Source organism: Epinephelus lanceolatus, chromosome 18 (genome assembly GCF_041903045.1).
Source record: "Epinephelus lanceolatus isolate andai-2023 chromosome 18, ASM4190304v1, whole genome shotgun sequence".
Lineage (NCBI taxonomy): Eukaryota > Metazoa > Chordata > Actinopteri > Perciformes > Serranidae > Epinephelus > Epinephelus lanceolatus.
In genome coordinates, this window is record NC_135751.1 from 14,370,131 (window position 1) to 14,442,219 (window position 72,089).

General features: G+C 41.7%; 1 protein-coding gene across 1 annotated transcript; it reads right to left on the reverse strand.

The window, feature by feature from the left end:
• Positions 1-15,930: 15,930 nt before the first annotated feature.
• Positions 15,931-57,146, reverse strand: ngfra (nerve growth factor receptor a (TNFR superfamily, member 16)). Its single transcript, XM_033644021.2, has 6 exons — positions 56,708-57,146; positions 53,644-53,806; positions 43,157-43,519; positions 32,021-32,252; positions 29,462-29,682; positions 15,931-20,776 (listed from the first exon to the last, which is right to left on the reverse strand). The coding sequence occupies exons 1-6, from the start codon at positions 56,744-56,746 to the stop codon at positions 20,724-20,726; spliced, it is 1,071 nt and encodes a 356-aa protein (XP_033499912.1). The 5' UTR covers positions 56,747-57,146; the 3' UTR covers positions 15,931-20,723.
• Between the last annotated feature and the right edge of the window lie 14,943 nt (positions 57,147-72,089).

Sequence of the window (72,089 nt, forward strand, 5' to 3'; positions counted from 1 at the left end):
AGCCTCTATGAATGATGACTTCCCCCAAATGGAGTTTATTCAGAGAAGAGCAGGGAGAAATGGAAATAATTCCTTCCACAGCGAGACAGACGTACTTGATTGTCTCAGTGTAATAGTCTCTGCCCTAACACATGCAGCAGATAATGCTTTATCATAAAACAGATTTCCAGGTCCATTTGCTGGACTGAGGTGTGCTGTGGAGCAAAGCGAGCTGTCTGCTTACTGTCACCCACACAGCCAGCACGGTGCAGATGCAGCAGGACGTGCTGTGGGTACCCAGCATCTCCGGCCCGGAGGAGAAGGCTCCATAGCAACCCAACTCCTCGCTGGCTGCCATCTATCTATCTTTCCTATCTCCAAAAACACCCCCTCCTCTCTCTCTTATCATGCACTCCAGCATATTTACAACTCCTTATTCATCAGAAACACTCCAGTTGCTGACTTTCCCCACATATCTTTGTCACACATCCACTGAGTAAACACACAGGGGAGCCCACCTATCTGTCTTTTTTTTGTTTTGTTTTGTTTTGTTTTTTAAATGCGTTGGATATTCAGTATTCATGTGGCATAGAGCTGAAAGCATCTGGGCACTGCAGCTGCACCACCAGCAGCAGAGGGACAATGCAAGAAAAACACAACCTCTCTGAATGTATTGTTGTTGACAGAAATAGAGTCCATTACAAGGTGAGAGTGACGAAGTAATGAGGAAAACCTGATCGTTAAATTCACTTTGCTTTGGAGTCAGATGCTGTTTGTTCCCCAGTCAGTGTTTATTTTGTTAAGAGGAGATTTGAAAGCAGCAGTCAGACTGCTTTCACTGTTCCACTTCATGTAACTGATATCAACAATGTTCTATGAAACTCAGAGCAGTGTAACGACGTCAGATCACCTTACCTCGCCCTGCTTTTCTACATATCATCAAACTGGTGTGATGCCTCTGATCAGCCTCTGTACCCCGAGGTGCATGGTATGGTTGATGCAGCCGTCTGTATGCAAGGGAAAGGCCTAATCTGTCCCAGCAAATGCCTAAATATATGTTTGTATGTGCATGTGTGTGAGCTGTTTATCTGTCATATACAAACTCCCGTAGAAAAGCCGAGATGATTACAGAGGAGAAATCATGGTTTGTCTTGTAATCAAACAGAGGAGAAGGTGTGCCTCACAAACATTAACACAGTGTGTGTGTTCTGTCTGATCAGCTTGGTCTGTTTTCTGTTGAAAACAAATTGTAAGCACATAAAACCAGAGGGCTGTTTTCAGAAAGCGGCTATAACAAACTCTGAGTCTAACCCTGAACCCGAGTTGATGAACCCTGAGATGGAAAACTCTTAGAAGAGCTGATCAGAGTCAATTCAGTCAGCTCTGAGTATGTTCACTCTGAGTTAAGCTTGCGCGCAGTGAATGAAAAAAAGCCTTCATCAATGGAGCTCGGATACTACGATTCACCATGGCAACAGGTAAATTAAAGGGAGAGCCTCCATTTTAATCCAGTGGATGCAGAGGTTTTAATGCATGAATATGTAGACTCTGCACATGTATAGGAAAAGAAGAGCCACAGTCAGAGCAGAGAAATGTGTCAGTAAGTTTACACAATAACGTTTTATTCAGGGTTGTCAATTCATTCATTATTTAAGCCATAGCCTACATTACATCTGAATAGCCAATATTTGTTCAGCTTTATTCTGACAGGGACAAAAAACAATGGCCAGCAGCTGAAGACAGCAATTATTGTTGAGGACTCATACATATATGAATGTGAAATGCTGTTAAAACATGTTCAAACTATACCCAGCCAATTTAAAAAAACAACAACTCACTTTCATTGTACAGCTACACCACCATCCTGCACACTCAGAAATATCTTACTATGAAAACACTGTCTGTGGGCGTGTCTGTCTGTGTGTCTGTTCCACATTTTTCTCCTCACTGACTTGGTCAATCCATGTGAAATTTGGCACAGTGGTGGAGGGTCATGGGAGGATGCGAATGAAGCAATATTACATCAACTGGCCAAAGGGGGCGCTATAGCAACTGATTGCAATTGCAAACTTTTAATGGGCATATCTCATGCCCCGTATGTGACTTGATGGTGGGTGAAATTTAAATACGAAGGTGAAAACGGCTGTTCAAAGAAATGACTGACAGCACATAAAAGCGGTAACTTTAGATACCCCTGAGTAACAGACTGATATCTAACCAGGATTTTCATTCTGACATACAGTTAACCTCCACGAATTAATGTGCTTTGATACAGACTGAATCAATGAGGAAATGAAACAGCATGTCTGGCTCTGTCAGAGGGAGGAGACAGAGAGAAACTCAGGTACTTCTGTTTTTGAAACGGAAAACCCAGAATTTTCTTCATCTCAGGGTTAACTTGGAGAGTTTTTACCAAATCTCTTTTCTAAAACAGGGCCCAGGTGTCTCATTGTGGCCCATATAACATCAGAGAAGCTACAGGGGGAAACAATTGTGCACTAAATTTATTGTTGACAATACGTACTTTGCAGATCTTTATAGTAGTGGTGGTTTCACATTTCATTTTGCCACCTGTGGGTGTCACAGATAAACATATAGTGCTGTTGCTGTGGTTTGTGTGAATGCTGCTCGATAACAAAGACAGAGTTATAGGGTAGTTGCATCATCTGTGGGATGTATACAGTAAGTCAGCTCAAGTTTATTTGGCCCAATGTTACATACAATGCCTGGATGAGCTTTACAGGCTCAAAACAGCCGTGGCTCCCAGCCCAGCTCAAACTGTCTAAAAGGAAAGCAATGAACATAATGTTGTAATAGTTAATAGAATTACAAAATGTGTTGTAATCCAACAATAGGATTAATATAATCAGCACAGTACTAATGTGGTAAATCCAATATTAAGAAATCCAGTAAGACAAACCGAAGGAACGGGTCCTCTGGCATAAGTCAAATGTGAGGAGTTCTGCCAGTTCGTTGCTTGGAGCTTAAGGCACAAGTTGAGGTTGGTTACTATTTCTATATGTAATTTTGTGAGAAATTTCCCTCTTTCGCTTTCTGACTTTTCCAGTTGTCTGCAACCGTGTGAGTCATGCGTATTAAGCAGACGCTCAGTGCGAGGGAGGGAAGGGACAGAGGGTAGTTAATGAAGCCTGTGAGGTAACTGTCAGTGACGGACCTGGTTCACATCTCTCAGGTTAGGGTTTAGGCAGTATCAAGGTATTACAGTATACCAGGTTGTTCAGTAATCCTGAAGGTATGGTTTTCAGTGACATCAAAAATAGAGATGCTCCTCTTTCTATTAATCTGTTACAGAGATGCTGTATTGATGCGATGAATTGTAGTGCACAGCACACGCCACCAGAGGTCAGTCTCTACTGGTGACACAGGCAGCTGAGCTGAGAAAGATGGCAACTGTGATCGGTGGGGATAACGTTAGAGGACGGTTAAAACAGAAAAATGCCTCTGCTCATGTTAGGGAGTATTTTTGGTATAGTATAGTTATAGTATATAGAGTATAGTTCCGATGATGAAGGTGAGCCAGCCAACACAGACGAGGCTGAGTGCAGTCGCACATTATTCCCATTCAGCCCACTGAAGCATACTGGTATTGTTAGTTAGTGTCGTCGGGTCCAGCAGCAAGAAGCTATGGAAGAAGGGTGCTTATATCCTATCTATTCATTATTCTATGGGTCCTAGGTATTTAGACTCAGCAAGACTCTAAGTAGTTGAACTGCATACACACACACACACACACACACACACAGCATTGTTGGCTAGACAGTGTCATACATGCACACATATGTAATTTTGTACACAAATACGTCATATACCATAAATTAGGGCTGGGTATTGTTTAAAGGATTACAATGCCAGGACCGATACCAGTACCTTTTAAGTGATACCGATACCAATATAGTAGTTAATTCGATACCCATAATGAGAATGGAGTGGCGTGTATACAGTAAAAATTAATAGCCTGGGCTTTTATTTCCTTTAATCACTAGAGGGATAAAGTGAGAAACTGAGTGTTACAGTACTTGTTTATAGACACCCAAGAATTATGGCACATGACACAACACCTCTCTTTATTCTTTTAAAATCACCCAGCTGGCCACCAACGTTGTTAGACCTTGATTTTTTTTTTGTTGAATTTAGGTTGTGACTAAAGAAATTGAAGCTGCTGCTGCTGCTAGAGTGTGAGCTTTGCATTGGGGAAAGTTGTGAGACTCCGCCTGGCCCCCAGAGCCCCAGCAAAGAGGATCGAATGCCAGTATTGTTTGACTGGAGACGTTTTGATACTACTAAGTACGGAATTATTTTGGTCGGTATTGAGTACCAGTACCTTGCCCTACTGTAAACCCCAGTGAATGTCAGAAGGCTTTGAAAGTATGAAAAAATGTATATCGCCTCAGCCTAATCTCAAATACCAGCTGGGGTTGAGGTTGAGTTTTAGGCCCCTACAGAAGTATTTGTTGGTTTTATATTCATTTGCATAAATGGCAAGAAGATAGCGATTTACAGTTTGCCTGGCATTCCCATAATTACAGGCTCGCCATTAAAGGTGCAGGCCACTCATTGGGAGCATCCTCTGCATCACTGCAATATGTGAACAGCAGGAGCCTGAGAGCAAACCAACAGCTCTGTGATTATTAAGACACCTTGGCGTACCTCCTGAGCCACAGCTGCGCTGTCCACTTCATGTCCAGTATAATTCATGTTTTTAATACAGCAGAATAGATTGTTACATAATAAGCATCACAGAAAGTCATTGCGTAATTCTGCTGTCGGCATCCATTATGGAAATGCCCAGAAACATTGAAATAAAAAGACTTTTAGGATGAAAAGAATTCTGTGAATGTTAATTTGTTCAATTCATTCAAAAATGTGGCTGTCTGTATTTGTACCCTGTACTGCTTTTTGTCATTTCTGGCACAGTCTACATATATATATACATATATATATATATATATATATATATATATATATATATATATATATATATATATATATATACAGTTTCTGTCACTTTCTGCCTTGTTTACTGTGTAACAATGTATTCCACTGCTTTTTAAAAAGACAAATTGTACTCGGCATAAAATGGAGGATGCATACATTATGGTACCATTTTCATTTTTCTCCCTTAGAGCTTGAACTGAGAAAAGAAAATCTAACCCTACCCTAAAATTATTCATCTCTGTCTTGATACGAGGTGACAGTCAAGTAATGGATGTGGGCAAACTGAATCCCACTGAGTCTGACTCTAACGTTTCATTAGTCAACTATGTTGTCCACATTACTTTATAACAGAGCAGGAAATAAGCAAAGCAGATCCATGCATAGAAATCCATTGAGTTTTTAAACAGAAGCATATCTGAGGTTTGTTTGTTTTGTATTTTTAGTAAATCTAAAAATGGAGCCTTAACAAATCGGACTAATTTAACTGTGGCCAAAACAAAGTTTATTTAAAAAGCAATTTGTCTGATTGATTACCTGGCATTAAAAGAGCAAAACTTTATACAGTGAAGCCGACAATATGTTTATCTTTTGCACTGCAGAGGTGTAAATAGAAGTCGGGGTCTGTATACATATGGATTTGATTTATGGATTTGTATGGAACAGAAGATATATGTGGTGCTGTGTGATACGTAGAGGGTCATATTTCCAGACAAAGACAAAACACTCTCTCTTCTTTTCAGCTTTGTTTCAGCTGACGTGCCTTAGAAGTCCCACAGCAACAAGTGCAACATGATAAATTAGAATAAGTCCGACTGATGAGGGTTTGTGGTTGGGTGTGTTTGACTTGGTTATCCACTGCAGTGAGGTGTTACAGGATGGGGCTCCCACAGCTGGCCGCCATCACTCTCAGGTCTCATTTTCCAGCTCCAGTTCCATCTCTTCTGACTCTCGTTCGTCTGTCTTTATACATAAAACTAAGTGAGTTGGGACAGGGTGGTCCCCTCCTTCCTATGTGGGATGCAGGCAGATGGGAGAGGCCAGGGATGGATTGGTTGATTTTCTTGTGTGTTAACTGCTGCTGTGCTGGATGTTTTCCCCATGTGCCCCACACATGATCCGGAGCTGGTATTCAGGCCTGCAGCCAGCTCTCCCACACTGATTTCTCACCCTGCAAGGACCTGTAAAAAAAAAACAAAAAAAAAAAAAAAACACTGATATGACAGACACACTGAAGAGATATTGGTAGAAATGGCCCCATGTTTCTAGTTTGTTCTGTGAATGCATGCAGTTTTGTATTCCTCTGTGTCTTGTATATTTACTTGTCATGTGTTTTGACATCACAGTGAAAGAGTTCAAGAATTTAGAGCCCACTGAAAGACAGATTCACTCCTTCCTCTGTAGTGTGGAAAGATGCCATTTTCCAAAAAATATCCTCTCTCAGGACGCCAGCTCACATTGTGTGCAGCTCTTGATTGACTGACTGAAGGCGCAGTCCAAGATGTGTCAGTGCAGATGTGTGTCAGTATTTCAGCATTTTGATGTCACTCCAACCTCATCTTATTGTACTTGGGAACTCAGAGTTAGCAAGGGACATGTCGAGTTTTATGTTTTAAAAATGAGAGCCACATTTCCCATAAATTTGGTGCTTCTTGTCTCATGGGACACAACTACTTCTACCTCCCACCTCTTGTCACTGAAGTCATAGCTACATTACTGAACGGGCCTACTGAGCTCAGGCCCATGGGCCCAAAGTGTCGGGCCCCCCTGGCCTCACCTGCAAAATATCACTTAAACTAACATAAATCAACCAGGAATAGACTCAAACTGACTACAAAGAGTTGCAGAGGAACTACAGAGAGACACAAAACTACTAAGAGACAAAAAATGACAATGAAGAGATGCAAAGAAATACAAAGAGACACAGAATGACCAAAAAGACACAAATGTCTTCAAAGAGACACAGAACGATTGAAAAGACACACAAAACGACCACAAAGAGAAATAAAACAACTACTAATAAATGCAAAGAAACTAAGACACACAAAATGACTACACAGACACACAAAACAACTATGAAGAGAAACAAAGCGACTAAATAATACACAAATATACCTCAAAGAGATACAGATTGACCCTTAAAGACACAAACTGACCACAAAGAGATGCAAAGGAACTACAGAGAGACACAAAATGACTACAAAGACATGCTTAGGAACTACAAAAGACACAATATCACTACACAGAGATGCAAATGAACTACAGTGAGACACAAAATGACTACACAGAGATGCTTAGGAACTACAGAGAGACAAAATGACTACACAGAGATGCTTAGGAACTACAGAGAGACACAAAATGACTACAAAGAGATGCAAAGAAACTACAAAAGACACAAAATGACTACACAAAGATGCAAAGGAACTACAGAGGGACACAAAATGACTACAAAGAGATGCAAAGGAACTACAAAAGACACAAAATGACAACTAAGACCTACAGAGGAACTACAAAGAGACACAAAATGACTACACAGAGATGCTTAGGAAGTACAGAGAGACACAAAATGACTACAAAGAGATGCAAAGGAACTACAGAGAGACACAAAATGACAACTAAGACCTACAGAGGAACTACAAAGAGACACAAAATGACTACACAGAGATGCTTAGGAACTACAGAGAGACACAAAATGACTACAAAGAGATGCAAAGGAACTACAGAGAGACACAGGACACCCAAACATTTAGTATACCATAGTGACACAAAATGACTTAAAAGAGACAAAAAATGATTACAAAGAAACACAAAACAACAAACAAGGACACACAAAATGACCACAGAGAGACACAAAACAACAAAAAGATCCAGACAACTACAAACAGATACAAAACAACAACAACAGAAAGAGGCAAAACCACCACAAAGTTTGTGTGTCTTGCTCCTATGTAGGAGAGGTGGTGCGGGCTTTTGCATGTCTGTGCACAATGTGGGGCCCAATGTCTCATAATATGCCCATGACTCCACTTAGTTTAAAGAGAAAAGGGAGGGATGAGAAATAATATCGGTCCATACATTCAGATACGTCAGGGATACTTCACCAGAAATCTGTCTGATGCATGGCAAATATGGCACATAAGCAAAGTAAACACTTGTAGCCTGCTCCAGAGATGGCGGATGAAGGCAGGATAACTGAAAACTGTTCAACATCCACACTTCAAAGGTTTTGCACTATTATCATGCTACTTCAGTGTTTGTACAACCGGTAAAGAGTTTTATCAGGTTAGCATAAACATGGTGATTTCAAGCTTTTGAACAGTGACTGATAATGTCGTTTTTATGGAGAGGACAGTCTCTTTCTGTTCTTTTGTGTTAGCTGAATACAGCTGTTGTTCTCTATAAAGTTGGAAGCCAAAAACTTTTCAGAGCCAACATTCAAACCGGAGTATTTGATAGTGAGAGACAGATTTTTGGGGGTGTATTTCTTTGGAAATGACTTTCAGTTTTTCTGTCTTGGGCTTTAAAACAATCAGACATGATGTTGCAATGTGTGAATTCCAATACAGCAGGTGCTTGTGGAGGCTGTTGACCCTCTTGGCAATATTTTGGGTAGTTCATGTAACTCTGCAATTGTCTTTGACTGAATTCAGCAATAATTTATTAATTTCAGATTGCTGATAAAACAAAGGAGCACCACAACAACAGCAGCACAGACATTCCTCATACAGCTGAAGATGGTGTTTCTTTATGGATTGAGTCATGTTTGAGTTTTATCTCCCAGAGCATACTTCAGTGTGTCTTTGCTTTTCCTACAATGGGCATGTCTGTTTTCCTTTATCTATCTAAGACTTCTTTTTCCTGTCATTTCAGCTGACTTGCAGGCTTGATTAATCTTGACAGAGGGAAAAATGCAGTTTGATTAGTGTCTCCATATAAGTGCTCCCCACTGATCAAATTAAAATTCTGCAGTCTATCTGTCACCCCCATCTCACTTTGGTTTGCTGTTATCAGGCCTTCATATAGGAACCAGTCAATGAGGGAAAAATCAGTACAGGAACATTTCACACTGCTGATTTTGTTTTGTTTTCCCAGACCCACTTGTCGGCAGAATCCTTCAAGTAAAAATTGAAGTACTGTTGTTGAAACTAGTGTTTCTCCCCTAAATTGTCCTGTGTTTGGTGACTTCCCTGCTCTCATGTCCTTTCTGTGTCTGTGGGGGATTTTTATCACTGAGGATTCATCTCTGACACGTAGCGAGAAGAAAACCCCGTCGGACCTCAGAATGTTTAAGTGGTGATAAGGCTGCAGGGAACCACACTCTGGGTCCAATGGACGCACACATATGGTCCTGCTTTTGACTGTGGTTTGGATGCCGGTCTACCATGCCATTCTTTCTGGTTTCAGCATTTTATTTTCATTTGTTTGAGGTAATTTTCACAAATGCTTTTGGTATTTGGTAAAGAAGGGGAGAGATACTGAAAGTGCATTTCTTAAAGGGATAGTGCACCCAAAAATGAAAATTCAGCTATTATTTACTTTACCCATATGCCGATGGAGGCCCTGGTGAAGTTTTAGAGTCCTCACATCCCTTGCAGAGATCGGCAGGTGGAGCAGCTAGCACACCTAATGGCAGACGGCGCCCCAGACTAACGTCCAAGAACACAAAATTGAAACCACAAAATATCTCCAACATGCCCATCCGTAGTGATCCAAGCGTGCTGCAGCTCCGACATAAAAAGTTGTTTCGAAAAACGTCATATGAACTCTGTTTTCAGCCTCACTGTAGCCTGTAGCTCTGACTGCTTCTCTGTGCTCCACACTCACGTGTGTGCGCTCAGGGTGATCGGTGATGCACGGTCTCTGAAGAACAGCAGTCTCATCAGTACTGATGTCCAGATTCTCAAGTGCAGGCATCGCCAATTCCCAGTCTGAGCAGCAAAGACTTTGCTCATCCGTTGGCATTGCTTTGCATTTGAAACAACTACACCACCAGGTTTCCAGTGCTCGACTCCGGTATTCTGCGGCTGGCTGAGGGTTAGGCTCATGAGCTGCAGCGGCTGCTTCATCCAGTAGCCTGAGTTCCGTCTGTATACTCGGGCTCAAACAAATACGGCTCAACAAAGAAATTGCAAAGTCTTCAGACATGTTGGGCTGTCCTTTGCTAAAAGACCGTAGTGTAAATTATCTTTTAGCGACTGTGGTTACTGTTGTCTCCCCCTGCGGTGCACGTGTCACGTGATGTAAACACGGGTGCTCATGCTTTCTCTGGTCTCGCGAAAGCGCGCACATGTGAGCGCGGAGCACAGAGAAGCAGTCAGAGCTACAGGCTACAGTGAGGCTAAAAACAGAGTTCATATGATGTTTTTCGAAACAACTTTTTTTGTCGGGGCTTCAGGACACTTGGATCTCTACGGATGGGCAAGGCAAGGCAAGGCAAGGCAAGGCAATTTTATTTATATAGCACCATTCATACACAAAGCAATTCAATGTGCTTTACAAGAGAAATACGTTAAGATAAAACATTAAAGGAACAATAGATCATTAAAAACAAAAGCTAAAAGCAAGAAAAACAGTGCAGAAAATGCATTTAAAAAGCAAACATAAAGCAAAAGCAACAGCAGACAAATATAAAAACAATAGCTACAGATTATCCTAACAATAAGTTACATATCTAGTTCACTGGTAAGCTGCAGTAAATAGTAATGTTTTAAGCCCTGATTTAAATGAGTTGACAGTTTCAGCTGACCTCAGATATTCTGGAAGTTTGTTCCACAGGCGGGGAGCATAGAAACTAAAGGCTGCTTCACCTTGTTTGGTTTTGATTCTGGGAACACTGAGTAAACCTGTTCCAGATGATCTGAGGGGTCTGGATGCTTCATAACGTACAAGTATATCAGAGATGTATTTAGGCCCGAGACCATTTAGTGCTTTATAGACAAGTAACAAGATTTTAAAGTCTATCCTTTGACACACAGGAAGCCAGTGCAGTGATTTAAGCACTGGTGTGATGTGCTTCACTCTCTTGGTGTTGGTGAGGACTCTGGCAGCAGCGTTCTGGATGAGCTGCAGTTGTCTGATTGATTTTTTACTCAGGCCTGTAAAGACACCGTTACAATAGTCCAGCCTGCTGAAAATGAAAGCATGAACAAGTTTTTCTGTATCTTGTTTAGACAGAAATTCTTTTATTCTTGCTATGTTTTTAAGGTGATAGTAGGCTGATTTAGTAATTGTCTTAATGTGACTATTGAAATTTAGGTCTGAGTCCAGAACTACACCAAGATTTCTGGCTTGATTTGTAGGTTTTAGTGTCATGGCGTCAAGGTGAGCACTGACTATTGATCTTTGTTCTTTGGGGCCAAAAACAACTATCTCATTTTTTTCTGTGTTTAGTTGTAGAAAATTCTGGCACATCCACGTATTGATTTCGTCAATGCACTTATTTAGTAGATATAGGGGACTGTAGTCATTTGGTGACACAGTTATGTAAAGTTGTGTGTCATCTGCATAAGTATGGTAGGAGATGTTATGATATTCCATAATCTGAGCAAGAGGGAGCATATAGATGTTGAACAGAAGAGGCCCAAGAATGGACCCTTGAGGAACTCCACATGTAATCTTTGTTCGCACAGATTCATAATTGCCAAGTGACACAAAGAAATCCCTGTCTTGTAAATAAGATTTAAACCAATTTAGCACAGTGCCAGAAAGTCCCACAAACTTTTCTAGTCTGTCAAGCAGTATCTTATGGTCAACTGTGTCGAATGCAGCACTGAGGTCCAGTAATACCAGAACCGAAATCTTTGATGCATCACTGCTCAGATGAATGTCATTTAAACTTTTACAAGTGCAGTCTCAGTGCTGTGATGTGCTCGAAATCCAGACTGAAAGGCATCAAAGGAATTGTTTTGCTCCAAGAAGGTGTTAAGTTGCTGAAAAACAACCTTTTCAATGATCTTTCCTAAAAATGGTAGGTTTGATATGGGCCTGTAGTTATTTATTACTGAGGCATCCAGATTAGGCTTTTTTAAGAGAGGTTTAATGACTGCAGTTTTCAGGGCCATTGGAAAAAGGCCTGACTGAAGAGAACAGTTGGCTATCTGTAGTATATCTGATGCTATGCAGTTAAAAACATCTTTAAAAAAGCTTGTAGGCAGAGTGTCAAAGCAGCAGGTAGTGGACCTAAGGTTTCTAGCATGTTGGAGATACTTTGTGGTTTCAATTTTGTGTTCTTGGACGTTAGTTTGGGGCGCCGTCCAGAGCATGTGAGCGGAGCAGAGCGGGGAGCGGAAGGATTTTGTGTTGAGCGAGGAGTGGCAATTTTTTTAAAAGGTGGAGCGGAGCCTTATCTCTCGCTCCAATTTCGCTCCGGTTGCTCATGCCCCATCCAGAATGCATCTTTGCACCTGCACACACCCACACTATTTTCTTTCAAAACTATGGAGTTTATTGTGTACTTCAGAAAAGAAACTGAGAAGAGAAGCAACGGTACCTTGGAGAACGGTCCCTAACTGCGGGGAGAGGCGAGAGGGCTTCCCTGGAGGTCGGCCGCTTAACCCGGTCCGTCTCCTCTACACTTTGACTTATTTCCACCCTGCCGACAGCGGTACCGTGTAGAACGGTCCCTAACTGCGGGGAGAGGGCTTCCCCAGAGAATCTACCAAGCTCATGTTTTATTTGTGAATAGAAGATTACAGGTTAGGGTAGTACGATGCAGGTTTTTTGAGCGGAGTGGTGAGCGAGTGGAGCGGGATAAAATTTATGATGGAGTGGAGCGGAGCGAAGAATGCGCAGAACCAAGCGGAGCGGACGAGCGGCGCAAAGTGATAGGTCTGTGAGCGAGGAGCGGAAATTTTCACCCGCTCGCTCCGCTCACATGCTCTGGCACCGTCAGCCATTAGGTGTGCTAGCAGCTCCCCCCGCCGATCTCCGCAAGGGATGTGAAGGCTCTAAAACTTCACCTGAGTCTCCGTCGGCATATGGGTGAGTAGATAATGGCTGAATTTTCATTTTTGGGTGCGCTATCCCTTTAAGCCTAACATCAAGTCTGTGTGTCGCTCATGGCGGACACCCCCTTGAGCGAGTTTGAGGGCTATACAGTCAAATTTGGGAATGATTTGAATAATTAAAGATGTTTCTCTATCAGAGTACAAGCTCACTGAGATTTCTCTTACCCTCTTATGATGTCTTCATGTATCTAAACCAGTGCTGTGCTCATTACTCTCATTTATTACTGACTTCCAAAGATGTTGGGACACCGTGTTAAACATAAAAAAAACAGAATGCAATGATTTCTAAATCATTTTTGACCTATATTCAATTAAAAACAAACAAAAGACAAGATATTTAATGTTCAAACTGATAAACTCTATTGTTTTTTTTTTGGTAAAATATACAGTTATTCTAAATTTGAAAAGTTGTGACAAGCAATAAAAGACTGAAGTTGTTGAATGCTCAAAAACACCTGTTTGGAACATTCCACAGGTAAACAGGTTGGTGGCAAATGGTAACAAAGTAAAAGTATCATTAAAAGGGATGAAAGGGGCATCCTCGAAAGGCTCAGTGAAAATTTTTGTTGGCAAACAGTCTGAGGTACTTTGAGAGCAAAGTTTCTCGACACACAATTGCAAGAAATTTAGTGATTTCACCATCTGCAATCCATAATATCATCAAAAGATGTAAGAGGCAAGGCTGAAAACCAACATTGAATGGTCCTGACCTTTGACCCCTCAGGCAGCACTGCATTAAAAAAGACATGATTTTATAAAGTTTATCACTACATGGATTCAGGAACACTTTGGAACAACTGTCAGTAAACACAGTTTGTTGCTGCATCTACAATTGCAAGTTAAGACTCTACCACGCAGAGTGAAAGCCATATATCAACAACATCTGGAAACGCCCTCGACTTCTGTGGGCCTGAGCTCATCTGAGATGGACTGACACAAAGTGGAAATGTGTGCTGTGGTCTGACGAGTCCACATTTCAAACTGTTTTTGGAAATGATGGACGTCGTGTTCTCTGGGCTGAAGTGAAAAAGGACCATCCATTATTTTTTACCTGTGGGTCTTCTGTTGACTGTGACCAGTATTATCCCAGGATCTGTCTGAAAGACTGAGGGTCAGTCATAGAGATAGGAAAACATTTTATCCACCACATATCCACCCACAAGCTTCATTAATTCTTAGCTGCTTGCAGCCTGCAGCCTCTTTGATTAAAATCCAGTTTTGGTTGTTTAGCCAGTGCAAGGCTACAGCCATCCCCTGCAGTTGCACAGGGCTCATCATCGGTGGGGTGTTTTTCCCGGAGCTTCATGTTGTTGTGCTGTTGGTCATAGTAGTAGGTGTTTCAAAAGGTTTGAGGGTGTGTTATTTTGCAGTGGAAAGACTCGTAGTGTCACTACCTGGATCAGTGATGTTGTCATCTTTCATCCCAACAAAATAAAGTAATCAGAATGTTTCAAGCCACTGAGGGTAAGCATTTCGGTCTTCCAAGCAAGCTGGCTGCCTTGCATGACAATTATGAAAATGAATTCCAGCATGTGATACATTTTTTGATTTCAAATCAGTAGCGGGGTAATAACAAAAGTAACATAGTGACAAGTTGTGACTCGGAAAAGTAATATTATAAGTGAAACACTTACTGAAAACACTGATTTAAACCCAATATTGAACTGAAGGAATAGTTCAACATTTTGGGACATAATGCCTATTCGCTTTCTTCCAAGAGTTAGATGAAAGGATTTATATCACTGTCATATTTGTACAGTAAATATGAAATTAACTTTAGCAACTAATTACTTTAGTTTAGACTGGAAACAGGAGGAAACAGCCAGTCTGCATCTGTCCAAAATCCGCCTTCAGATTATGTGCTGGATTATTTCTTGTTTTTTCGACACGTTTGGGTTACCAGGCAATAAGCCATCATTACTTTTACCAGAGACCGCTGATAAACTGAGACAACCGAGATATATCTGTGCCGTGGGTTTTACCACTCCCCAGTCCCTTCAGGAGAACAGGGGCGGCCCTTAGTCCATTTATTCCAATGGGAAAAGTGATTGTGTGTACAGATTAGGACTGTTTTCTTCGCCCCATAGATAATGAAGTAAATATTGGACCCATAAGCCGCAACCCTTCTAAACATTCTGATGCTGAAATTTCTTTTCAGACAGACAAGTCAGGGGAAATTTGTTCGAGACATTCTTCTGTTTAGCAACACGCTCCCACGGGATCTGGCAACAACTGACACGATCTTACACTTGGCTGATGTGAGACATTAAGCTAGCAGATAAAAACGAGCTGAAAAATTAGAAACAAACATTAAATTTATACTGTATATAGTGTTGTATTGTTTTGAGTCTGATTTCATTCATCCACACAATGTTTACTATACTTCCCAATGAGGCAGGGGTATGCGGGGGAGAGACGCCCATGCCCACGTAGAAGACCAGAAGTGTATACCATTGAGTACCATTGGCGCAGTAAATGCAGTATCATTTGTTATTCACTATCTTTGCTTGTCCCTGAAAAGCCTTAAGTTAGAGTGTTGTTGCTATGGAAACAGTGCACCGTCTAGTCACATCACATTGGTGTAAACTGGCATGTTTTCAAAACATTGCATACTGGTACATTGCAAGTTGTTGCAAGTTTCAACTCTAGCTTTAGAGGTGCTGGTAGGCCAGGCTTGCTGTTTCCCCCTATTTTCTATCTTTATGCTAAGCTAAGCTAACCGGCTGCTTAATATTTACTCAAAAGATAGAGTATTGATCTTCTCATGTAACTCTCAGCCTAAAAGCGAATAGGTATATTTCCCAAAATATTGAACTATTCCTTTAACACATTTAAAATCAGATTTCTTTGTGCATGTAAACATAAGCCCCGTTATACAGACATCGCTGTTGCTACCTTAACGTGGCTAAAGGCGTGATATACCTGCCTTGATCAGGCAGTGTAAAAGGGGCTAGAGTTATAGTTTATCTACAAAGACAAACTGGACACGTAATGCAATGACATCTCTGTTTATTGTATTATAGATGCTCATTTCATTTGCACACTTTTGTTTTTTTTTACATTTTATAGTGTATTTTTGTATCTTGTATCAACTCTAAGAAATTCACATTTACACAATGCATTTTACATTAGTAGGTAAGTACAGGTGACATTCCGCTTGTTTGGGAGCAGGTCCTGATCTGTCTGTATCAACTTTGTAACAATATCACAGAGAATCACAGTGAACCTCCCCATTGATTTCATGTTACTTGCTGTACATGCAAAAACCTCTGCACAGTAGAGCTGATTCCTATTGACTAATAGCATATGTGAGTTTTAGAGTAGAAGTCTCAGGTGGCATGTATATGTTTTGTAATGCTACATGACCCTATTAGTCGCCAGTATTTATAGCATGTTTACATACAGTATGTCTTCATTGGCAACCTATTTGTCTCTCTATATAAGTGCCAGGTTTATACAGTTTGCTTGAGTCTCCAAAGTTCATCTGACTTTTGTTTTCTAAAAACCTTCATTAGCTCTCAAAATATCAAAGAAATTCACATAAAACCATAAAATAAGAGGAAAAACTGCAAAAGAAAAATATATCGTCAAACTTCTGAACTGAAAGACACCTGACACTGTACACAGGCACTTGAACTGTGGTACACTCTTTGAGTGCATTCATTTTACATCTAATAAGTGCTACAAAATAACATATCTGTTAGAAAAAATACTGACTCCAAAGGGTGTAATACTATTCATAATATAAACCAACAGGAAAACATAAAGACAGTTTCACAACAACAGAATGAGGGCAAACTGAAACCTTATCCTTGAATGTGTCTTGCATATTTTTCCGTTTTTAACAGGGTTGTACATTCTTACACTGTGTGTCTGACTACTTCACAAGCTGCAGGAGAAGGAGAATGAGTCGCTTCAGGGTAGATGAGTGCGCTGTTTGAGGGTCGATTGGGCCTCTGGGGGAGACAGAGTCGAGGAGTTTCTTTTCTTTAAATCAACACTCCGGTCACTCATACTGTAGCAGCATCTGCTTTAATGTCAATGCCACAGCAAGGATCAGGATGAATCACACCAGCTCTCTGTTTGTGTGTGTGTGTGTGTGTGTGTGTGTGTGTGTGTGTGTGTGTGAGTGGTCACATGTCCACCATGCATGCACACATTGACTGAGGAGCTGTGAGCAGAGAACAGCAGTGTTTTATGTTTTTCCATTCATAACGCTGCAGTGATACAAGATGAATCACAAGTGAAGAGACCACAAAGTTTAATTGTCTTGAGATGTTGGTGACCGTGTGACCGATCCCTGCAGCATGACATCGGATGTAATGACTCAGTTTTCCTGTCTGCCTGACATTTTTTTATCCATCTGTTGCTCACTAGATTCTACAAGCTCTGCTGAAAAACTAACACATCTTATTTCTCCTTTGAAATAATAGTTTGTACACTTACTTCCTGTCTTTGTGTGTTTGCAAGAGTTGCATGAGAAGATTGATACCATTCATCCAGGGGTTGTAGTCGGCATTAGGGATGTCAACGGTTAACTCTGAATCCATTAACTGCCAAGAATGTTTTTGATCAGTTTTGCCTGTTGGTCTATAGGTTAATTTTACTACTCTTTAGTTTACTGCGCTGCGCACCGAAGGGGTCTGATGGGCGCTAACTTTAGCTAGTGACACCACTCCTTTGGCGATTGCCACTTCTAACACCATCCCAACCCAACAGCGTTGCTTTGGAAATATGGTAGCCATCCTTGTGTGTGGTGACCATGTTTCCGCAGCAACATCCTATCACTAGGATGGCGTTACTAGTGGCAATTGCCAAATGAGCAGTGCCACTAGCTAGCTCCCACCCAGCCTAGTCGGTGGACCGTGCAGAGCGGACAAGGCTAACCTTAGCTAACAATTTGAACGTAGGGGCAGCTGGCACTATATTAAAGCATGCTAATGCAGCTAGCTTGCTGTCTGACAGCAAATCAACAGAAATTAAAATAAAAAGCAAGATATTTACATCACAAAACATTAAAATTTCACCACCTCTAAATGGATAGCACTTTGAAATGCAGAGCTAAAGTTAACTGAGTTAATGCAGCGCTGGGCTAAAAGGAAAGGTCTCTTGTATTTCATGTAATTCTGCGCTTTTTCCATGAAAATAAACTCATTGGTCCCTGGTTGATGGATGTTGGGCTATCGAAAGCAAAATTAACTAAAACCGACATCCCTACGCAGTATATAACTCAATGGTTTTTGTATTATATAAATGAGTTGTAACCAGGCTAGCTTCCCCCCCTGTTTCCAGTCTTTATGCTAAGCTAAGCTAACCAGCATCTGGCAGGAGCTATATATTTACTGTACAGGCTTGAGAGTGGTATCAATCTTCTCATCTACGTCTTAGCAAGAATGTGACTGAGCATATTTTCCAAAATGGCGAACTGTTTCTTTAAATTCATCAGAGTCTTAGTCACGTTGGATCCAGCTAACACATATCAGTCTACATTTTCTTTTTCTCAATAAAACAGCCGCTTATAATCTGTACCTGCCTGCCTACCTACTCTATCATACATCTACAGGTGGTTAACAGAAATCCTCTATGAATCTCTTGATAATCTTTAGTCACACCACAACAAGAGGGACCCTGAGAAAGTATGTGCCCCTGTAGGAATGAACGCTAAAGCGGTGCAGTCAAACTCCGCTACAGTATACTTCTTTTACAAGATATCTATGTTGACTGCTTTTACAGTTACTGCGAGCGGCAGGAGGGAGGCAGCATAAAAGTGGTCCTGTGTGATAAAAGGTGCCACCCTGCCTTGCAGCTAAGTGCTTTTATATCACCATGGCGATATAGTAAATGTCAGTGGCCTTGGACTTAATGTAATGTCATGCTGAGGCTTCAAAGAGTGTCGCCCCTCTGTTGTCCGCAGCGTTAATCCCAATGAGAAGTGGCTGAGCCGAGGCGAGCCGAGGGTAAATGAAGCTGAAACCCTGAGGTAATTACTACCTGCCTGTGAGGACGTCTCTCTAATGGGCCCTGTGTTGACGTGAGTGCCGCTGCCGATGCATTAGCGCCTCGGCACTGTTTCAGGGGCAGCTGTGGCTCAGAGATAGAGCGGGTCATCCACCAATCGAAAGATCAGCGGTTCGATCCCGGGCTCCTCCAGGCTGCATGTCGAAGTATCCTTGAGCAAGATACTGAACCCCAAATTGCTCTCGATGGCTGTTCCATCGGTGTGTGAGTGTGTTAAAACTGAGTAGCAGGTGGCACCTTGTATGGTAGCCCTGGCCACCAGTGTGTGAATGTGTGTGTGAATGGGTGAATGTGACTCATAGTGTAAAAAGGGCTTTGAGTGGTCACTAGATGACTAGAAAGGCGCTATACAAATGCAGGTCCATTTACCATTTATCAGACTCTATCACGCAGACAGAGCTGTACGCAAGACTGTAAGAGTGAGTTTGTGGAGGGTGGTGGTGTCAGCAAGCTGAGGATGGTGAAAGCCTCTGAGGGGTGTCCCAATTTTCCACTCAGTAGGTGTAAAGAATGACAGATGGGATTCCTTTCTGCACATTTTTTCAGTAACAAATTCATTTAAGCATCTTTTTAACGAGCAGCTCTGCATACTGGGTCACTAAGTGATGACGTCATTCGAGGGCTTCGCTTCCCCTCAGACATCATCGCAGTGAGTCAGCAAAGCTCCACAGTCCAGAGATGTTTCTCTCATGCTGGCTCCATAGAAGACGTGAGGGTACCCTGCTGAATCACCATGTAACTGGAGCCACAAAATGAAAGTAATGCACCACAAACAGGAGACAAACACTGGGGTGTCTTACATTATGAGCATGAAATTACTGAAACACAATCTCTGGAGGTGCTGTGAGGGGGTCTATGTATGTGGAGAGTAGGAAGAAGCATGTCACCGAGGAAAAAATAGTTGATTACCGAGCAGGCTGCACAGCAGTCGACCTTTCTTCCCTAAATATGAGTCACTTGCATCAGTCGGTTCAGCCAATCTCAAACAATGATGCAAACATTTTACAAGACAACATGCCATGAAACGTGTCTGTGGTTAAATGATAAAAGAACAAGGAACTTCAGAAGAAGTTCGGGAGTGACTCACGGCTCCCCCGCTGTTTTCTGTATCGCAGATGATGGCGGGGGTCTAATAGAGTGAATCCTATGGAGAGAGACAGAGGATTATCTGAGAGTGGGACGCCACAGAGAAAGATGGGAAGGGGGGGGGGGGGGGGGGGGTCTCTGAGGAAGAAGGTTTCTTTGATGCAAACGGAAGAGTAAGAGGAGATAATGGAAAACCTTTCTGCCTATTTACCTTTCAGGCACATATGTTTCATGGCGAGTGATTGTGGAATTAGAGGAAATCTAAAGCTTAACAAGGGGCTGAGGAAACTAAGTTGGCAGTTAGTGAGAATTATGTCAATATTAGATACTGGAATAGTCAGTTAATACGAAATGCACCGGCATATACAATGATTATGTATCTGCAGTGGCATTAGTACACACAGTAGTTGATATTGCCGTAGAGGTCCAGGCACACTGATTGATAGAGTTGGACTCTATATGCAGGGATGAAGAGTCAGACTGTGGTCCAAAGGTGCTGGGAGGTCCATACAAGTCAAGTCTTTGCTCTGTGGCCACTTCAGATATGAATCAGAGTCAATTTTACATTCCCATGTGGCCCCCCCCTTCCCCCCTGCTTTCTATTTGGTCCACGGTTCAAGTCCCCACTCTCTTTTCCCTGTCTTCAGCTTTGACGCCTCCTCTTCTTCCTCCGCCTCTTCCTCAGACTTTAGGGGGAGGCGTGTCAGGCTGGGGGCCGCCATCCACCCTCACCACTGTGGAGAGAAAGGAAAATGAAATATGTCACGCTCTTGAAGAGGACACAGGTGATTTGTGGTGATATTTAAATCAGTCATGGTTCTTTCTTTTTCTTTTTTTTAACATGAAGCTTTTTCTTATTCGCACAATTATGCATATTCTTGTACCAACACAATGTTCTGGTGTCTTCCACTGAGCAGCTCCACTATAGTAAGTGGGAAGCCCTGTGATTAAGGGCACCTTGATTATTTAGCAGTCACGACAACGTTGCGAGGGCTGGTATTGTGTGTCTTGGACAGATTTTGTCAACAGGATGTCGGCAGAATCACACAAGATGTAGTGACAAAACTTGACAGACGTGTAGTTGCGATCAAGAGGCCAAGTTTGAAGATGGGTGTGGTCCAAGCAAGTGCAGCAGAAGTAGGGAAGGGCTATAACCCCTCCACTTTACCCCCCTGGCCCACAGTTGCTGTAAGTGGCGGATCACTGTGTTGCAGCTGGTGTGATCCCATCATAAGATGATGTCTAATTTCTGAATGTTTTTCATTCATTTCTCAGAGAGATTATAGCCTATCCACCAAAATACTGTTCGTCCTGCATGGAAAGACTCTACACCCCCTGATTATCACACTTTTCCCTGCAGGGGGCCCTGTGGTGTCACTCACTCATCTAAACCTGTTAAACCGGAGTCATTAGCACGATGAGGATGGGAGACAAATGCTCTCTTTTCCCACAAACCTCTTAACCTGTTGTCAATTGAGGGAAGCCATGGAAACGCCTCAGGAATGCAGAGGCGTTTCTGAGAGGACCCCCGAGTCCGGTGGGTGTTTTCTCGTCTTTATCAATGCATCCTTGTGCCAGGGAAGTGTAGTACAAGAGGGTTTATTTTAAAGCTGTAGAAAAGGGGGATTTTTTTGTGTGGACTTACAACGTCATACCCTCCCTCTGTTCTCATTCCTTTTCCCTTCCTGAAAATCTTTTTTTTTTTCGCACATTTTTCTGTGATACACTTGGATTGCTACACGCAGCCACTTTGCTCGCCGTTTCTCCCCACATTGATTCTATCCAGTGACGGCCACAGTCCATCGCATTCCTCTCCCTTCCTTCCTGTTTAAACAGACAGTCTACAGGCATCAGCAGTGACAAAGAGCAGAGAGACGCTGATCCTGGCCAGCGTACAGCCATCTGTAACACACACATGCTCAGGCATATGAACAGTGGCTTCCACCTGCACTTCTACCTCCATGCAACTGTTTCATTGCACTTCATTTCGGAGGCAGCCGTGATAATACCAGCCACATGGCCGTCCGATGTTCTCTGTCCAACCTCATTCCAAGAATCAGTACAAGCTGTCTTTCACTGAACCACTTCAATCTGTTCTGAAATGTGAACTTGCAGCAAATCTTGTTACGGACTTCTTTCTCATTCTTTCTTTTTTTTTAATCAGCACATTCAGGCCGTCCTGATTGGACCCTGTGCCACGATAAAAGCCTTTAAATTTTGGTGATTGGGATTGAATTTGAGATGGCTTCATGGTAATCACAAGAACTCCCAGGGAAAACTTAACAGACATTGTGACTATTTTTACTAATTTGAAAATATATTACTTGTTTTGTTTGTTTGCTTATCGCTCCCTGGGGGCCAGCGGGACGTTGCACAACTTATTTTATTACTTTTCCATTTAAATGCCCAAATTCCATGAACAGATAATGAGCCACTGGGCACAGGCACATATAGGGCACCTCCACTAGAGCACCAACCCCTTCACTTGCTGTCATTTTGCATCTGTCTCAGGGGTATTGTGTAAGATACTTGTTACTCTCAAAGGCCCTGAGAGCTTAGCTTCTACAATGAGTGATGGGATCTTACGTGGACACAGTATTTTCTGCCAATTAGTTTTGTTTATTTAAACAGAGATTTATGTATTTCTTTTGTCTCTGTGCTCGTCTCGCTGGTTTGAGTCACATTCGTCAGATCTGTGAACAAGCAGCATAACATTATCTTAAATCTACTCCCCAAATGCCTCCATGTATTTTCCTTTAATTGTATTTTATTAAATTTTCTGCTGCTGTCAAATATAACAAATTGCTTCACTTGTTTGATGTACGTTTACTGTTATCTAAAATATGTACGATGTAGCGTTATGATCAAAAATAGATCCTAAATAAATATTTGATCGGACTCGACAGATTGTAAAGAGTCAATAGGAATTAACGTGATTAGGACTGGGGCTGAGTTTTGTGACTTTACAACAAGAAATGCTCCAGTAACATGAAGAAAAATTAAATTTGTTTTTAGCCTTCTCAGCCACCAGAGCTTGGTAACTGTAAATATAAATACAGCACAAATGCTAAAAAACGGTGTTTCAAACATTGGCATCATTTTTTAATCTGTTATCACACTACTGTTTAATGTCCACAGTTCCTCAGATGTCCTGGGACTGCAAACATGTCTAGTGCCTGAGTCACTAAGCTCTGGCTTTGGCGCTCTTGAGGCCCCATGGGCGTGTGCACTACAGGCCACCTCCATTTCGGCCAAAAATAATGAGAAAACATTTGATTTCTATCACCTCTAAAAGAACAAAGGAAACTGATATCACTTGTGTCTCATGTTGTTGTCACCCAACGGTGATGGGAATACTTCCACATGGAGAAGTTTTATTAAAACTCCTTAATGTGAGAAATTATGACTCATCCATCCTTTTACTGAAATTGCATTAGTAATGTTTTTTTCTACATGACTCAGCTATATTATCACTGTAACTTGCTGCTAGATAATGTTACACTGTGAATGTGCTGTTCAGCTCCCGCAGGTCCCTCAGGCTCTCGTCCTACTACCACCCCTCGATAACTGTTAATTGTAGTGCTGTGATAAAGATCCTTGTCCCTCAGGGTTTTAAGTAAGGCTTATTTTTATCATAATTTCCTTGTAGCAGTGCTCTCAAGATAATTCAGTTGGTCTCAAGACCACTTTTTGAAGGTCTTGTCTTGGAATCGTCTGCATGTTTACTCACTCTTGTCTCGGTCTCAGACAAAGAGGACTTAGGATTGTATTTCAGGACCAGTCAAGACCAATACTGAGGATATCACTAAATTGCATGTGCAAAAAAGGATTGTTGAGTAAAGCTGTAAAGTGATTTTTAGCTCCTTAGTGTTTTGTTGGTATTTGTTTGCACACACAAACTTCATCTCTGCAATGCCTTTTGATTTTTTTGATTTTTTTTAAGATATTTTTATGGGCATTTTTTGCCTTTTAATTGATAGGATAGTGAAGCGTGAAGGGGGGAGAGAGAGAGGGGGAGAGACATGCAGCAAAGGGCCACAGGCTGGAGTCGAGCCTGGGCCGCTGCGGCAACAGCCTTGTACATGGGGCGCCTGCTCTACCACTAAGCCACCAATGCCCCCCTTTGATTATTTTATCGTGACATTTCTCATGGTACACTTACACATACACATATATAGTATAAGACAATAAAAGAGGTGAATGAAGAGGAATTGTTTTAATGCAAATGTGGATATTTCAGAACTATTTGAGGATTGAGTCTGTCTTGCATGTTCCACATTTTATTGAACGTAGGAGTGTAATGCATTGAGGGACTCGCACTGGTTTAGTTTTGGTCTTGACTTGATCTTGATACACTCTGCTCTTGGTCTTGGTTGAGGTGGGCTTGACTACAACTCTAGGTGCATTTACATTGACCCTACAGTAATATTCCATAATTAATCATGATAATAATCCAATCAGTCTAAAGTGACCGGCTCAATTCGACCTCATTAGAAGGGGTGGAGTAAACATTTGATGTTTGGCCTACTTGGGGGTAAGTTTAGGTGATGTACTTGGTGCGTGTGCCACACATGACAGGCTGCAACTGCTGTTTTCTACACGCCTCCCTCTGCTGATTTTGACAGAGAATTGTTCATAAATACAAAAAGAGCTAGTGCTATGTTCTTATGTGAGTGCTCTGATTATAAATGTATTCTTTGATTTTTAAAAAGTTGCCTTATGTAACATTGGGACAGGATGATAATGAATTAAACCAAAATGTGTAAAAGTACCGATAAAAGAACCGATACCGTTAGCACTTATCAATACTACGGTGTTTGATGATTTAGCCCCGGGGCTAATTTAGTACCAGGTTTCGGTACCCATCCTTAATCACAACACAAACGAAGTGAAGCTCATAGAAATGAAATAAAGTTTGCAGCCACACTGGCACTAAAGTGCGGAACGCTGCAAGTGTGTGTTCCACCAATCAGCGTTCTTCAGCACATAGCCCCGCCCCTCAAGAATTCCGGGGGATCCAAAAAGTACTACCTCTCTACTAGGTACTTTCTTTAGGGAAAGTTTGGGGTTGAGGGAAAGTTTTTTTTCATCCAGTAATTTCGGTGGAAACGTGCCAAGGTTTTTCAAAATCCTGGGTAAATGATAAAAGTTCCTGCGGTGGAAAAGAGGCTGTTGTTGCTACAGGCTGAATTGTTGTGTTGCTAGACATAACAGTAACCCACCACCACCGGTAGTAGTAGCTTCATCAGAGACTTTAGATTTATGACTCATCAGTAAATTGTTGCTTCTATGGATAGTTTGCATGTGGAGTGTTTAGGGGACATCTGTAATTTGCAGCTACAACATAGCCACAGAAAATTGTTTTAACAGGTGGGACCACTTCTCCTCCTTCTGTCCTTGAATGAATTGAATTTTCTCAAAGTGTGATAAAAAAACTTCCTCCACTTCTGTTATATTTTCAGCAGATCAGACAGCAGGGGGAACCACTTTGCACGAGTCATAAAAGTTGCATTTGATTAAATGTTTTGGATCATGTAGGATCATATTGCTTTATTCAGCGTCCATGTAAACAGTTGAGTTGGAATCTCTAATCAGAATGATTTCAGTCAGACTGAAGAAATACTGTCTGTGTAACCGCAGCTACTGCCTTGTGGCTTTCAGATGAAAACTACTGATTTAACTGTTTATTTTGGTGAACAGCAGTCTGTGTTACTGAAAATTCAGGGGCATACGCCTGCTTCTCCGCAGCTTTCAGTCACTTTTAAAGTTCAAACGCCCAAATTTGTACCCCATTTTTGCCAAACTCAAGATTTCTGCAGTAACCCTCCGTCATCTGGCTTTGTAACTGACATTTGCCTTGACTCCATTCTATGTAGACTGTGAGGTCAAACACAGGACAGGGATGCACGGATGGGCGATGTGAGTGAGGGCTTAGAGTCTTGTTTAAATTTTAAACACATTCAATATGCAGGAGTCAGAGGGGGAAGCAGGCAGCAAAAGAGGTTGCGGTGGGGGGGGGGGGGTTGCTGCACAGATAGACGGTTCTTTTTAATGGAGATGAGCAGACAGAAATGAGGCCGAGTGCTCTTCATGTCGGAGCTCTCACCCCTCACCAGTGACTCATGCAGGGAATACCCTCTCTGAATGTTGTCAGTCAAAACAAGGGACATTTTCATTGCTCTATTTCTCTTTTTAAAGGCTTATTGGACTTGTTTTGACTGGAGGTGTTCCCATTATTTTAGTCGGCAGTGAAATAAGGTTCACTGGCAACAGGAAACCCCCCTGCGATTATCATGGATTTATTGTGCATATTCTCACCCTCTCGCGTACTTTAACAGAGCCAGTTGGTTGTGAAAGAACCAACGGCCCCCAGCACAAGAGAATTGCTGCCTTTTTTAATGGCTTCCGCACCCACAGACGGTACTAATGCCAATTAGCACGTGCTAAACGCTGGCACTGGATCAGAATTTGAAAAGGCGGCGAGACCAGGCCTGGATCCCGTCTCGTAACACCTGCTAATGAGCCAATCAGTTAGAGAGGCGACAGGGTTAACAGGCCAGTCATCTTCTCAATGAACCAATCCCAAACTGTTCCTCCAAAAGAAATTCCTTCTTTTCTTCGACATGCAGCAGGCTTTGCATTTGTTGAGTGGGAGGATGGAAAGAGGGACTCAAACAAAACACAAAAACAAAATAAGCTTTTCCCAAGCCTCATTAGAATGTAATGGGTATCCCAGAAAGGACACAGTGATGTGGATTATTTAAGGGAGGATTTATCAGCTGTTTGGCTTGTTAGCACATTATTATCCCCGTATTACCATTTTGGGGACTTTGACATAACTCACAATAAGACTAGGGCAGAAATATATGAGATCCTGAGAGAGAGAATGTCTGGGAGAGAAGCATGAATGACTGAATGAATAACAAGATCATGAATGAACTTGAGACTCTCAGGTTTTAGCGTATAGATCGAGAGAGCGCTGGTTTCATCTCTTTAATGTAAGTGCTATTTGAGTATTGAAGGAAGGTAGGCTGCTCTGAGGTCGCATCTCATTCCTGCAGCACATGCTGTATTCTCCAAGCTGTTTAAAGGTTATCCTCCTTTTGTAGCGATTAGTGTCATCTTTTGTGTTTGTACCCAGTGGTGGGCAGTGAGTGAAATCCCCAGATCACATGCATTGACGACTTAAAGATTTAAAGAAAGTGTAATTGGGTGAAAGGATGATGCTGGTGGCCATCTTTTTTTTTCATTGTCAACAAATCCCATTAAAGGAGCAAAACAATACAATTATCCGACTAACAAGTACTAACAAGTTGTAGCTGAAACCTGTTGTGACTCCACTGTAATCGAGGAACTGTTAAAAACTATTATTTAATTTAACTCTACATGCACAATCATGCCCTCATAAATTGTTAACCTTAGGCGCCAGATAATTTCGTACACAGAACCACCTGAGAATCCGACATTGGAAACAGTTGGGGAAAGGGCAGGCACGTGACTGGATGTAACATCTGTCAGTCACTGTCTATCATGGGCGAACTTCAACCAGTCAAGCTGAGCCAGTTTGTAAATTGAAGCCAGTCGGGAGATGAGCGAAAACATGAGGCCGTTGGGAATATCAACAATTTGCTCAGTGATATTGCAAAATTACAAAGAACAACTCTATACAACTAGAATTACATCATATTAACTGAGCATTCACCAAAGGTTAATGGTATGAAAAGGTCAGCAAACACATCACAACTCATATGGACTCCTCTCGTGAGCACACACCATCTGAAGGCAACCATACTCTCCAATTCTGACATAACTGCTGCCATATCAGCATGCATTAAAGCCTGTCTTATCATTTACTATTAATACAATTTAATACAAATATATGAGTAATTACAGGAGATTAGGGAAGTTGTGCACATTATCTTTTCACTGATAACTGGAAAAAAGCAATAAAACTAAACAATCTGTTTCTCCCTCTCAATGCACTGCACTGAAAGAAGTATATTAAGCTCATGGTAAATTGCTTTATAATAGATCAGTAAAGTGCATAATGCTGTTTCTATCCCTTCAAGCCAGACATGATGTACTGGGTTAATCTCACAAAACCTTTTAGGTTTTGTCTGGCTTGCAAGACTATGTGGCAAAAGCTGTCTCACAGACATGCACCCAAAATACTTCATGAGTCAGAGAGGGGCAAATATAGATATAGAGGAGTAGTAAGGGCAAATATAGATCACACATATGCACTTTCCTCATACATTGCAGTTCTAATATGTGCTGTACACTAAGATAGAAACTGTCAGCAGTATTTTATTTTTAGTATTTTTAGCCTCATATTGATGCTACATCTCAATATTTGTGATAAGGAGGCAAACTAACACATAAAGCAGTCAAGCTAAATGTGTCAAATGTCACGCCTCACATTCGTGTTACTACAGGACCTCAATCATTATTTCTACATTCCTGCAGTGTAATACATCATGCATGGAAGATTTGGCCTCACCTATCTGCTCTTGGCAGCTTAGTCCCGCTTCTAGGTGATATGTTGTTTTGATCTCTCTTTTGCTCAGAGGAAAAAAGGCTTTCACACTGCTAGAAAACCACCACACTCAGCAGAGTATCTTGACGTAATCGATAATGACAGCTGGAATATCACGGTGTGAAGGAGGAATGTATTCAGACTTGGAGGAGTGTCTTTCGTTAAGTTCGAGTTTCTGTGGTGAATATAAAGTCGTGGGTTGGAGCCAGGAATCACATGTGGTATTTGATGCTAGGAATATGACTGAAATCTATATCACAATATTGATTACAGTATTTTCCTTATATCAATATATACTCAGTAGCCTCTTTATTAGGTACACCTGAACAATTTGTTGCAATCCAATACGATGCCCATGCTATAACATCTATCTTTATGAGGCTCATAATGTTCAATTTTTTATGTTTTTGTGGGAAAGGGGTGAATTCAATATGTTTATTATAAAATTAGAAACACTGTCACTATGTCCTCAGTGCAAAAACATATAATTTAATGACAGTGTTAAAATAACTGAACATTATAGGCATCATAAAAGCAGACTTTTATGGCAGAACAGTTGTATGTCATTGCATTACACTGCACAGGTGTACCTAATAAAGTGAACACTGACTGTATATCACATTATGCCAAGTGTATCGCACAGTGTTGTCTTGAAACGTCTTACGCTGTAAAGCCCTTTGAAGTAAATTTGTGATATATTGGGCTGTATAAACAATGATATAAAGAAATGAAAAACAAAATGGTTTTGCAATGATCACAAAACCACTAAAACCTGATTGACTACTATAATATAGGATTGTCGCCCAACCTTAATTAATGCCCTGGCTCCATCGTCAAAATACTTCTGTTAACCACTAAATCAAAGAGTGAGTTTTAGTCTTACCTATCTGCTCCTGTGTGCGTGAGTGTGAGGGCTGAGCCTGGACTTCAGCCTGGGCCTGCTGCTGCTGCTGCTGCTGTTGCTGCTGCTGCTCCTGCAGACTCTGACTGTCCACCGAGATGCCGCTGTCGCTGTGCAGCTTCTCTCCTTCCGGCGTCACCATCTGGTTGTTCGTAGCCGCGCGGTTATTAGCTGCCTGCTTGTTCTGCTTGCAGCTATTCCACCTGTGGAGAAGTGGCATGTCAGAGGAAGATAACGATCCATCTGATATGATTCAGTCATGTGATCCTATCTGAGGTTTAGACATTTGGATTTCGCAGCAGTTGTAAAACAATAAATGAGAAGTGATAACAGTGTTTTAAATGACTGTTGTCAGATATTCAGAGGTTGTGTAGTGGTAACTAAAATTTTGTTATTACTTTTAGCTTTTTCAAGGAAAGATTACAGGCCCCTTTTTTTTAAGTCTTTTCCAAAACCAAGCAACACAAGAACAGAAACTGTTCTTGTCCGCTCCTACATAAGATGCAAATGTTAGCTAACCAGCTACAGTAACACTTGTATCTGTTTTATTTTATTTATTTTTTTAACTGCAGGAACTGGGGAAACATGAGCCTAGTAATTGATAATATTCCGGACCAGCTTCGTTGAAAGATTTGGGGAAATTACATTATGACTCCAGCAGCACCAGCCAACATCATCAGAGATAGCACCATGTTTGCCTTGGAATGCATTTGGGCAGCAACTTGCGGCATCAGAAACCAAAGGAAAAAGGCATTCTTTTACTCTGGTATGATACACGGCCGGTTGCTGTTACAGTTTAATGGCACCCGGCGGCATCAGGGGGAACCACAGTGGGACAAGGACGAGAGTTAAGGCTGCGAAAGTCCAAGGGGGACGGGCAACAAACACCAACTTTCACCCACGAGAGCGGTGTTTGTGTCCCATAAGATTCTAAAGCCAACCCTGTTCTTTTTTAACCTAAACCTAACCACTTGCTTCTGTTGCCTAAACCTAACCACGTGTGTTTGTTGTTGAAGGGAAAAAAAAACGTCTATTTGCGGTGTTGTACTGACATAAACTTCCTGTGAAAACGGTAGTGTATGTTGAAAGAAGACAATGAATGTAACAGGTAGAACTTGACCTGGATGCATCGTCAGCAACCGATGCATCCAGGAGACGCAGCTGACCTTAAGAGTTCACTTGTAGTGAGTTTCTATGGTTACGTTAACCGTCTTGCTCTCTGGATTGGAAGTGCAAAACAATGGTACACTTTTAGTTTTAGTGCTTCCAATTATGTGCAATGATGTGACGAATGTGCAAATGAGCATATGACATCACCTGCCGACCTTTAGCAACTTTCAGGCTAGCTACTTTTATCTGTAAAGACTTTGCAACACTGTTTACATGTCTCCTCCATAGATTATCAGCCAGTGTGGATGCTAACTTTAAGCTGGGAAATACAGTGTTATCGCAGTCTATTAACCCAATATCATGTGACCATTAAGAGCTCATCTGAAGACCCTTTTTACACCATTCTTTAAAACGAGTAAACTTTTAACATTATAAAGTCTAGGTGTAGACAGCGTTTTCAGCCCACTCGTGGCACTAACATTAGCTTAATTAGCTAGCTGGCTACAGCTGATAAAATTCAAGTGGAAGTTGGCATATTCAACAGTCGCCCACTAAAAATGAGGAACCTGCTTTCGTCTATACATCTATCTGTAATCAAATACCTATTGTCTCAGAAATGTTTTTGAGTTTCATTTGTAAATTGTTATCATTGTAAGCTGCGTATGTGCTGCTTATCTGCCTGCAAATATAAAACTATAATAAGATGCTAATAAGACGTTTAAAAAAAACATGAAAAAGCTTAACAATTCCCTACTGACGCTTTTCCTTTAGAAGATGAATGACTCATGAAACAATGATTAAAATATTCATGAGGTATTGAGTGCTACACTACAGTTAACACCTCCAAGTGTTTACTCATAAAATATTGGATGTTAAAGGAATTCACATAATTTGAAGTGTGTTTTCTGCATAACAATAAGAACATGAGGATTATTACCCAGATGTGTGACGCTGATAAATCTGGCACTCAGATTTCCCCTGGTTGGCACTTTTCAAACAATCAATACCACTAATGAGCTTGTTTACTTGCTTCAGATGTGTTTCAGCCGGGCTTGTATCTATCTGCTTGCATTTGTGGTTGCGTGTCCTCATTAATGTGTTTGTGTGTGTGACCTCTGTAATGCATTAAGTGTTGTGACCTCCTCTTTGCCTTTTTAGAACACTCAATTGAGGTACATTTGAGTGAGTCTCTGGAAACGGGTCAAAACCTCTTTGACGATGGCAGCCTCAATATTTTACCAGCCACCTTCCTATTCCTTCCTCCATTTTTTAGCCCAGGGCAACGTCTGTCCCTCTATCCAACTCCACTCACCACACCACTATCTCCATCACCCTCTTTGTCCTAGATTATCTTATGGCTGAGGTGCAAAATGGTGCTAATGTCTTTAACCACAAAGCAGCTTTTTGTCTCTTTCTTCTCCACCAGCTGACCTCTTAAAAACGATGTAGGCCACGAGGCCCACCACCACGGCGGCCAGGATGGAGCAGTAGATGGGTATGAGGTTTTCGTTGAAGCCGTGGCCGAGAAAGCGAGGGGAGCCGGCGCTGGATGTGGTCGTCTCTCCTGGCATCGGGCTGACGGAGCCATCAGGGAGGAAGTCATTGGTGAAGGTGGGTGGAGACGGATCAGAGGTGGGAGAGTAATACGTTGGGAGGAGAGGATCTGTGTGGGAGAAAAGGGAGCATTTGTGATAAAAGAAACGCCTAGAATTAATTCTACAGCCATGCTAGCAGCTCTGTGAGGCAGTAGTGCTTTGATCGAACATCAGCATGCTAACAGGCTAACATGCTGCTGTTTACAATGTTTTTTTGTTGTTTTTTTATTAACTTAAGTAAACGTAGCATATCCAAAGTGTAGAAATACTCTAGTAAAGTTCTACTTAAATAAAAGTTCAAAAGTATTAGCATCAAAATACACTTTAAGAACCAAAAGTAAAAGTGTCATTTAAGTATATCCCTTAATGTTGCAGCTGGTAAAGGTGGAGCTAATGTTAAATACTTGCTGGGTACCTTATGAATCCCTTGTGAAAGGTTTTAAAGTTTGACAGGCTCAGTGAGACGTTATAGTAAACAAGCTAACTGCAAGCAGAGAAAGAGGATAATGTTCTCACGGAGCTTTAGGATGGAAAGTTTCTTTTCCTCCGGGCCGCTGTCTGTACCAAAGAGTAGCGTGAAAGGCAAGAGCACTCACTCTGCAGCAAAATCTGGGAACTAAAACGTCACTAGAAGTACACTGCACAGCACACTGACTAGCAAAACACTGACTGCTCGACTTGAAGAATATTTAGTTGACTGAGGGCTCTCAGAGTGACGATTTGAATCCCAACTTTCAAGGAGCAGTCCTATCCTCTTGACTTTTTCACAAAATCAAACATGCTGAATATTATCCTAAGTTTTTAGTCTTTGCTAATGCAAATACTGAAGTTCAGTGACTTTAACACTGACAACAACCAATTGGGGCACTTTCTCCAGCACAAGTAGACAGTCATGGAGGAGATGCTCAGGTGGCACAAGAACATGAACAAGTCTTGGTTCTCTTGTACTGCGGAAGGGTCAGTGTTTAATTCAGCATCTATCTCATCCACCAACCAGCAATTATTTTAGTGAGAAATCTTAGGAAAACAGTTTGAAACAGCATTTGTTCACACAAACTGTTCATCTTTATAGATTATATTAACGCCATATTGACAAGAATGTCAACATATACAGTATTTATCTTAAAAGGAGTTTGGTGTTGTGTTTTCCACTGCGAGCAGGATGGGAAATAATCTCAAAAAATCTAGTTGTAGTCTCACAAACAGTGACCCTGCAAGATCCAAAGTGTTATAGTCTGTGATTAAAAGCTCACATTCTCTTTAGATGTGAGAGACTTTTGACAAGTCTTTTAAAAAACTTTTCAAAGTCTTCTAGTGTATGGTAGGCATAAGTCATCTCTTATAATGATACACCATCAATTTGTTTGTTGATTATTTTTTGTATTAATAATCTGAATCTGTAAAGTAACTAATGTATGAAATAAATGTAGTAATGAGTAAAAAGTACTTAACTATATAAAGCGGCAGAAAATGAAAATACCCTAGTAAGGTGAACATCCCGCAGAACTGTACCCAAGTACAGTACTTGAGTTAATGTTCTTAGTTGTGTTCGCTAACATTCAGTAATCAGCACTAAGTACAAAGTACAGCCGAGGCATTATAAGGGTAATCCTTTGGTTTCCATAAATATGCGTAGTAGGGTTTCAATCCACTCCATGGTTGTTGAGATAAAGAAACCCCATCATGACGAGACACTTTCATATCTTCTCTGAGAGCGTGTTTGTTGGGGTGTAGTCACCAAGTCCCCAGCCAGATGTCTGATACACTGCACACATGCGGCAGCTGTTTCTGATAGACAGATGGGTTCTGGCTGAGTTGCTGTGTGCAGAATAAAAGGGAATGTTCCCAGTTGAGTGGGGGGCAAATATCTGTCACCCACCAGCCCACCCTACACCAGGCCTGGCCCGGCACACCAGGTCTCTTCTCTTCACGTCCCCATCTATGTGATCTCTGCACATCGGCCAACATTAAGGCCATATGGATCTATGTAGAACAAAGTCCCAGGGCTTGAGGGAGGTCATCACTTTGAGTGTAGCCTTTGCTGAGGCCAGAGAGGCAGGAAGGCTCTGTGCTACTGGATGGGTCTGGTTTCTATCATAGCAAAGCCTGGAAAGCAGAGTCATTTTCATAAATTGTCCTATTTCCTCTTTCTTTGTGTGCTCCATTAATGATTCAGTGTAATTTCCCATGCCGCAGCAGCACCGTGCCCACTCTGATAGGCATGACTTGTCTGGAAAACACAGTTCATCCATCAAATCTCTCCTACAAGTCCTGTCACATTATACTTGTGTTTTGAAAAGCGGCTAACACTGCAGCGATTCTGTCAGATGGTAGAAAGGCTCAGAGAGTAGGCTGCAGATTATTCCCTCCCTCAGGGTACAGTACAGCAGGCCAAGGAGGAAGAGGGCCTGTCCAGCCAAAACCAAAAACTCCTCTGAGCTCAGCAGCCTGTTGGGGATGGAGAATGTGCAGCCTGGTTCAGATCTGAGCCTGTAATTCCCAGCAGAACCTCGGGCTGCTCCTCATTAGCTTCGTACTGGCGCTCTCAGGATTAACCCCGTGGAGACCCCTGAGGCTTCCTTCAAGGCCAAAGACTGAGACGCTCTATCCCAAATAGTTTAGGGGTTGTCCTACTTTACAATTGTTCCGTTTCTTAGGGGTTTAACTCTAAAGTGCGATGGATAAAGCTGACACAGTGATTACGGAAGTGATTAAGATTACCAACTGGTTTCCATGTATTGTGACTAGATTTCACTCTTCATTGCTGTCACCATCTTAACAACATATTTTATCACTTTTTTCAGTCTACAGCCTTTTTCAAAAGTAGGTATAAATCTACTGTACATACATTACTTTCATTCTTCAAATCATGGCTGTAATTTAATAAAGCTATCAACTTGAGAAATGGCTCAAAAGATCAGTTATCTTAAAAAACAAAAAGACCTATTTTCTCATTCATCTCCACTGGCATCTCGGCTAGCACTGCAGATACTGTTCATTTTATTTGTACAGGCTTTTCAGAGATATCCACTTCTCGAATTTCTGCCTCTACCTCAATTCACTGGAGGTGAATAAAATTCCATTTGTGCTGCTCACAGGATTGAAAAATTACATTTTAATAATTCAACAGCTGCGTGTGTCTTTCCAGAAACACTGTCCTTTTTACTCCAGGTAACCCGCAGACCGCACTGTCAAGAAGTTTTCATTGGAACTACTTTGAACAGAAGAAATACTCTGTATGAAAACTGCTGACATTGTACAGGTTGCTGTAGATTTTTTTTTTTTAAATGTCATTTTCATTGCTTTTAGCACCACATTTTCCATTTGCCTCCACTGTGTCGAGGTGACAGCATGAATCTTAGAGAAGGATATCTCCAAAACTGGATCAATAAACCCCAAAATCACTTCCAAAAAAGTTTTATCATGATGTTTAAGAGCTGCCACCTCATTTTTGCACATGATGGTATCCACCTATTGTTTCTCAGCATTACTATTAGTAGTGTCAGACCCAGGATGGGGGGGCACCATCTCCTATAGGGTCTTTCTACAGGCAGCTGCATATGTCCCCTATTAATAGGAACATCTGTCACCAACTGTCGATGTTTGCTAAATGTCTGTACAAAGCAGAAAAGCAAATTGCCATCAAGGAAGCAGAATTAGTGTCCCATCTTCTTTTAAATGTTTAAATAATGGAGTGTATTCCTTTAAATGAAGAATGTTTGGGTCGGGGGGAATTTCATTAAGTCATTGATGTGACCATTGATGTGGTCAGATAGCAGGAAGAAGAAACTCAGTGGACCATCACAGACGCAGGCTGTCTACACATATATTCTCTTTTCATCGACATGGCAGATAGTCAAGTTTCTCCACATTGATTTGTTGCATAATTTACACACGGTTACTTGCTTCAATAGTCCGATGGGACCTTGATGGGCAACTTATGTGGACATATTTGAAAAACTTCTGCCGGGCGTTGACTCCACGTCGGCCTCTCTGTCTGCACAGTGATGACGGGGCATTCCTGCCTCCCGTGGGGGGGATTGGTTTACTGAAGTGGTAGAAAGTGTCTTTCACGGACAGAAAAATACAGCACATGTGCGCGCCATACTTAGAAACACAGAAATAATGCAGAGGCCTATTTAAAGCCTCGCTATCGATTCGGATCTGTCTAAAAGGAGGGAGCTCTTGGAGGAGTGGAACACGGGTGTCTGTATTACACGCATTTCTTGACCTTTCCCGGGATGTAGTCAGGTTTCCTCAGCTCTGCCATACATCACCCTGCTAATGCAGGGCCGGCTAATGGCATTAACAATGCAACACGAGCTCGCAAATAGAATAAATTTTCAATGGGAAGGTGTGAAAGTGAGTGAGAGTGTGCAGACCGTCTGGCCTTATAGTTTGTCAAAGAAGCCTTTCCTTTACCACACTGGGCTATCATTCATTCTCCATAGCTGTTAGTGCCTTTCTTTGGTGCAATGTTCTCTCCATGCAGATGTATGTATGCCTCACTCGCACCTCAGGACTCGGCGTAAATTGCCTTTCTCATTCTGAGCCAAGATGACAGCCCTCCTGGGAATCTGCCTCACACAACACTGACTCAACCCAGAGCTACAGCTTAAGTACAGTATACTACATCTTTATCATAACTCCCCCTCATTCCCTCTATTTCTCAGGGCTGATGTAGAAAACACGACTGGCGGTAGACCAAAGGATAAACCTGGGGCTCCAGAGGCTGCATACCTCAGCTGGAACAGAATGGGAGCTTAAAGGCGGCGGTGGAGCTTTAACAATTTCATTTTGGCTTCAGTGGGTTTAAAACACTCATGAAACAAAATAAAACTAGCCCGGGATTTTATGAGCGTGGAGCTGTGTGCGCAGGGAGATGTGTTTATTGGTGGGGTGTGGACGAGGGGGGGGGGGGGGGGGAGAAAAAAAAGATTTAATTTTTATGAGCCATTGAGGTCTTTATAGTGAAGTTAACCCCAGGGTCTTGTGCAGAGGTTGGTGTCTTGGCTTCTGCCAGTTCAGGGTGGAGATGAGCAACTATCAGGCGCAGCACATGTACAATGACCTCTTTATCAGCCGCCAAACACTCCCTGTCTCTCAGCTCAGGCTCTATCTCAATCCAACTCTGTGTTTGTCGCCGGACGCGCACACATCCATCACACACACATACTACAAATTATTCAAGTGAGCGCTCTGTCTTCTATTAGGGAGGGTTAATAGGGAGAGCGGAGGGGAGGGCAGACAGAGAGGCAGAGTGTTAGGAGAGAGTGAGGAGGGGTGCAGATGAACAGAGGAGCTGCTGTAAAGTGCTCTGATTAGCAGGAGTAATTATACTGCAGCGGTGAAGGCGCTGAATGCACACTGGCCACCTTCCACCGTTCTGCTAGCCCAGCCACTCAAGGGCAACTGTGGGAAGAGATAGAGAGAGCAAATGAAGGGAGGAGGGGCGGAGAGTAATGAAGAGAAGTCTGCCTTTATCTGTTTTTTCTTTTTTTTGTTTTTTTTGTTTTTTAAATCATCCGCTCTTCCTTGTTCTCGAGGACAAACACTCGGATGCTTCGACACAAATCTTCTCAACTGGAGATTGAGCAGCACCTTTTTGGAAAAGCTCCGCCAACGCCAAATGGACAGAGACCTTCGATAAAAGACGCAGGAGGTGTTTCCAATTTTCATATCAAAGATGGTTCACACATGTTCAGAGTTTAATGAAAAATGCACAAGTTAAAGCACACTTGGCAAGAGGAGGGAAGAGCGTGCATGTGCCGAGTTAGCCTGCTATCAGCTGTATTGATTTTGGATGCTCATAAAAAGTGTTTGTGTGTCTCAATCTGGAGAAGACTAAGCTGGTGTGCGTGTGTGTGTCTGTCCTGCAGTCGAGTGTGGGTGCTCATAGAGGTCATTCAGCGAAACCTGAGCATGAGCAGAAGAAATCCCAGGACTCGAATCGACCCCCTCAGCATAGAATACCAGCACAGCACATATGCTGCAGCCCTCTCTATCTGCTTTCATCTCTATTTCCTTCTCTCGCTCTCTGTCTCTGTCATTGTATCATGTAATTGACACTTGGTGACAGCTGGATATGAACTGGGGGTTTAGGGATTTAAAAAAATACCCTGATCATATCTTGGGGAGGGAGAGAGACAGCAGGATAGGAATTAAAAAATATTTTCCTCACATAAAAAAATACACAAACAGGATGAGAATCCCAGGGAGGCAGCTTCCTGTTTGCTGCAGAAAACATATCTGAATGCATCCTAGACCACCATGGAGGGCCTGGAAACATCATCATCACCACATGCTACTGCTGCCGTTACCCACAGGCCCACTGGTGCTACATGACAGGGCTCTCCTTTCAAACAGACGTCCCACAAGGTCACTTAACGTGCCATTTCCAGTGGCAACTGTTGCTGCTGCTACAGTGCTATTACTTAGGACAAGGAGGGTCAGAGTTGAGATCAGCTGCATGGGTGGGCGCTAAATAGGCAGCAAAAGGCTCTGTTGTAGCCTACTGTACATCTAATATGTACAGTAGATATTCTGCAAGTTTTAGGGGACATAGGGTGCAGTTTGTTTTGATGGCTGTCAGTTCTATGACCCTCAGAGTGGACACATCTTGCCCCTTGATTAGACCACATTACTCTGCAGTACAAGACTTAGTTAGATATACGTGGAATCTGGGGTCTGATTGAAAAAACAAGGCAGAATTTGCCAAGATGCAGGGAAATAGTCATTCTTGGCACCTCACCGTTTGGAATCTGGTACGCACATTTGCTTCCAGGACTTCGACAGAGGTTCCAGCTTCAGACTTATGGCATGATTCAGACAGTTTGAATACTGCAGGAATTATTTTTTTTCTCATGTCCTTGTTTGTATTCTGTAAACAAAAGTCAACAGAGCTGAACTTTGATCTTAACTTGAGGTGGCAGAGATGTGGACATCACCTGGTCTTATGATCATTTGTTTTTATTGCGTCATCTTTCCGCTCTGCTCAATCTGTAAACAAGACTGAGTCTACAGCCATGCCAACAGCTGTGAGGCTATAAATAGACACAGCAGTGCTATGAGATAAATGCTAACATCAGCATGCTAATATGCTCACAGTGAATGCTTACGGTGCCTTTGTGTTTGCACTGGGAAGGTGGAATATCAGATTTCCCAATCTGAAATTTTAACTGGAATGCCCCCTGACTCAGACAGTCAGAGCAACCTCACCAACCCTGACCTCAAAATCCAATGAGGCTGCGCCGCGCATCAATGGTAGTGAAAGCTGTAGTAATATACTGTTTATTAGCGTGTCTGTCTTGTTGGTGTCTCATCAGAACAGTCATACCCACAGTCCTGACCAACTTATATCAGTGGATATGTTGCTACACGGTGGTGTAGTGGATGGTATACGTGGGTATACAGGGTATACCCTTCTCTTTCTCTGGCTGTTTATAGTATACCCACCTATCAGTCAAAAAGCCATTGAAATACATAGGAGAGTATACCTACTTCCTGTTTGATAACCTACCCATCTACCTACTAATACACTCATCTCGTTAACTGCATCACTGTTGCTTGCACAAAATACAGAGTCATTCATTGTTATCAAGTGGTATTGCGAGCCCGGTCTCACTCCTTGAAATCCGCTGCATGTGGTGTCCAACACCAACGACAAAAGGAGGGCAGGAGCGTTGGTGGATGGGTCCAACAAACACTAACTTTCACCCAAGAGAGTGGTGTTCATGTCCCGTAAGACTCTAAAGCCAAACCCTGTTCTTTTTTCCTAAACCTAACCACTTCCTTTTGTTGCCGAAAGCCAACCATGTGTGTTTGTTGTTGAAGGAAAAAAATCTCAATTTGCGGTGTTGGACTGACATAGTGTGTTTATTTTGACAGACTGTATTTAAACTTCAGATTTCCTGTGAAAATGGAAGTGTATCTCAAAAGAAGAGAACTTGACACATGTCCCAGAACATCAACAAACAACGCACCCCGGGTACTTTGCACGTCATATGTGGACGTGGAAAGTCAATGACCAAAACGTCAATATGTGACAAAGTCGGAGTGAGAATGTGTTGGAATTGCTAACGCTTGCTAATCTGGCTTGTCCTGGTATTGCTAACAGCATCTTGGTTTTCCGACTTCTTGCACTGGAACGCGATCAACTCAGTGTGACATCATTACTAGCTCCAACCTCCGACCTTCAAGTTAAATGGAACGCAGGATTACATACTGATGTTCCGCAGGTTTAATGGTTACTATGTTCACCACCTTAGCTGAGCATGTTAGCATGCAAAAATTGGCTAACTGGCACAAACCACAAAGTACAGCTGCATGTTATTACTTTAAATCAAAATATTGGGCAAATTCAAACTTGATCTGATGATGGTAGTAGATGAAAAGCTGGGGTCACCAAAGCTATTACAATGTATGTAAACTGTAACATAAAATCTGCATCAAATTTCATGGCAATCCATCCAATAGTTGTTGAGATACTTCAGTCTGGAACAAATGGGTGAACAGAGAAACAGTCTGACATTGCCATCATTCATCATGGCTAAAAACGTATCTCCACTTTTGCTGAAAGAACATCACCTTCATCCTGTTTTGTGCCCAGCTGTAGATAAATCCTGCAAATTTCTTGCAAAGTTTGACCCAGTGGCACACGATTTAAAATGCAGAGCCAGGCAGAGGCCAAGGTTTTGTTTGTGTTAGAAATAACTGTGGTGATGCTTTATTGATGATAAAGGTCTAGATGTGGCACCTTTGATGGTGTTTGGTACACGTAGCAGAAGAGGTGGTAAGTCTTCGTCTATGTTATTAGCCCTTCTTCCACCTCATCTACCACTCCTGCTCTTATCTCTCCTCAGTCCATTTCTCCGCTGCCTGTCAGTGCTATTACAGTCTATTAAAAAAGGAATTTACACCCTCCACGCGGTGCTAACACATCCTCTGTACTGAAACAGGGTGTTGACAGGTTTTTGAGGTTCATTAACTTGGTGGACCCAAATACTTGCCAGTGTCTGAGGCCATGAAATCCCAACCAAATCAGCCTTAGTGAGAGGAATATTGCAGCTCAAGTATAAAGCCCAACGTTCATATCAGAGGCCGCTATTGAGATGTTCATTTAAAAATTATAATGCACACAGGAGATCGATAAATGCCCTACATTAGCAAGTGCTCCTGCTATTAAGTGCTTTTCTTAGAAGCATTTAATCATCCCACAACGTTAAGTGCCTCTTCGGTCAAAGTTTACTTAAAAAAAAAACTCACATCAAAAGGAAAGAGCTTTTCCCAGGAACAGACAAAGACCACAGACTTCCTCTGAAATCAGGGTCTTTTGTTGGGAAGAGGTTGTTTTTGTTGCAACTGCTGAAGATGTCGAGTTTTACTTTACACTCCTCTTTTATCTGATACCGCTTTAAAGGAAGATAGCAGATTTTATCAAGAAAACCGAGAGCAGTACCACCTCAGACATTTTTACCACCCAGATTTGGGCCTCGCAGCCCCCTGATGAGGTCGATTTCATGCCTCGTTCGGCCCGAGAATTTACAGCCTCCTTGGTTACAAGCTCCCTCTACTCTTGGATACAAGGAGCTTGTGTCTGTTTCTAGCATGTTGCCTTCTGCCTTGTGGGAGAGCAGATTATTCATTGTCTTTGTGTTGACACTGAAGCAGTCTTTGACCTTTTAATGCTAAAGCTTTCAACTTCCTGCCATTTGAAAACATGACAGGCGACGACCTCTGACCTCGCCTGTTCCCTCAGACACATGTGGAAGTCACTGGTAGCTGGTCTGAATGTGATTGAGACCTGATTGAGACATATATGATGGCTCCAACACAGCTTTGAAATTCTTGAGTGTGCAGCATCTGGTCTGTTCTTGATCTCTTTTAAGGGCGCTTTCACACCTAACCTGTTTGGTTCAGTTCATTTTGACTCATGTGAATGCTGTCGCCTGAACTCTGACTCAAATAAAACAACCACATCAAGACAGCTTGAAATTAGGGTTGTCGCTTTTCAAACATGTAATTCATCTGCACACCAGATCACATCACTTTAGCATGAATTCATAAGCTAAACTACTATTATATTTACTCGCCACCTGATTTAAAATCCATCACATCCCTGGATTCATTTTCCGCACTGCGCATGCACGTCACAGAACAGCAAGTTAGTTTGGAAGTTGAAAATGCTTACCATACATTTAGCAGCTGGGAATATTCCCAGTCATTGTTGTTGACAAGATCATTGTTGTTCCATGTGGTGGTACTAAGACTCTTATCACTGTGAAAAATACGTCCTCAAACCTCCTGAAACACCTACTATGACTAAAAGCGCAACAATAGAAAACTCATGGAGGTACACTGCACCAAAGGTGAGCCCTCCTCAGACATGGATGATGATTACGTAGCCTTCCACTGGTCAAACAACCAAAGCTGGACTCTATAGTAGACAGCTGCACGCTACAAGCAACAAAGAGCTAATGAAGCTTGTGGTGGATGAAATGTTGCTTATCTCCATGGTTGATTGTTTGATCAATAAAATGTGAGAAAATAATTTTAAAAAGCAAACTTTCATTGTCTTAATTTCCTTAGCCGAAGTGTTTTGTCCAATCAGCAGTTTAATACCTGTAGATATTTGGTTTACTGTCAGATAAAAGTACATGTTAAAGAAAAGCATAAAATGTTTAGAATGTTTACAGGCGTTTTTGCTACTGCCACGATGAATCAACTGTCAGAATAGATGCCAATTCTGTCAACTGATCATTTCAGGTCTTGTTTAAATTTCCCCAGTGAGTCAGTGTAATGCTGATGATGCACAGTGACAGTCCCCAACACTGTCCAATGAATGATTTACCCGTCAGTCATTTGAGCTCATGTTTACTGTTTTGAAATAAGTCACTCAGGAATGCATCTTTTTCTTGTCTTGACTGAGTCACCTGAATTAAAAGTGTGAAAGCAAAGTACATGTCAGACTTACTATGACAGACAGAGTCTCTGTTCGGTGTGCACGTAGCCAGCTGTATCTCACTCTCCTCATCACAGATGGTGCAGGGCAGGCAGGGGTCGAGGGAGCTTTCCCGGTCAGAGAAAGTATCGTCCACGCACTCCTCACACACCGTGTCGTGATTGTGTTCACAGTGTGCAAACACGCCTTGACCCACCGGGCACACCGTACACGGCTCGCACTGGCCGGATATCGTGTCGAAGAAGAAGTTGTAGTTGCAGACGCAGATGGCGTCGTTGGAGTCGGTGCAGGGCGTCTCCATCCGCATCAGGCCGATACACTCAGTGCAGGGCTTGCACTGCTCTGTGAGACTGTAGTTCTCTGAGAAGGTCTCACCTGCAGGTGAGAGGACAGGTCGAAGGAGACAAGACAGAAAAGTGAGACAAAAGAAACGAGGGAAGCGGCAAAGAGCAAAGGAGGTTAGAAGATGGAGTGAGAGCAGGAAATATGAGGAGGTAAACAAAAGGATAAACAGTGGGTCTAATGACATTAATCATGTTTACTGCACATTCATTAGAAGGGAGGACACATTGATCCACTGGGCTCTTAGTGATTTGTGCTCCGGGACAAGAAAGGTGCTCTTGTTGGGGAGCGAGTCAAAAGCCTGCTGTGCTCATTACGATATCGATCTCAATGTGTTTGTGCTGCGCTGAGTAAACTGCTTTAATCTCAGTCATACACACAGAGTAAAGTGCAGGTGCACTGACATGCTTACACTGATGCAAGGATGATAAAGACTTGTATTTAGTATACCCGAGTGATCAAGCTATCACTCTGGTATATGTAAAGGCCTTGGAGAGTGTTAACCATTCTGCCAAAATGAGGCATTTCTGAGATGCTGGAATAAAATTTGTGGACATGTTTTACCAATATTTCATCTAAATTACAATTTTGGACTTTGTGCTTATAATTTAAATTAAAATTGGTTTTATTTATTAAATATATTGTCTTCCTGAATCTACTGCTTTAGAGCCATTCATACAAAAGAGAAATATTTAGTATTGTTTACTTTGCTAAAAATAACTAGGTCTATAGTTCTTATGTAGAATATTTAATTAGGACCAAAGAACAATCTCAAATAGATCTTGCTTCTGATTGGTTAATGCCTATGATTGTGCTTGTCAGCCAGTTTAGATGACACTAAGGAGCCTGTAGGACACACTAGTGTTTGAGTTTGCATAACCTCTTTGTTTATTGTGTTTCTATGTTTCTTTTTTTAAAGTTTCGAAAAATAAACTTTGATATATTAATTGGCTACACTCAGTCAAAATGTCAGTTAGCATCATTATTAGCATTAGCAAGTAGCAGGGTTTCCCTAACAGATGCGTGTGAATAAATAAAGACTGAGACTCGACAGTGTTGCTAGCAGTTTAGTGAGGCTGTACTGAAATGCTAATATTAGCATGCTCACAGTGCATTCTGATGTCTGGCAGGTATTATGTTTATCGTTTCCACTATCTTAGTTTAGCGTGTTAGCATGCTAACATCTGCTAATTACCATAAAACACAAAGTTCTCCTGTAGATCAACTTTTCTCTTTTAATATTGTCCCTGCTGAGTCAACAGACATGTAGGCATGATTTACTTTCCCATCCTCTTTTGTGTCTTTTGTTTGAGGAAGTAGCCTCTTAAAACCAGCGTGTGGCACTGATTTACAGTATATCGGTAGTATATTAATTTATTTATAAATCCCTGGACTTTAATAGCTCATGTGTTTCCGCAAGATTTTTGCTGATGTTAAAAACTTTATGCACATTCAAAACATGTCACACATATCTGTGCATTATGCTGCTCTTCTTTGGAGGTGGACTACTGAAACTAACTGAAACACTTAGGAGATCATCCCTTACTGGATCAATATGAGACACGATTTATCCTGTATTTTTGTGCACAGAGCTGTTAAAATGATAATAATTGACTCAAATACAAGTAGGGACAATTCTGTCATCCCAAAATAGTGGTAGGAACATGTCCTTACCATCCATGTGCCAACCTACATCCCTGTCATGGACATAGTTGTGAACATTCTGTATTAACCACATGCTCCTACACTTGGCTATACTTCAGACAAGACTAAGCTTATGCTGTTCTCTAATTCTAGGAAGAGGCCACAAATTATCCCCTCAGTGACCACTCTTGAGGGAAATGAAATAGAGGTGGTTCACGAGTATAAATACCTGGGTGTTTTGATTGATGCCTCCCTCACTTTCAAGCCGAATATAGAGAAATTAGTGAAGAAGCTGAGGATAAAATTGGGTTTTTACTTTCGAAATAAGCTATGTTTTTCTTTTAATGCAAAAAAGCGACTTGTTGCTGCTACCTTTTTACCAGTTTTGGATTATGGAGATCTTTTATATATGAATGCGTCTGCTAAATGTCTTCATATGGTTGACACTGTCTACCACGCTTCTCTGAGGTTCATTACTAATTGTAAACCATTGACACACCACTGTGAATTATACTCTCAGGTTGGATGGGCTGCTCTGGCCACCCGAAGGCTCAGTCACTGGTATACTTTTATATATAAGGCATTACTTGGTCTACTGCCTTCCTACATTTGTTCCTTAATTGCACAGAGAAGTGCTGGTCCTTACTCCTTTCGTTCGCAAGACTACTTGTTGCTTTCTGTTCCATATGCCCGTACTGAATTGGGTAAATAGGCTTTTGTCTACTCTGCACCTTCAGCATGGAATATGTTGCAAAATGACTGGAAACTAACAGGGTTAATTTCTTTGAGCGCCTTTAAATTCAAACTAAGAATACTTGAGGCCGACTCCACTACATGTATTTGTTTTTCATAATCTGCTTGTAAATTCAATACTATTTGTTTGTGTTTTATCTGTGTAATTTGTAACTGTGCTTCATACTTGCTGCTGCCTATCTTGGCCAGGTCTCCCTTGAAAAAGAGGTTGTTAATCTCAATGGGATCTTCCTGGTTAAATAAAGGTTAATAATAATAATAATAATAACTTCAGGTATGATACTGTATATATACATTAATATGCAACCGACCTGTTTTTGCATTGTAAATGTCACCTTATACTTTTAGATGTGCCCTCTTACTCTTCCCACTATGTATTGCCACTGTTGCACAGCAGCTTCCCTCGGTATTAATGAAGTTTTAGCGTATCTTATCTCATTGAACAAATTTAAACTTAGACCTGACGGTGGCACTAGATGAAAAATCAGGGCATCACCAAAGTTATTCAACTTCAGCATCCGGCAATGATGAATGTCTGCACACAGTTTCCTTGAATCCATCACGTAGTTGTTGAGATATAACAGTCAGGACCAAAGTGTCGGACCAATGACATTAGTTATGGTTTGTGTCAAACATTTGCTCAATCCTTGACAGGGTTTGGACAAATGTTATGTAGCAAATTGACTGTGTCCTCCTCCTGGAAGGATGTAAAAAAAAAAAAAAAAAGACTGCCTTTTAATCAGTGTATGTGTCCAGAAGATGCCGATTTCACAAAACAACTTCACTGCATGATATTGATTTTGTTTAAAGGTTGTGAGCACGAGAGATAGCAGACCACAGCTGAGTTGCGGAGAACAGTGCCGAACAGAATGAGGTAAAAGCCATGCTGACTAATTGCCTTCTGCTTTTCAATTACTTCAAACACTTCAGATTTGCTCTCCAGGAACGTTTGCATCAGGAGGATTTAGGAGAGTTCATCGCTGAGGAAGTGATGACCTCGAATTAGCTTAGTCTTACACTGAGAGTTCCTAGGGGCTCAAAGTAATCTATTAATATTGCATGTTCATATAGAATTATTTTCAGATATAATTGGATGCCTGCTGAATTATGCATACAGTGAGGGAGAGGAGGGGGGCTGTGAGTGTGTTTTAGTGGTTGAATGAGATGGGAGTGGAGTAGAGAGGCTGACAGGGAAATAAATCTACGGCTCAGATTCACTACAGAGGCAGCTTCACTGTTTTCCAAATCCCATTTTACGTCTTTTTTTGTGGCGTGCTTAATATGAGAGCGGTCACCTTGCAAGAGCTGCAGTTCAGACAGAAACGACACAGTGTGTGCCGTTCCTCTCCCAACAGAGGGGCGGCAAAGTGCTGCAGGAAGTTTTGCATCCATCCAGTCAGCATCACAATATGAGATGATGAGACAAGAATGCATGTTGAAACAGCCTTGTAAATTGTTCACTGACACAATGCAGCATGTTGCAAGTTACCACTGGTTTAACATCTCCGTAGGGATGATAAAGGCTCTTTCTCTTACAGTGAAACAAATCCTTTGGGGTGGGTGTGACTGTAAATAAAGTCTCATAGCTGTAAAGATGTGTTAGACTTCTTTGCGCAACTCTTATCAGCGTATGTCTGAGTGTGTGTGTGTGTGCACGCGTCTACGTTTCTCTGTGTGTGTGTTTTTCATGGGAAGTGCTTAGTGGGTATCGTGTTGAGCAACAGCATATTGTCAGTGTGAAAAGCCCTACAGCAATGTCCCAGCACTTGCTTTGCGTTGTAAGCGGCTCTGGCAAGTAAACGCTGGCACAGACTGAAGCTCTAAACACCTTGTAAACAGCAGCGCGGCTAAGAAGCCGACGATGAAAGCTGTCACATTATACAGGCGGACTGAGCGGAGCAGACGGCGGTAATGTGGAGACAGGTAAAGGGTAGGCAGGAAGACGGATCAGAGTGGTCGCTCGATTTGCTCCAGTGCATCTCGGGACTGTTTGAGGGTGGTCTGGTGAGCGAGACGTTCAATCCAAGTCTAGGAAACATGATTTAGAGATCAAAGTGTTGATGTACAACTGGAAGGGGAAGGGTCAGGGGAAATGGGGCAGTCGGGGATGTAAGTGAGTTCAGTTTCCTTCTCGGAAAGACACACACCATCAGACACAATGTTTTTCTTCTCTATCTGTCTTCACCTCTCGCTCTTATTACTGTCTGGAGGCAGAAGTGATAGAAGAGAGTGACACCGGCTGAACCCGGGACAAATAACAGACCTCGGAGGTAAACGATTATTTGAATTTGTGAGCTCGAGGCCTTTGTTGTTCTTTGCAGTCAGGCTCAACTGGGCAAAGCTCTCCTCATTCATTTCAATTATCCCACAGCGCGCAGGCTAATTTTACCTTGCATGCATGAGCCCCTTTCCAACCCTTGTGTGTGTAAACACATCTAAATGTGACCATATGCACTGCAGAGAGTGTGTGTGTGTGTGTGTGTGTGTGTGTGTGTGTCTAATTTATGTGTCAGCACTTTCATTTAGAGCTAAAAGAAGAAAGTAAAAGGCCAACGAGAATCAGGTAGAGAGTGTCGTCTTTAATAAAATATGATCCTTTTTTTAATTGCCCCCAGTTGAGCGATGACCGGAGCATCTCAGCAATCAGAGTTTTTGTGTTTGGCAGTAAAAAAGGCTGTTGGTAAAGGGAGATGCGGCTGTGTACCGGGGGGATGATGCACTTAAAATGTGCCACTTCAGCCCATGGAGACCCCCCTCCAAACACTGATGTGTTTTGGCCCCATTAGTGTCATCAATAATGTAGCTCTGGACGGCCTTGAAACTGTCCGATGATCTCCACAATCAGCACTTTAGGTGTAAGCTTTTAGTGAGGATGGCCATTTCTGCCACTCCACAGCATGTCAGGGTCCATGTTTCAGCAGGGAGACCGATTCCTTCCTGACCTGACTGCAGATAAATCATCATCATTTGAAAATCTGCATGACAGCTTTATTTGTCTTGTTGAACATGAAACATTTTTGTGCGTAATTATCGCCCTGCTTCATTGGTCCGCTTAGCTTTCTTCTAGATTTGAAACAGGTGTTTCAGGATATTACCGAAGCTATTATTGGGAGACCAAAGGAGGGAAGTTGTAATTTAGCAATCAGCAGTTGCTCTTGTATCCTGTGTTGAGCTGTTGTTTTGTTAGGATGCCGTGTAGTGATGATGCTTCCTCTGAAAGTACAATAGAGGACCTGCCAGGGGAGAATCTCCATTTCCCCTTTCTTCATCCCCCATGATACAATGTTGGAAGCGATATTCTTTATGCTCTGTTTTAGCCTTCACCAGACGAGGCTGTGATTCTACTTTCGTTCCTCCTGTAATTCCCCAGTGAGCCCCAGTCCAGTCGGCCAGCGAGGTTCTCCTTAAACGCTACGTTGACTCATGAGGCTCTGCCTTTTGTCTCTCTGATCTTCAGTCAGTTCGCAGGGCAAGTTTTTCTGAATGGTTCACAAAGTGAGGCAGGGCCGGTTGTCTTGTCTCCCATGACAGCAGAGAAAAGTGGAGGAGACTGATAAATATTTCAGCGCTGCTGATGCTGGCACTCGTCCCAAGCTGGGATCAGGAGGCCATGAAAGAGGGGGGGGTTACTCTCACAGGAAGTGGGGAATTAAGGGGGGTCACGGTAAATAAAGATTCACCCATATTTACCATTAAACAGGAAATGGATGTGTTGAATTTTACTCCTCAATTATTCATCTCAGCACTTTAGAAGATGTATTCATAGCTGCAGTTTTCCAGGTAAGGTCAGTGTTTCAGCCTCTAACTTCCATATAAATCCCACTCAGTCTTGTTTTAGCATGTGTGCTCCTGTGGGCCTCAGGTACATTAAGATTTTATCCGCTGAAACAAAAACAATATTGAAACCAATGAAAATGCATTGGCACCGGAAATTGAGTGCAACCTCCTGGGTATTCGAGCTTAATTGTTGAGTGTTTATCAGCGTTGAATACCGCTCCTGTACTGCAGAGCAAGATAATTGTTCACTGTTAGAGGCACAATAGGCTTTCCAATATGGTTTAATTAGCTGGATCAAATGAGTAAAGAAGCATTGATGTAACAGTATGCATGATGAATGAGCAGATCGTGCCCTTTGGTGCCTGGCTCTCTAATACCATTTTATCCGCTAATACAGACGATGAGTCATAGCAACAGGGAGGAGGAGGAGGGGGGGATGCTGGCTGAGAGAAGTGAGTACAGGATGGAGAAAAGAGGAGACACGACTCGAGTTGGTGGGATTCGCTGGTGTGGAGGGGTGGGGGGGATGAGGGAGCGCATGAGGGAAAAAAACCTTATCAGAACTACAGTCCTGAGGGCCAGCCCACATCATAGGAAAATGGAGCTGCGGTTTAGCGTCTATGCATCGTCTGCCACTGTTTACAGCAGGAATATGAAAAGGAATATGACGCGCAAGACAAACTCCTCCTGACGTCAAACCAAAGATAAAGTCCAGACCCTTGTGGGGCTGAGACGTGTTTCTCTACAGAATCCAGGCACCTCTACTCAACCAATTTCCTGCTCCAGTCTATCAGACGCAATGTTTGATGATGACTATTAATTACCCTGCCCATTCTCCATCGACTGGTGTGACTGGATTTTTAACAACACCGATGCAGAAGCATGAGAAGTCCACGTTCTTATTCTCTCATATTGTTGCACAAAACCCCACTTTTGCCTATTTCACACCGCTACCTTTTCTAACACTGACTATGTTTGAAGGAGTTGGTTTATGTGAAACTGACTCACAGTATTTTTTTTTTGTCTTTGCCCCGGTGGCACTGTCGCGCTCTAGATGTACAGAATTGGCTTTCTTCCCCTGAACCCATTGCTGAAGCTCTTGAGTCGCTCAAGGCGACGAATAAAAAATTCAAAGGGGTGAAATCAGCCAGGCGTCAGATTCTTAAAACTATAACACAACGCAGAGATTTGCATCTGTTGTGCAAAGAAGTTCACAAGTTCAAGGATGATCAGAGTGTCGGATTTTGTAAGGACAAAGAGCATTCCTGCCAGCCTGCAAACATTCCTCCAGAATTTAGTCATTTCCCTCAACGTGACATCCAGTTGATATTATTGTGTTTTAGTGTTAAAAGACTGTTTACATGCACCATTTGTCAGTGTTTACATGTGGCATGTGCGAGTGGGTTAATGCAATCAGTCAATGTTGAACAGAGCGTGCACTCTGAACGTGTAAACAAGACACATTTTGTCACCTTAAAGTCTCAAACTGATACAATTAGCACGTCCTAAGAAAAGGTGCGACATTTATCTTGTCACACTTCTTCAGCTCCTCCTGAACTACGCGGCGATGTTCGTGACCTATACTCCACTCTTGACATAACGCCAACATCTTTAAGGGCAGAAAGAGCTGCAGGAACGTGATGCAGAAAGACGCTTGACTCAAACATAACACGTTTTCTTCTTCTTCTTCTTCTTCTTCTTCTCTGAGATGTTGCGGTGTTGGCACCTCTCCCAGCTCTGGTCTGTAGAGCCACTGCTAATGGTTCACAGCCTGAGCCGAGCTGCGAGCGAACACATTTGGACCCACTTAACAAGCATCAAACATGTGAATTCCTGTCTTATTTCTCAGGACACTCGATAAAGGCAAAACAGACACTTCATACAAGTGAGTAAATTGGACAATAGGAATTTGTTTTGGCTTTACATTTGTTGTGTTTGAAGTTCAGGGCCGGAGCTGCCATTAAAAGCACAGAGAATGAATGTGGATGTATAAATAAAGATGATGCAAGTGCAGAAACTTTGCATTAATTGGGTGTGAGCGTGTGTTATGCTGGTGATGACATGCAGTTTACATCTGTATACACTGTATTTTTATTGTCTCCAGATTGGCTGTAATCCACTTATGTTTGACACAGGAAGTGGAGTTTCTGTAAAGTCATGTTTAAATATTTTGCTGCTAAAAGTTCTTCAATCTATTAAAGGGTTAACTCACCCAAAACAACAAAAATAAGAGTTATTTTGACCTGTCTGTGAGCAGATTTAATTGGAACCACATTGTACCAAAGATGAAAATATGTTGACAGTGAGGTCTGTGGACATTGTTTGTGGAAAAGACTTTGTGTTGCTGCCACAAACGGGAATGAAAGCACAAATTGCAAAGGAAGAAATCTCAAAACCTCTGAACACTAAAGTGACAAGTGATGGTAGGAACGTGAGGGAATGTGTTGGTACTACTTTTCTAATCAGGAAAAGATTGTAATGTTTAACTTCTGTTAATGTTTTTTCACTTGAGATAATTTTACCAAAGTAAATAAAGTTGTTTCTAGGATTTTAATGAATGAAGCTGACTTTGTTTCATTAACTTTAGGGAGAAAAAGTAACTCACTGACAATGACATTTTATGATTTGCCAAGGGGGGACATTTTTTTTTTTTTTGCAAAAGAAACTTTAGAGTGGCATTGTGAGTGTGAAAATTAAATAACATCTGTGTTATAACTAATAGCTTTGTTAATATTTAAAAAGTAAATTACTATAATTATCTCTGGCAGGTGTACGTCTGGAGGGCTGTGTTTGTGTGTGTGTGTGTGTGTGTGTGTGTGTGTGTGTGTCTGTCTGTCTGAATTTGTGTGTTCTCCCCATGTCAACGTGGGTTTTCTCTGGGTGCTCCGGCTTCCTCCCACAGTCCAAAGACATGCAGGTTAATCGGTGACTCTAAATTACCCGTAGGTGTGAATGTGAGTGTGAATGGTTGTCTGTCTCTATGTGTCAGCCCTGTGATAGTCTGGTGACCTGTCCAGGGTGTACCCTGCCTCTCGGCCAGTGAGAGGTCCAGTGGAGCCCAATGGAGCCTATCTCGGATAGGATCCAGACCCCCCACAACCCACAACAGGATAAGGGGGTTACAGAAAATGAGAAAAAGAATGAAATTACTGTTTTTGGGTTAGGCTTCAATTTTTTCAGTATTTTGCTCTTTTTTTTTTTTTTTTTTTTCCCTTGTCAGGCACCGTTCAGGGACCAGTACCATTTTAAAAGCATCATTTTGCGGAAAAAAACCCTGCCATGGACAAAATTAATATTGGCAAAAGTCCAGTATTGAATGGATCAGATGATGAAATTGATCAAATGGATCCCCTGTGGCCAGTAATTGTCAGCAGAAGAACTCAACCTAGTCTGTGCCATGTGTTGTGGCTCAATCAAATATAGACAATGCTTCTGAAATGCATTGCAGCGCATCTGGTGGAATACAACTGTGTAGAATGGCTGCGATCAGCTCAGGCGGCCACCTGGTGGAGATCTGCACTCTACTGGGTGCACTTCTCTAGTCATAGATTAGTAATAACCCATTAATAAATAATGAATTAACTTTTTGGTTGCTGGAAGAAATCCTTTTGGCTGATGTCTGTTTGATTCTTCTATTTGAATTAAAATCTAGAGTTACAAGTTATAAGACATCTATTATGATTTGGTACCATATTTTGTCAGGTCTGTAGTTGTAAATGTCAGTATATCTTTAATACATGGATTGTGGTCCAGAGAGCTTAAGGCATTTTTCACAACCTGGCAACCCAGAAGTTGTTGGTATTAATGGCTTATAACTGATTTGTAAAGCATTATGAACCCTTTGTTACATCCTATGAGCTCTGTATGCTTTATCAGAAAATAGCATCAGTGTGTTTTTTTTTTTTTTTTTTTATCAGAACATACAGTAGTTGGCAGTCTTAATATTCAACTCTCAACCTTAATAAAAAAAAATCTCCACTCACTGTCCAAACACTGTGCGCAGACAGTCTGCGTGGCGCCGCATTTCTTCACCACTCCCTCTCCAGGTGGACACACCAGGCAGCATTCTCCACTGGTAGTGTACTGGCCGGATTCACAGGGGAGCTGCACTGCCCGCTCTGTTTTTGACGCCAACGCTAACGCCACCTGGGACAACAGTGCAGCACATCAGAGAGGCACTTTCACACACATATCCAAACAGACACGGCACAGGGCCACTGTGACTTAAACATACACAGCAAAAAAACAAATTGATGCAAATCGCTGCCAGGTGTCCGACCTGTTCTTTGAATCCAAACGCTATCAGGATTCATCATAAATCATGTTGTCTCCACCTGTATTAGACACACTTTAAACAAGTCTAAACTGCCCTAATAGCTCCCCTGAAGGCACATCAGCTCTAATAGTGAACTCATGACACGCTGCGGCCCAGGCAGTTACCATAAAATCATGTGTGCACGACATTATACACATGCCCATCCTAATTACTGTCTGAAGGTGAGAGTGGCTGTGAACGCCAGCCCCTGCTTCCGATCAGCGCTGGCATACACACATGCTTGTGCTTTTATACTTGTGAGGACTTTTTAATGGGTATAATGCCTTCCCTACCACCTAACACCTAACTGTAACCATCACAACTGCATGCTTAAATCCAGCCCTTAGACTGAGTCTAACTGCTGAAAGAAAAAGTAATTCCCTGACAGTTCCTTAACGAAGTAAGAATGTCCTAACTTTGCAAAAATATCTTGAGGGTCTGAAACTTAAATTGGTCCTCACTTAAGGGACAAAGTTTTTGTCACTTAGGAGGGCATTGGTTGACTCACCCTAACCTACCAAGTCTTAATAGTGCAATTAAATGGTTTACTTTGCAGGGGCCACATGGGAGACAAGTCCCCATAATGTGACTGTGTCCACACATTTTTGTTCACATACACACTTTTTTTCCTGTAAAGCAAACCTCCACTCTCACTGGATTCACAGCTGAGGTGATAAAGTTGTTTTCGCATTACATAACGAGTCTTTTTTATAACTGTGTCCTAATTTGCATATCACAGATACACATTTTATCAGCTTAAATACCTGCAGCGTGCTGTCACTGCTCTGGAAATACACACACATTTGCTATCTCTCTCTCCTCCTGGCCCACGAGTATTTGCATCCATGGTTTAAATTTCTCCATCCTGTCTAGTCTACTCCAGTTATCACCTTCTTTCTCTGCCTCCTCTCTTGTTGCATTTCCTCGGTCTCTCTCTCTCTCTGATACAAATGCCACGCAGCTCTGCTGGCAAAAGAACTGAGGCTTGTTCCGCTGGTGTGTACGCAACAATGTTAAATAAAAGGAATTCATATCCAGACGTTTTAGAACAAAGAAAATCATTATACTGAGACACTTTCATGTCCTGTGGCTCTTATTATGTAACGAGCGAAAGCTCATTTCCACTTAATTCACATTTGCTGAGACATCAATTCAATCTTTTCTCTCTCTCCCTCACCCTCATTCGTCCCTCCCCTCCATCCTCTCTCTGCTGTCCCTGCTTTCATTCAGAAACAGATGTACTGAGCAGCCAGCAGCTCTCTGTCGTTCTCAGTGCTCTTGCTCAACATTTCCTTCTCTCTCTCTCATCCCCACTTTTTCCTCTCAAGGTGCATTTCTCCTCCTGACTTAACAAACTCAACATTTCTGCACAAGCTCAGTTTTTACCTAAGTAAATCATCAGGATTAAAGTCACGTTTTTGTCTGCAAAAATGAACTCTGGACGTTGTCCAAAACCTCAAGAGAGTTCCCTCTTGAATCTGCAGAGCAGGATTCATGTCCCTGACTGCTGCGCCAGCTCCCTTTCCTGTGACATCTCCCTGGACTATCACTCAGCTCAAACGCAGATTAATGGCAAAATCAGCGGGAAATTGGTTCACCAGCAGCAGGAACATGCATACACACACGCCCACAACAATACAGTGACCCAGCTGCGATATGCTTGGTTTGTACTCTCCTCAATTTCATGGTCAATTTGAGAGTTTATTTCTAAATTTAATTCTACCAAAGTGCACCCGACCGTCGCCACCCTTTAAACCAGCTGTCATAACAGAGTGTCCCCCTCATATCCAGGGCTGTTCACATGATGACTGAGCTGCACAGCCCAATTAGACCAGCTGCTGTGGACATACCGGAGTGCTGGGAGGATGTGCCCTCTCTGCTCTGTGCTGTATCGCCACCTCCCTCTCATAATCAACTTTTTCACATTATCACAACAGCCTCATGTTTTAATGTCAAAATCAGCCAAACAATTACCAGCTCATGTCGGATAACGATTAAAAGAATCAATTTCCTTTCTGTAAGCTGCGGCATCTTTATCTCTCCTTATTCTGATATCCCAAAATTAAAAAAAAAAAAAAATCTAAATGACTTCCTCTCATTAATGCTATTAAAGTCTGGGGCAGAGCCGCCTGTCAGCAGATTGCTCCTGGATGTCTGAATGCTGCCCAATGTGAAATCTACTAATCCAAGCAGTAAGGCTGTCTTAACTTTTCCTGTCTGGATGAAAACAGAGTGAGGCGTGTGCCAGTGTGCATGTATGGGCATGTGTGTGTGTGTGTGTGTGTGTGTGTGTGTGTGTGTGTGTGTAGAGCTGGAGGGGGATATAATTTAACCTGGGAATAATATCACATGCAGATCAGCTGTTTACCTAAATGCAGCACCTGCATATTTAACAAGAAAAATAGGCACATTGGTCCTTTAAGGGAAACACAATAGCACTGATACACACTTAAACCCTGTTTATAATATCATAGAAATATTACATGCATCACAAAAGGAATAATAAAAGCCAAGAAGAGGTCTGAAGTCCAGAAAAACTCACTACAAACTATTATAGGAATATTATAGCATGTACAATTTTCACTCAAATTAAACATCAGTGTTAAAAAAAATAATGTCACAAAGTGCATTAGGTGACTGAAACTCATCCACAGTCTCCACAGAGTAAAAAGAAAACAATATAATGAGAATATAAGAGCAAACACGCAGTTGTTTCTGCATAGACTACTTACCAAAGCGCACAAAATCACCAGCGATAAGGTAGTAGTCATCCTGCGTCGCCTGCTGGAGTCACACAACAACAGATCTTGTGCAGAGGAGGCAGCGCTATGTGGAGGAGGAGGAGAGCCGCTCAGCGGGAGTGCTCATTTTAATTCCAGCGGCGGCGGCTTTTATCAATGAGTCCGCACCATCACGCGTCTGCCCGGGACCTCTGGACTGGAGTCAGATGCGACTCTGGTGCACCCCTCAGCACCACCACCACCACACACAGGAGAAGGAGAAGAAGAAGAGGAGGAGGAGGAGGAGACCGTCCTGTCCGGAGTGCTGCTCAGCTGCAAGTGCACTGCGGAGGAGGCGAGAGGAGAGAAGAGAGGGGGCACGTCCACCCTCCGGTTTATTACCCCTGATACTCCTGCAGTAAGACTATACAACCTGCTCCTCTCTCTCTCTCTGTCTATCTCTCTCTCTCTGTCTATCCCTCCCTCTCTCTGTCTCTCCCTCTCTCCCTGTCTCGTGCTTTAATCTCACGTGAGGTCTGACTCAATGCAAAAGTGACATAAAAATGATTTACATTTATTGTAAAGGACCAGCGTTAATGTCTGACACATTCATCACCTCACTTTCTTTTTCTCCATTTACCATAAACTATGTGGCCAAAAGTATGTAGACACCCTTACTTTTGTGCACTTTTGGCCTAGAACTGTTGTACATGTATAGGACCTGTCCCAGTACAACTCAATTACAACCCAATTAAGGGGAAATCTTAAAGGGACAGTCCAACTTAAAATCAAAAATGTATATTTTTCCTCTTTACTGTAGGGCTATTTATAAATCAAGTTTGCTCTGGTGTGAGTTGCCGAGTGTTGGAGATATCGGCCGTAAAGATGTCTGCAGACTCTCCATTACAATGGAACCAGATGGCACTCGGCCTGTGGTGCTCAACGCATCAACAAAAAAAGTTGAAAAACTCATCAGCAATGTCTCATTCCAGAAATCATGACCCCCTTACTCAAGATAATCCACAAACCTTGTTGTGAGCAGTTTCATGTGGGAACTATTTTCTTTCTACCGAAGTACACCCAACAACAAATGGCGTCCTCATCGGCTGAGCTGTAATGTTAGCTAGCTCAGTGGTGCTAGGTGAGCTAGCTGAAGATGCATGCTTCCTTCTGCGTGGTGATGCGGTTGATGGATGTAGTACAGTATATTGTGGTGTGTCCAGAGCTGAATAGGGGAGCTTCCCAGCATGCCGTGCGACTATGTTTTTTACGGCCATGAGCCGAAGGAAAATGTGTTAAATCAATCACATGATACATATTCTGCTGTGATTGTGTTCATGCATCTAACAAAAGTTGTTACAGTTAATGTTGTGACATATTGCACCATGGGTTAAGTTGTGCATGGAATTAGTGACCTCCTGCCTGTGTAGATTTCAAATTGTCATAAGTAGTGTTTATTACTGTTAACAAAAAGCGTTTCTAGTTCAGAGCTCAGTCTCTCTGCTGCCTTCCCTGGCAAGAAACCTCAGCTTGCTACAATATGCTGCAGGGTTAGAAGGACAGTTAACCCCAAAACCTGTTCAGCATTCTACTTGTACTGCTTTTTATTAATCTAGATTGTTTTGTATAAAATGTTGAGAGTGCCATCCCATGAATACTGTGTGGCAGTAAGATCCTTTCCTGTTTCAAGATGACAGTCCCCCCACATATAGACAGCCAGCTCTGTTGAAAAAAAATGTTTTTACAGTTGGGTTTGGAAGGACTTGACTGGTCTGCAGAGATCCCTGATCCCAACCCCACCCAGTACGCTTTGAAGGAACTGGCCTTATCACCAAGTATCAGTGGTTGATGTCACTGTTGCCTCTGCGGCTGAATGGGAGGTAATCCCTGCAGCCAGTTACATATTTAACAACCAGCTATGAGTGTAATGTTATACTGTCCACATACATTTGGCCATATAGTGTATATCCCCCAATCACTTAGTCTAATTTAAATAGTTGACACTGTGCCAAAGACTGTTGTCTGTACCGTTTTTGTGCTGGGTTGAATTATCTTGACGTGTGTTTCTAATATCTTTTCCTCTCCACACATGTAAATGAGGCTCGCGAGATATTAGAAACACCTTTCCATGGCCCTTAAACAAGACCACCACAAAGTACAGCCTTAAAACTTGTCCTGACAATTGGGTCACCACACGACAACTAAAGAAACCATAAGGTCTGCAGGGACAACAGGTGTTTCTATTTTTCTATTAACCTCTCTGCTTTTTTTAAACTCCCATATCTGCTGAACAGGTTGTACAAGGTCTCACTTTTTAGATAAACTTTGTGACTTTATGTTTGTGCAAAACTAATGCTTGTGTGTCTTACTAGTTAACCACTGAGTACCATCCAAGTGGAAACACACTCCCCATCAGTGAATTAATAAAGTGCATTATTATTATGTACCACAAGAGGGCGACTCAGCTGAGCTCAGATCAGCAGCAGCAGTTTAACAATAAAGGATGAGGTTGTTCTTCCACAATGAGAAGTCACTTCACTGAGGGATGTGCACCATGAAAAGGCTTTATTATCACTGATCTCAGGTTTTACATGTCACTGTGTCATACTGCTGCACTATTTAGCATTGTATGTTTTCACACTGGCCTCCTTTAATGGGAATTTAGATTTCATCTCTCTGTGTCCTGGGTCTGCACTGTAAATGTAGCACCTCTGTTGACGAGATGGATATACTGTTAGTCTGAAGCAGTTTTTCGGAAACCTACTGAACATGTTGAGGTTTGAATCCATTAGGTGCTGCCCGCTTGCATTACATTTTTTTTTTTTTTGTCAAGATGATACTAAATTTGGTGAGACCTCTTCAAAACCACTAATGCACATCGAAGCATTGTAATTGTGTTTGATGCTCATTGAGGTACTTAGCCTTTACACTCAAGGAAAACCAGTGTTGATGGGTATTGATCCAAGACAACGTGACGATGAAGCAGCTAAAGTTGCCAAAAAAACAAAACAAAAAAAAAACGGCTTTATCTGCATTCAGCCTTTCCTGATCTCCATCTTGTACAATCCTCCTGACTGGGCTACTTCCACCTTCACCACACCGATCATCAGCTCAGGGACGGAGAGGCCGATGCCCCTGAAGCAGCAGCAGCAGCCACAGGATGATTTAGTTACACTGTTGTAGATCCAAATGCTCTCCAGTATTGATCTTGGGACACATCAATTTTCCCACTTCCTACATCCTCCTTTGAGATCACCCCTGCAGCACCTCTGCCTAACCCTCATTTTGATGACTCTGACAGCACTCTTCTCCATCAATACAGTCTTCTATGATATTGTATTTACATGTCAGCTCCTTTGAATCCAACATTTATTGTCCACAGCCTGAGGGAAGCCACTGTATCACTGTGGGTGTGCAGGTACTCAATGACAGACTGATCTGTCATATAGAAGCCAATAATTAATATTAATACTTCTGAGCCATGTTGTTGATATTGTTTGATCCAAACAACAGTGTAACAGAGATGTACTACAACTGAAATGTATCCACCCAACAGCCAGAAATAGAAAAATGCCCTCTGAATGTGAGCTCTATTAGTAGTGTTATGGATATATGGATATGTGCTGACAGGGGCTTTTGGTAGGATACATGTATTTTTCCTCTGTACGTATCACATTTCCAGCTGTATGATTGGTCAGCGAAAGGAAGTGTCATGTCAGTCTGCAAGGTCACTAATGAATACAATCTTGATGAAGAGGACTTGCTGCCCGGCGGAAGTCATTACGGTGAGCAACTCAAGGGCAGCAACACATGAAATTCACTGCAACCTGGTTTATTTGTTGAGTAAAAACATCTTTTGTAGGACTTTCTCACAGCAGACATTTTGACTTGTCATGGGGAAGGCACAGGTGGCTCTGTTTTGTTCCAGTGACAGTTAGCGAGCATGCACGATACCAGAAACCTGAAAGCAGCTATCTTTCCATCTCGCGTTGTGCCAGCACTGGAGAAAGGTCTGGCTGAGACCATCATAATTCCACACAGAGGGGGGAAAAAATGCCCTGGGTTGTTTGTGTTTGTGGGATGCAGCGGGATGGTACTCTTGCAAAACAGTGTTGGGGGAAACTTGTTTTAGTTGTTAAGTCCTGCAGCCCATACAACCACATAAACTGCATGTTCTTACCTCTGAATATGACCGTGGCGTTTTCTAAATAAGTGCACATACAAGTTAAAGACAGAAGAGCTCATATGACCGGCAACAGTCGCAGTTTTAAACATGTGGTTAACATTATGAAACAGTCACAGTTGCACCAAAACGATGCGGTTAGATCTGGGCAAAAAAACCTCCTTGGTTAGGTTTAAAAAAACATCATGGTTTGGGTTAATCAGTAACTGAGAAAAAAAAATGTTATTAAATTATTGTTGCTAATCAAAATTTTGTTCATTTTGTTCATTACAAAGGGGTTACATCCAAATATACCGTAAAACTTTAATTAAAAGCCTGGTCTCATTTAAACGCCCAGGCCCTTTTTCTAACCTGGTGTGGCTACACATTATGAGAAGTCCTATCTCAAGTAAACATCTGATCTGTATAAAACCAGGTGATTGGCTACTGCTGCTGCTACTGCGGATCAAAAAAATCGAAAGGGTTTTTCATAAAAAATTAATCCAAGTTGTGAGTATTGTTTTAGCAGGATAAAGTGGTGTTGTGTTGGTATGCTGGGTACTGTAATCCTTGAATAACGTAATTCTTTCTCTCTCTGATGTCTGTCTGTTGGAGCTGCTTAAAATAACTTTAAAAATTAGGCTTCGGATAATATATCAGTAAAAATCATTAATTTTAAGCAGCTCCGACAGACAGACATCAGAGAGAGAAAGAATTACGTCATTCACTGGTTGAAATAATAAATGTGATTGTATTTCTTGATTTTTGCTGAGCAACAGTTTTGTGTGACAGGAATTAAAGGCCTGTCCCAGATATAAGCCTGTTGACATCAGTGGTTTAAGCAAATAGTAGCCCAGGCTATTAATAGAAATTTTATGGTATTCTTTTCCCAAAAAAAAAAAAAGTTAATATGAAAAATATAAGATTCATTATTTTGCTTCAACCTTTTTGCCGTGCAGGAATGCTTTCTCATGTCATATTTCCAGACAACGCGGATCAGTAAAGCCATTGGGACAAATTTGAGTGTGCCCATATTTGTAGGACTTTTCAACTTCTTTGCCCAGTTTAAAACATTTGTTAGGAAATTACAGTTATTTGTGACTTATTACAATTTAAAAGTAACCATCCCAACACTGCATATCTCACATGACATATGTTGCCTAAAATCCCTACCGTGACATGTTGACATAAAATGTTTCATTGTCAGAATAACTACACTGACTTTTGGTTTCATACATGACACAAACACCAGCCTCCTGGATGAAGGTCCAGTGCTTGATTGACTCATCCACCTCCCCTTCCCCCCACTCTATGCAGACTTTCTTGCTCTATATATTACGTCTCCTAACTTCCTCTTTGCTCCTGTAATAACGACTTTGGCCAGTCGAGATTGCCATGCAACAAAAAACATAAATGTATTACAATTTATGCGTGGAAAAAACACCCTATGTGGTCATATTTTGGGGGACAGTCTTATTTTACTGGAAAATTTACATGCAGGGAGTGAGCCCTGGCAATCACTATTAAAGACTGCAAAAGAAAATGCCATATAAGGCCATATGCTATCTTGGAAGTTGTAATTTCACACACAGCGCTTTAACAAAGTGCTTAGGTAGATCTGGTTATACAAGACTAGTTTTATGTAGCATCAGGAATTTTAAAACTAGCATCTGAAAAAGGGGATTTAAGTTAAGAAAACATGATTTAAGTTAAAGCGCTTTATATGGCATTTTCTTTTACAGTTTACACAGAAATCAAAAATACATAAAAATAGAAAATATTTTTCCTCTTACTTGTAGTGCTGTTTATTAATGTCGACTGTTTTGGTGTGAGTTGCTGAGTGTTGGAGGTATTGGCCGCCAAGATGTCTGCCTTCTCTCTTTTAAGTGGTGTTCGAAGCAGAGAAAAATCCACTTATAAACTCAACAGCAATGTTTCCTTCCAAAAATCATGACCCGGTCATGCAAGATAATCCACTGACCTTGCTGTGTGCAGTTCAACCCAAAATCAAACATATTTTTCCTCTTACCTGTAGAGCTATTTATTAATCTAGACTGTTGTGGTGTGAGCTGTGCAGGTGTTGGAGATATTGGCCATAAAGATGTCTGCCTCCATTATAATGGAACTAGATGACATTTGGCTTGTGGTGCTAAGCGTATCAACAAAAGAATTTGAAAAACTCAACAGCAATGTCTCGTTCCAGAAATCATGATGCGCTTACTCAAGATAATCCACAGACCTTGTTGTGAGTAGTTTCATGTAGGAACTATTTTCTGTCTACCGAACTACATCCACTAACCATATCACAGCCCAGATGAAAGTGTGCACCGGGGGCGATTGCTCTGAGACAACAAGGGAGGCTGAACTTCCCCTAAAATTTCATAGAAGAAATGGTCAAATATGCACTATTGAATTTACATTAAAATAAGAATTTACATTGCATTAAACGTGCGCTAGGATGCGTTTATCATCATGACTATGATGTTCAAACATCAGCTGTTTATCACCAGTTTTCAAACGCGACCTCCCTGTCATACATTCTCGTGTCAGCACGGTGGACGCGGAGCCTCCAAGCATTCCTATGAGACAGCGCTGAGCAGGTTTTTCTCATGTAGCAAAGCGAGACAGTCAAATGCGACAAAATTGTCACTTCCTGGGAGGCTCAGCTTCCCTGGGACCTAATGGAGTGGTAGGCGGGAGAGGACGCTTGTGTATGCATGATGATTGGAGGAATTGTCTAAAAGGCTGAACCCCTTTTTGACTGACTACGCTTTGGAAGTCGCATTTAGAGCTCAGTCCCATGTGGCTATAAGTTACTGCCTTGCTACAATATGACAAATTTTATGATGTAAACTTAAAGTGAGCTCCCCCTGTTTGAAAGACCAGCAGCTGCCACTGGTGTGCACCTACTCATGGACGAGAGGCATGTGTTGAAGACAGTGCGAGATGTAAATATTAATGGCATCCTCCTGAACTGAGGTGTATTGTCAGCTGGCTCTATGGTGCTAGGTAAGTTAGCAGTAAATGCACACTTCTGTCTGTGCTGTGATATGGTTGGCAGGTGTAGTATATAGCGCTACAGGTTAGAATGAAAATATGTATTTTTGATTTGGGGGTGAACTGTCCCTTTAAGATGACTATCTTTAATATGAAAAGTAACAAATGAAACAGGAAACAAATAGCTGTCTTCTGTGGTAATGTTTAGTGCTTGTAGATCCATCCCTCCACCCTGATTTTGTCCCTGAGCAGACTTTGTTACAGTATAATACCATCACCTGACCTCCTACAGCCGCTAGAGGGGCTTTGTCACTTTGTGTAAACACATTTCATTTTGGGGGAACTTGCTAGATTAAAGATTTCTGTCTCTTTGTGATGGACAATGAAGATTTCCTGACTGTGTTCCTAACAGCATGTGAATCCAATAAAACTCCTGTGTACTTTATTGTCAAATACATTGTTTGGTTAAATGTTGGAACGCCTACAGATACTATATGTCAACATATGCGCAAGTATTTGGACAGGGACGCATTGTTTGGGTTGTGCACTGCAGCACATTGGGTCTGAAATGAAACAAACACTGAGGTTACAATAATGACTCTCAGCTTTAAGGGACTTTGAAGGTGTTTATATCCATGGTGAATGAACAATGTGGAAATTGTAGGCCTTTGTGTACATAGTCTCTATAATTTAAAGTATAACTCATATACCGTTTCTCCATTTAAGGAGCTAAGAGCTTTAAATTAAAGTTGAAACTTGTATTTAACCACGATCATCGTTTCATTTCCTTCAGTGTGGAGCCAAAACAAGAGGAACTGAGTCATTCTCTAAATACTTATAAACTGTGCCTCTCATCAGTCCCAATAAACCCCTCAGACATCACATTTGCATTCAGAAGAACTGACATTTTTATTGCCTGTTTTTTTCAGACAGGCTTTCTCTGATATGGTCAAGCTCACGTGTGGCAGAACCATTTTTGGCCACACATGTAAAGAGACGAAATGATCCACATAATCAATCAGTTCTGGGTTGTTGTTCACATCGTAATTGCATGAGTGAGACAAATAATGTCCAGGTTACCCACACTTTGTTGAAGACGTGGCTTGAGATCTAAAAGAAACTGGTGATGTATTCAAACTGCAGGAAGGCATTTCTTCTCTGTGATGCAGTGCTTGTTGGATATAAAATACAGATGTTGTTCTGTTTAGACATAGACGAGTCCAGTCAAGACAAGAGGCTTTGGTTTGACCCTGGTGTGATGTTTCAGCAGGGCAGTGATTTCTTATCTTGTGCTGTTGGGCCGACAGATTGGGGCTGATATAACTATTGGATGGCCACTGTATAAAGTTATGGCCCAGCATGCAATGAGGGAACTGCTCCGGGAGGCATATTGAGTCCAGAGGGTGGACACCATATGTTTTAAACACTCTGCCAAGTAGGGGATAGGACGTCACCTGTGGCTGGTTACACATCTGAAAACAAGAATTATAGTTCCCATTCGAAACAGAGGAGGAGATGCATTCACCCTTCACAAATCGTTTGCAAATATAAACCACAAAAAGTACACGCTGAAAGCTGGAGCTGAGCCAGAACTGCGGGCGGAACGTACACTTTTCTCCTGGCAGGCTGTCTTTACGCTGTCATATTCATGGTTTTAGTTTTTTCTCCTTGGTTAACTTTAACTCTGAAGGATTGCCCACGTCCAGAATGGTAAGATCAAATATCAGAGGTTCAAAGAGGAGAATAAAAATGGATTTTTAAGCAGATGATCCCATCAGAGTCATTTAACTGGCCTTTCTACAGCATTATTACAGGAACCGGAGAGCTGCTCTTACAGAAATATTCCCATATATAACATATATTTATGTTAAACAGATACAGTAAATGCCAACCTTTTTTTCATGTCAAAATTTCTGGTTTACTATTTACCCCAGACTGGCTCAAGCTGTAATCAATGGGTCTGAATATTTGCTAGTGGTTTCTCCTTCCTGCGGCTTCCCTATAATCAACAGCATTTCCTGCTGATATATTTAGCCTGCCAGCACTTGCACACATTTTCAGACTGTGTTACATGTTCTAAGACATACGACTGAGCTTTTTATACCAGTTCTTCTCACTCCGAGCAGTGCTAAGTGAATTACAGAGGCATAAATTAACTCCCTGCTAATTACAGTAGGTGAGTGATTAATGGCTTCCACTGCGCTTGGATCCTCTGAACGGGATTAATCCGAATTCCTCCTTATGTTCTTTTCATAAGAAGGGTGTGTTTCTGTGTTTGTGAAACAAACTGCCCCCCTGGGTAACATGCTGCAATGACTCATGTTTACTGTGCGTTTTTACAAAGCCACTTTTTTCTCCCTGACTTCAAGAGGAATTTATTGGAAACACTGCCATGCATGAAAATCAAAGCAGAGAGTCAAAATTCAAGACTTTTCATCATGCCGTTTCCCTCTGATCTGTTGTTCCTGGATGTTCAAAGCATTGTTTTCAGTCATACACTTATACTGTACATTCCATAGTGAAGGAGCAGGAGAGCTGACCTGCAGCCAACAGCTCATATGGGACGCCAAGTTTAAGTAGTAAAGTAAAATTACAAGCACAACAGTTAACATAAATTACAGAAATTCCTGAGTGGATACCAAGAAAAAAACAAGGAATAAATCAGAATGTAAATGCTAATTAACAAAAACCATCAAGTAGCTACAATTTAATCTGATTTAAGGACTATATATGTCGTAAAACATGGGAACAGACAAAATACTATGTAATTATTAGTTCTGGATCAGTATCAACATATTATTCTAAATGAGTGTTAGATATAATATATGATAATTACTCTTTTAGCCAAGTTAGCGCTGTGGCTTTAGCGATTGCTCCATTAGCCTCATTGTTCCGCCACTTTGGTCCAAACTGAAAATATCTCAACAACTATTTGATGGATTGCCATGAAATATTGTACATGCATTCATGCTCCCCAGAGGATGAATCCCACTGACGTTGTTGATAGCAGCAACGACCTCCAGAGCAAAATAAAGCCAATGCAAAAGTGCCAGAAACTGCAGTTCCTTAAATGGCCACTTGAGACTGGCTCCAGAAGCGACTCAATTCCCATAGACCCCCATGTTAAAATGCCCAACTTTACAGCAGAAATAAACATGTTAACAGTCTGGTACAAAAATGGTTTAGGTCTTTATAGCTAATTTCACCCTTCGTGACAATAAAGGAGGTGATTTTTTATAAAACTCACCTGTTTACATTTTATTAAGGCTTATAGTTACGCATAATCAGGGGTGTGGCCAAGTGTCCTTTGATTCTCAGTCAGATCCATCCCTCGCTCCAGAGCTGCATTGTCTTTTCCAAATACGGTCACTTCTGGCTCCAAAAAAACAAGATGGCAACAACCAAAATCCCAAACTTGAGCCTTCAAAACAGTAGTCCAGAAACCAATGGGTGACGTCACGGTGGCTACGTCTATGGTTTATCCCCTGACTTTTCCTCTAGCGCCATCCGAGGTTCACATTTGTAGTTTTGGGTGAGATTTTTTGATAAATATTAGAGGGGCTGCTTTTGGTGAAGACATGTCACGTCTCCATCAGAATGAATAATAACAAATTTGACAATCCCTTTACATCTTGTGCCATCGTCAGGTCAAATTTTCAGTGATTCTCACAGTTTAGTTTGCGAAATATCCTACCTAATTAACATTCCCATCAGCCTCAGTACTTTGCGTTTAGTGCTTATCAGCACATGGCGGCATGCTAACACGCTAAAAGCTGGTGAACATGGTAGACATTATACCAGCCAGACGTCAACATGGTACTTTATCAGTGTTATATTATGAGTATGTTAGCTGATGTTAACATTTACCTCAAAGCACGACACTGCCTATGTATAGCCTCATGGAGCTGCTAGTCATGCTGCCTTCATGTGTCATACATTCCCAGTAACAAGCATAACCCCCTCCTGACCAATGACATATGTGGTCATTGTTAAGACCATGGTTTATTTTCCGGCTTGATACAATACAATTGTTACTTAGGGGCTGAGAAAGCTTGTTAAAAATATGGTTTTGATGATAAACAATAAACATCTCTATTCATGTGTTTTTTTTCTTAAATATGTTTATTAGATTTTATTTTTTAAATCAGAACAAAAAAAGCATTTACTCCAGCACAACTGCACACCAGATCTCCAGAGGTTATTCTTTATTACGTATGCGATAAGACTGTGTTTTGGAGCAAGTGAAACATTTTGCATCCAACTTTCTGAGTGTGAAATGTGTCATTTGCTCCAAACGGCTCGCTTATCTCATGGAGAAATAAAAAATAACTTCCAGACATCTGGTGTGCGGTGAGATTACAACTTGTCAAACAATAATACTATAATCAATCTTAAACACATGCCACTAGATATGCAAATGCTGTGCGTTAGAGCAAATCAGTGACCACAATTGGCAAGTGCATGACCACCATAATAACTGTAATAAGTAGCATTTTTTGGAAGGCTATTCATATAACTTTGTCCTTCCTGGGCAGCTACTCAGGCTTTTGTGCAATCACTTGTAAAGTATTATCAGCTGACATTTAAATTACAGGCCCTGAGTAAGCACCTCCTCCATCCGAGTGGTTCCTGTGACCCTGGTGTGCAGGATGACCATGTCTTGTAAGAAAGGCTATATTTCCTGACAGAGTGGGTGGATTGTCCTCAGACCCCAGAGGACTCGTGTTCTGCACTCCCTCTGTGTCCCAGACTGCCACAGGATGCAGCAGCGGTGCAGTGAAGCATCTGAGTCCAGCCTCAGTGTCATTTTGCTGACCCGACACTCGCACACACTAAACACAAAACCTTTTATACCTGACAAAACCAGACAGAGACACACAGGGCTGGTGTCACTGAGCAGGTGCACTGTCACATCCCTGCACAGCCATAAAAAAAAGCTGTTAATGCTCTTCCTGTGTCTGTCTCCACATGGCTGGTGGTCGGAGCGTGCTTCACCCCCCAGATCCCCTGCTGTCACGGTGTGGTAGGGGAGGCAGCAGCACCAGGTTGTAAAACACGTGACCCTTCATAACAGGTGACCCTGTCTCTGGGAACCAGAAGCTGAAAGGTACAGAAGAAGAACAACAAAGACAGGTTGTATTTTAACAGGTGAGCTCAGGTCAGGAAACCTGTATACAGATGATTTTACTGACACACTTGCTGCAAAAATGTCCATCTTAACAACTCATTTCATCTCGTGTTTAGTTTTTAAATCTAATGACCTCACTGAACAGTTGGAGCTCCTCTCTATGCAAAAAATAGTCCCTATGTTGACAGTGGATGTTGAAATCTGTGGATTATCTAGAGTAATGAAGATATTTGTTCTGGAAAGTCAGGCTCCTGTTGTGTTTTTCCAATTTCATTTTTTCAACGCTTTGATCACCACAACAAAATTCAATTTACTTTTTGCTTCACTGTGTCAGGGTAGCACCAAAAAGATATAGATCTCTCAAAATCCAGGAGAATGAAGCAGAAACTGTGAGTATGGTTTGATAAAGGCTTTAGGTGATTGTATCTGTAAGGAGAAATATGCATTTTTCTATACTGAGGGTTAACTGTCACCATGTCTCCTCAGGCTCATATAGTATATGTTGTAAAGACTTTAAAAGAATTTAAAAGAGGTGGGTTTTTTTTTGTTTGTTTGTTTTTTTTTATTTGAGAAATGGAAGTTATCACTATTGGAAAATGTCAAAAGACCTCCAGCAACACTTCTTGTATGAAAAACAACTTTATTGACCATTTATTTTGGTGACTGGAGGATTGCCATCTGTCCCTCCTGTTTTTCTGAACATAATATCTCAGAAACACCTTGAATGAATTTCTTCAAATTTGGCACAAACGTCCGACTAAAAGATGAAAGTTATCTCACAATCACAATCACAATCATCCGATGGATGACCCTGATGAAGACCACAAGCTGAAACGCGTCGGTCAATAAGTTGTTTTCCATACTACATGTTGCTGGAGCTCTTTTGACATTTTCCAGTGTTTCCTCACTCCCCATGCACCTTGTGAATCGGTGAAGTTGTGCCAGAAACCACTTTCTACTTCAAGTTATCACTGTATTGACATGAATGATTCCAGTCAGAAAACTTTTACAGAGAGTACAATGGACTTATAGAGCGTTTCATCACATGGTGTGACGACCATCACCTGAAGCTTAATATCAGCAAACCACTGAGCTTGTGGTGGACTATCAGTGCAACAGGATAGGACACAAAATTGTAGCCATGACAGTTGACATTGCTTTAAATATTAATATTGCCGCAAAAAAGCTACAGATTTGAAAACATGGATGGTTCACACACATCTTCAAACCTGCAGCACAGAAGATCAATACAGTCAGCACAGTTTCAAGATGGACCCCCAAGATTAGTTTCATTAATTTAGCATCTGACCAAATGTCTTCCTTTCTGTTCCTGAGTTGTGACATTGAATGATGGCCAGAAAAATGTCTTTTTATGATGTCACAGTGAAGTTGACCTTTGACCTTTAAAATATAAAATGTCATCACTTCATTATTTTATCCAATTAGACATTTGTGTGAAATGTTGTCATAATTAGCAAAGGAATTCTTGAGTTATGGCCAAAAACATGTTTTGTGAGATAGCATTCATCCTTTAGTCCAGGTGGACCTTTGTGCCAAATTTGAAGAAATTCTTTCGAGGTGTTTCTGATATTATGTTCAGAAAAATGGGAGGAACGGATGGCAATCCAGTCATCAAAATAAATATTCGACTGAACATTTCTGCAAGCGGATACGTTGAAACTTGACGTTTCTCAACAACTCTGTAGTGAAGTTGTGGTTAGATTAGGCACAAACAACACTTGGTTAAGGTTAGGGAAAGATAATGTTTCAGCGTTAAAAATCCCACGTTTGGTGACTTAAATGCTGCTGGGAAACACTGCAATGTAACGATTTTCACAGACACTGGTGGAAACACAGTGAATGGTCGTGAAATACAGCCATTGTTGCTGGTTTTGAACAGTGGCCTGCAGCTTGGCAGGCGTCTTGCCCTCCACCTCCTGACGACAACAATCAGCTTATACACTACATCACTTTAATAACGTTGATATGGTATTCATGAAAAATCAAATTTAACATATTGGTTTACAAAAACATGCAATGCCAACATTTTCTTCTGGTGACTGGGCTGCAGATGGACAATCCTGTATGCATATAGCCTGCAGCAATGGCTGCCACCAAGGCTAGGGAACAAAACATTGTCACTGTTTGGGAAAACACTGGCATTGCTCTGCTGCACTGTAGCTGAACTAAGAGTAGTTTCAGATGTAATTCTAATTTACAGTAAACAGAAAGGATCATATACACAGATCATCTACTGTAGTCTGACAATAATTTGATTTAATGCTTAAAATGCTATTGTGGTATTTTTAAAAGGCCATAAATCAAAACACTTTCAGACTGGATTAAGAGAAAATCATTTAAAAGGGATCGAGGGGAATGTTGTGCTGAGCTTCATGGTGGCTAAAAGAAACTTTTTACTCTGCCTTAGATACAATAACCTGTTTATAAAAAAAACAATCATGGTTAGTTTTGCAGGTTAACTCATGTGGACGAACAGATAGTGTTTTGTTGCCTTTTGGATTTTTTTTTCTTCCTCTGTATCAACGTTTCAATATTCCCATCTTTTTATTATCCCACAGGAGCTACTTCATATTTAATTGTCATATGTTATTGTGTAACGATCCGAATTATTGCCTTAATCATTTTGTTCCTCTTGAAAGATACGTTATAAAGTGCTTTTGAGAGCATCCTCTTGCCAGTAAGTAATAACACAGTGCCTTTATTCGTCTCCCACTCCTCTCCCTGCAGCGAAGCGAAGCACCGCCTCAGATAAGACCATTTATGATCCACTGCAATCGAGAAAAGTAGTTATCCGCTTTTCTTACCAGCTTTTCTCCATCCTCTTCATGGTGATGCTTCAGCTAACCACTATAATCAGCCAAATGGATGAGCTGCTCCACTCAAGGTGGCGGTGATGGAATATTGATGGCGCTGGTGTGATTTTAAACCTTGATGCCTTTGGAGACATTATTCCCTGCTCTTTGAGTGCATCAGGCACCTCGGCAGACAAATGTGCTGTTTCCCGGGCATCAGTCAGGAGAGCCATTGTTATGATGCACAAATTGGGATTCAAATATATTCAAATTTAGGAAGTGCAATTATAGTCT

Bases quoted from the DNA above. Each gene is read 5' to 3' on its own strand.
- ngfra (XM_033644021.2), bottom strand. From the start codon at position 56,746: ATGACTACTACCTTATCGCTGGTGATTTTGTGCGCTTTG. The intron at 53,807-56,707 runs GTAAGTAGTCTA...CTGTTGTCCCAG, and splicing joins TGGTGATTTTGTGCGCTTTG to GTGGCGTTAGCGTTGGCGTC. The intron at 43,520-53,643 runs GTGAGTGGAGAT...TCTCACCTGCAG, and splicing joins CTGCGCACAGTGTTTGGACA to GTGAGACCTTCTCAGAGAAC.